The sequence below is a fragment of the Triticum urartu genome, chromosome 5A (genome assembly GCF_056163025.1).
Source record: "Triticum urartu cultivar PI428250 chromosome 5A, HENAU_Tu73, whole genome shotgun sequence".
NCBI classification, from domain to species: Eukaryota; Viridiplantae; Streptophyta; class Magnoliopsida; order Poales; family Poaceae; genus Triticum; species Triticum urartu.
The window spans coordinates 641338436-641409037 of NC_141877.1; the positions used below are offsets into that span (position 1 = coordinate 641338436).

At 46.6% G+C, this 70602-nt stretch overlaps 5 protein-coding genes across 10 annotated transcripts; 2 read left to right on the forward strand and 3 right to left on the reverse strand.

The window, feature by feature from the left end:
* The first annotated feature begins 33808 nt into the window (after window positions 1-33808).
* On the forward strand, window positions 33809-34500 carry LOC125511332 (EC protein I/II-like). The gene is made up of 2 exons (XM_048676678.2): window positions 33809-34075; window positions 34184-34500. The coding sequence occupies exons 1-2, from the start codon at window positions 34017-34019 to the stop codon at window positions 34383-34385; spliced, it is 261 nt and encodes an 86-aa protein (XP_048532635.1). The 5' UTR covers window positions 33809-34016; the 3' UTR covers window positions 34386-34500.
* LOC125507559 (uncharacterized) lies at window positions 34478-41991 on the reverse strand. 3 transcript variants are annotated; one of them, XM_048672101.2, is made up of 6 exons: window positions 41480-41991; window positions 38210-38380; window positions 37996-38075; window positions 35688-37478; window positions 35452-35614; window positions 34478-35366 (listed from the first exon to the last, which is right to left on the reverse strand). In XM_048672101.2, exons 1-6 carry the CDS (start codon window positions 41571-41573, stop codon window positions 34738-34740), a joined length of 2928 nt encoding a protein of 975 aa, XP_048528058.2. In that variant the 5' UTR covers window positions 41574-41991; the 3' UTR covers window positions 34478-34737. The 3 variants fall into 3 exon arrangements, with proteins under 3 accessions (XP_048528058.2, XP_087378316.1, XP_087378317.1); XM_087522190.1 differs by lacking the exon at window positions 41480-41991 and adding an exon at window positions 38849-39074; XM_087522191.1 differs by lacking the exon at window positions 41480-41991 and adding an exon at window positions 38849-39071 and having other exon boundaries at window positions 38210-38474.
* A 1068-nt stretch (window positions 41992-43059) lies between these two features.
* On the reverse strand, window positions 43060-45486 carry LOC147973671 (uncharacterized). Its single transcript, XM_087522192.1, has 6 exons — window positions 45330-45486; window positions 45146-45233; window positions 44963-45053; window positions 44199-44283; window positions 43868-44024; window positions 43060-43577 (listed from the first exon to the last, which is right to left on the reverse strand). The coding sequence occupies exons 1-6, from the start codon at window positions 45372-45374 to the stop codon at window positions 43462-43464; spliced, it is 582 nt and encodes a 193-aa protein (XP_087378318.1). The 5' UTR covers window positions 45375-45486; the 3' UTR covers window positions 43060-43461.
* A 3987-nt stretch (window positions 45487-49473) lies between these two features.
* LOC125511330 (hypersensitive-induced response protein 1) lies at window positions 49474-54930 on the forward strand. 2 transcript variants are annotated; one of them, XM_087522193.1, is made up of 6 exons: window positions 49474-49631; window positions 51226-51421; window positions 51671-51791; window positions 51961-52052; window positions 52128-52224; window positions 54342-54930. In XM_087522193.1, the coding sequence occupies exons 2-6, from the start codon at window positions 51233-51235 to the stop codon at window positions 54695-54697; spliced, it is 855 nt and encodes a 284-aa protein (XP_087378319.1). In that variant the 5' UTR covers window positions 49474-49631; window positions 51226-51232; the 3' UTR covers window positions 54698-54930. The 2 variants fall into 2 exon arrangements, with proteins under 2 accessions (XP_087378319.1, XP_087378320.1); XM_087522194.1 differs by lacking the exon at window positions 49474-49631 and adding an exon at window positions 50472-50677.
* Window positions 54931-55522: 592 nt separating this feature from the next.
* Window positions 55523-56433, reverse strand: LOC147973672 (uncharacterized). 3 transcript variants are annotated; one of them, XM_087522197.1, is made up of 3 exons: window positions 56315-56433; window positions 56168-56212; window positions 55523-56049 (listed from the first exon to the last, which is right to left on the reverse strand). In XM_087522197.1, the coding sequence occupies exons 2-3, from the start codon at window positions 56210-56212 to the stop codon at window positions 55801-55803; spliced, it is 294 nt and encodes a 97-aa protein (XP_087378323.1). In that variant the 5' UTR covers window positions 56315-56433; the 3' UTR covers window positions 55523-55800. The 3 variants fall into 3 exon arrangements, with proteins under 3 accessions (XP_087378323.1, XP_087378322.1, XP_087378321.1); XM_087522196.1 differs by having other exon boundaries at window positions 56319-56431; XM_087522195.1 differs by lacking the exon at window positions 56315-56433 and having other exon boundaries at window positions 56168-56218.
* Window positions 56434-70602: the final 14169 nt, after the last annotated feature.

Consider the following 70602-nt stretch of genomic DNA (forward strand, 5'->3'; position numbering starts at 1 on the left):
AATAAAAATTCTCTTATGAGTGTGTTGAATACTATGATAAGTTTGATAGTTGATAATTGTTTTGAGACATGGAGATGGTGATATTAAAGTCATGCTAGTTGAGTAGTTGTGAATTTGAGAAATACTTGTGTTGAAGCTTGTGATTCCCGTAGCATGCACGTATGGTGAACCGTTATGTGATGAAGTCGGAGCATGATTTATTTATTGATTGTCTTCCTTATGAGTGGCGGTCGGGGACGAGCGATGGTCTTTTCCTACCAATCTATCCCCCTAGGAGCATGCGTGTAATACTTTGCTTTGATAACTTGTAGATTTTTGCAATAAGTATATGAGTTCTTTATGACTAATGTTGAGTCCATGGATTATACGCACTCTCACCCTTCCACCTTTGCTAGCCTCTCTAATACCGCGCACCTTTCGCCGGTATCATACACCCACCATATGAAGGAAATATGCCCTAGAGGCAATAATAAAGTTATTATTTATTTCCTTATATCATGATAAATGTTTATTATTCATGCTAGAATTGTATTAACCGGAAACATAATACATGTGTGAATACATAGACAAACGGAGTGTCACTAGTATGCCTCTACTTGACTAGCTCGTTAATCAAAGATGGTTATGTTTCCTAACCATGAACAAAGAGTTGTTATTTGATTAACGGGATCACATCATTAGGTGAATGATCTGATTGACATGACCCATTCCATTAGCTTAGCACCCGATCGTTTAGTATGTTGCTATTGCTTTCTTCATGACTTATACATGTTCCTATGACTATGAGATTATGCAACTCCCGTTTGCCGGAGGAACACTTTGTGTGCTACCAAACGTCACAACGTAAATGGGTGATTATAAAGGTACTCTACAGGTGTCTCCAAAGGTACATGTTGGGTTGGCGTATTTCGAGATTAGGATTTGTCACTCCGATTGTCGGAGAGGTATCTCTGGGCCCTCTCGGTAATGCACATCACATAAGCCTTGCAAGCATTGCAACTAATGAGTTAGTTGCGAGATGATGTATTATGGAACGAGTAAAGAGACTTGCCGGTAACGAGATTGAACTAGGTATTGATATACCAACGATCGAATCTCGGGCAAGTAACATACCGATGACAAAGGGAACAACGTATGTTGTTATGCGGTCTGACCGATAAAGATCTTCGTAGAATATGTAGGAGCCAATATGAGCATCCAGGTTCCGCTATTGGTTATTGACCGGAGATGTGTCTCGGTCATGTCTACATTGTTCTCGAACCCGTAGGGTCCGCACACTTAAGGTTTCGATGACAGTTATATTATGAGTTTATGAGTTTTGATGTACCGAAGTTAGTTCGGAGTCCCGGATGTGATCACGGACATGACGAGGAGTCTTGAAATGGTCGAGACATAAAGATTGATATATTGGACGGCTATATTCGGACACCGGAAGTGTTCCGGGTGATTTCGGAGAAAACCGGAGAGCCGGAGGGTTACCGGAACCCCCCGGGAGAAGTAATGGGCCATATGGGCCTTAGTGGAGAGAGAGAGGGGCAGCCAAAGGTGGGCCGCGCGCCTCCTCCCCCTTGGTCCGAATTGGACTAGGAGAGGGGGGGCGGCGCCCCCCTTTCCTTCTCCCTCCCCACTTCTTTCCCCCTCCTAGTAGGAGTCCTACTCCTACTAGGAGGAGGACTCCTCCTTGGCGCGCCATAGGGGCCGGCCGGCCTCCTCCCCTTGATCCTTTATATACGGGGGCAGGGGGCACCCCTAGACACACAAGTTGATCCACGTGATCATATTCTTAGCCGTGTGCGGTGCCCCCTTCCACCATAATCCTCGATAATATTGTAGCGGTGCTTAGGCGAAGCCCTGCGACGATAGTACATGAAGATCGTCACCACGCCGTCGTGCTGACGGAACTCTTCCCCGACACTTTGCTGGATCGGAGTCCGGGGATCGTCATCGAGCTGAACATGTGCTAAAACTCGGAGGTGCCGTAGTTTCGGTGCTTGATCGGTCGGGCCGTGAAGACGTACGACTACATCAACCGCGTTGTGCTAACGCTTCCGTTGTCGGTCTACAAGGGTACGTAGATCACACTCTCCCCTCTCGTTGCTATGCATCACCATGATCTTGCGCGTGCGTAGGAATTTTTTTGAAATTACTACGTTCCCCAACAGTGGCATCCGAGCCTAGGTTTTATATGTTGATGTTATATGCACGAGTAGAACACAAGTGAGTTGTGGGCGATATAAGTCATACTGCTTACCAGCATGTCATACTTTGGTTCGGCGGTATTGTTGGACGAAGCGGCCCGGACCGACATTACGCGTACGCTTACGCGAGACCGGTTCTCCCGACGTGCTTTGCACATAGGTGGCTTGCAGGTGACAGTTTCTCCAACTTTAGTTGAACCGAGTGTGGCTACGCCCGGTCCTTGCGAAGGTTAAAACAGCACCAACTTGACAAACTATCGTTGTGGTTTTGATGCGTAGGTAAGATTGGTTCTTGCTTAAGCCCGTAGCAGCCACGTAAAACTTGCAACAACAAAGTAGAGGACGTCTAACTTGTTTTTGCAGGGCATGTTGTGATGTGATATGGTCAAGACATGATGCTAAATTTTATTGTATGAGATGATCATGTTTTGTAACCGAGTTATCGGCAACTGGCAGGAGCCATATGGTTGTCGCTTTATTGTATGCAATGCAATCGCGCTGTAATGCTTTACTTTATCACTAAGCGGTAGCGATAGTCGTGGAAGCATAAGATTGGCGAGACGACAACGATGCTACGATGGAGATCAAGGTGTCGCGCCGGTGACGATGGTGATCACGACGGTGCTTCGAAGATGGAGATCACAAGCACAAGATGATGATGGCCATATCATATCACTTATATTGATTGCATGTGATGTTTATCTTTTATGCATCTTATCTTGCTTTGATTGACGGTAGCATTATAAGATGATCTCTCACTAATTATCAAGAAGTGTTCTCCCTAAGTATGCACCGTTGCGAAAGTTCTTCGTGCTGAGACACCACGTGATGATCGGGTGTGATAGGCTCTACGTTCAAATACAACGGGTGCAAAACAGTTGCACACACGGAATACTCAGGTTATACTTGACGAGCCAAGCATATACAGATATGGCCTCAGAACACGGAGACCGAAAGGTCGAGCGTGAATCATATAGTAGATATGATCAACATAGTGATGTTCACCAATGAAACTACTCCATCTCACGTGATGATCGGACATGGTTTAGTTGATTTGGATCACGTAATCACTTAGAGGATTAGAGGGATGTCTATCTAAGTGGGAGTTCTTTAAGTAAATTAATTGAACCTAAATTTATCATTAAACTTAGTACCTGATAGTATCTTGCTTGTTTATGCTTGATTGTAGGTAGATGGCTCGTGCTGTTGTTCCCTTGAATTTTAATGCGTTCCTTGAGAAAGCAAAGTTGAAAGATGATGGTAGCAATTACATGGACTGGGTCCGTAACTTGAGGATTATCCTCATTGCTGCACAGAAGAATTACGTCCTGGAAGCACCGCTGGGTGCCAGGCCTGCTGCTGGAGCAGCACCAGATGTTATGAACGTCTGGCAGAGCAAAGCTGATGACTACTCGATAGTTCAGTGTGCCATGCTTTACGGCTTAGAATCGGGACTTCAACGACGTTTTGAACGTCATGGAGCATATGAGATGTTCCAGGAGTTGAAGTTAATATTTCAAGCAAATGCCCGGATTGAGAGATATGAAGTCTCCAATAAGTTCTATAGCTGCAAGATGGAGGAGAACAGTTCTGTCAGTGAGCATATACTCAAAATGTCTGGGTATAATAATCACTTGATTCAATTGGGAGTTAATCTTCCAGATGATTGCGTCATTGACAGAATTCTCCAATCACTGCCACCAAGCTACAAGAGCTTCGTGATGAACTATAATATGCAAGGGATGAATAAGACTATTCCCGAGCCCTTCGCAATGCTGAAAGCTGCGGAGGTAGAAATCAAGAAGGAGCATCAAGTGTTGATGGTCAACAAGACCACTAATTTCAAGAAAAAGGGCAAAGGGAAGAAGAAGGGGAACTTCAAAAATAACAGCAAGCAAGTTGCTACTCAAGAGAAAAAACCCAAACCTGGACCTAAGCTTGAAACTGAGTGCTTCTACTGCAAGCAGACTGGTCACTGGAAGCGGAACTGCCCCAAGTATTTGGCGGATAAGAAGGATGGCAAGGTGAATAAAGGTATATGTGATATACATGTTATTGATGTGTACCTTACTAATGCTCGCAGTAGCACCTGGGTATTTGATACTGGTTCTGTTGCTAATATTTGCAACTCGAAACAGGGACTACGGATTAAGCGAAGATTGGCTAAGGACGAGGTGACGATGCGCGTGGGAAACGGTTCCAAAGTCGATGTGATCGCAGTCAGCACGCTACCTCTACATCTACCTTCGGGATTAATATTAGACCTAAATAATTGTTATTTGGTGCCAGCGTTAAGCATGAACATTATATCTGGATCTTGTTTGATGCGAGACGGTTATTCATTTAAATCTGAGAATAATGGTTGTTCTATTTATATGAGTAATATCTTTTATGGTCATGCACCCTTAAAGAGTGGTCTATTTTTATTGAATCTCGATAGTAGTGACACACATATTCATAGTGTTGAAGCCAAAAGATGCAGAGTTGATAATGATAGTGCAACTTATTTGTGGCACTGCCGTTTAGGTCATATCGGTGTAAAGCGCATGAAGAAACTCCATACTGATGGACTTTTGGAACCACTTGATTATGAATCACTTGGTACTTGCGAACCGTGCCTCATGGGCAAGATGACTAAAACACCGTTCTTCGGTACTATGGAGAGAGCAACAGATTTGTTGGAAATCATACATACAGATGTATGTGGTCCGATGTATATTGAGGCTCGTGGCGGATATCGTTATTTTCTCACCTTCACAGATGACTTAAGCAGATATGGGTATATCTACTTAATGAAACATAAGTCTGAAACGTTTGAAAAGTTCAAAGAATTTCAGAGTGAAGTTGAAAATCATCGTAACAAGAAAATAAAGTTTCTACGATCTGATCGTGGAGGAGAATATTTGAGTTATGAGTTTGGTGTACATTTGAAACAATGCGGAATAGTTTCGCAACTCACGCCACCCGGAACACCACAGTGTAATGGTGTGTCTGAATGTCGTAATCGTACTTTACTAGATATGATGCGATCTATGATGTCTCTTACTGATTTACCGCTATCGTTTTGGGGTTATGCTTTGGAGACGGCAGCATTCATGTTAAATAGGGCACCATCAAAATCCGTTGAGACGACGCCTTATGAACTATGGTTTGGCAAGAAACCAAAGTTGTCGTTTCTGAAAGTTTGGGGCTGCGATGCTTGTGTGAAAAAGCTTCAACCTGATAAGCTTGAACCCAAATCGGAGAAATGTGTCTTCATAGGATATACAAAGGAGACTATTGGATACACCTTCTATCACAGATCCGAAGGCAAGACTTTTGTTGCTAAGTTCAGAAACTTTCTGGAGAAGGAGTTTCTCTCGAAAGAAGTGAGTGGGAGGAAAGTAGAACTTGACGAGGTAACTATACCTGCTCCCTTATTGGAAAGTAGTGCATCACAGAAAACTGTTTCTGTGACACCTACACCAGTTAGTGAGGAAGCTAATGATGATGATCATGAAACTTCAGAACAAGATACTACTGAACCTCGTAGATCAACCAGAGTGAGATCCGTGCCAGAGTGGTACGGTAATCCTGTTCTTGAAGTCATGCTACTAGATCATCATGAACCTACGAACTATGAAGAAGCGATGGTGAGCCCAGATTCCGCAAAATGGCTTGAAGCCATGAAATCTGAGATGGGATCCATGTATGAGAACAAAGTATGGACTTTGGTTGACTTGCCCGATGATCGGCAAGCAATTGAGAATAAATGGATCTTCAAGAAGAAGGCTGACGCTGACGGTAATATTACTGTCTACAAAGCTCGACTTGTCGCAAAAGGTTTTCGGCAAGTTCAAGGGATTGACTACGATGAGACCTTCTCACCCGTAGCGATGCTTAAGTCTGTCCGAATCATGTTAGCAATTGCCGCATTTTATGATTATGAAATTTGGCAGATGGATGTCAAAACTGCATTCCTGAATGGATTTCTGGAAGAAGAGTTGTATATGATGCAACCAGAAGGTTTTGTCGATCCAAAGGGAGTTAACAAAGTGTGCAAGCTCCAGCGATCCATTTATGGACTGGTGCAAGCCTCTCGGAGTTGGAATAAACGCTTTGATAGTGTGATCAAAGCATTTGGTTTTATACAGACTTTTGGAGAAGCCTGTATTTACAAGAAAGTGAGTGGGAGCTCTATAGCATTTCTGATATTATATGTGGATGACATATTACTAATTGGAAATGATATAGAATTTCTGGATAGCATAAAGGGATACTTGAATAAGAGTTTTTCAATGAAAGACCACGGTGAAGCTGCTTACATATTAGGCATAAAGATCTATAGAGATAGATCAAGACGTTTAATTGGACTTTCACAAAGCACATACCTTGACAAAGTTTTGAAGAAGTTCAAAATGGATCAAGCAAAGAAAGGGTTCTTGCCTGTGTTACAAGGTGTGAAGTTGAGTAAGACTCAATGCCCGACACTGCAGAAGATAGAGAGAAAATGAAAGATGTTCCCTATGCTTCAGCCATAGGCTCTATCATGTATGCAATGCTGTGTACTAGACCTGATGTGTGCCTTGCTATAAGTCTAGCAGGGAGGTACCAAAGTGATCCAGGAGTGGATCACTGGACAGCGGTCAAGAACATCCTGAAATACCTAAAAAGGACTAACGATATGTTTCTCATATATGGAGGTGACAAAGAGCTCATCGTAAAAGGTTACATTGATGCAAGCTTTGACACTGATCCGGATGATTCTAAATCGCAAACCGGATACGTGTTTACATTAAATGGTGGAGCTGTTTGGTGCAGTTCTAAACAAAGCGTTGTGGCGGGATCTACATGTGAAGCGGAGTACATAGCTGCTTCGGAAGCAGCAAATGAAGGAGTCTGGATGAAGGAGTTCATATCCGATCTAGGTGTCATACCTAGTGCATCGGGTCCAATGAAAATCTTTTGTGACAATACTGGTGCAATTGCCTTGGCAAAGGAATCCAGATTTCACAAGAGAACCAAGCACATCAAGAGACGCTTCAATTCCATCCGGGATCTAGTCCAGGTGGGATACATAGAGATTTGCAAGATACATACGGATCTGAATGTTGCAGACCCGTTGACTAAGCCTCTTCCACGAGCAAAACATGATCAGCGCCAAGGCTCCATGGGTGTTAGAATCATTACTGTGTAATCTAGATTATTGACTCTAGTGCAAGTGGGAGACTGAAGGAAATATGCCCTAGAGGCAATAATAAAGTTATTATTTATTTCCTTATATCATGATAAATGTTTATTATTCATGCTAGAATTGTATTAACCAGAAACATAATACATGTGTGAATACATAGACAAACGGAGTGTCACTAGTATGCCTCTACTTGACTAGCTCGTTAATCAAAGATGGTTATGTTTCCTAACCATGAACAAAGAGTTGTTATTTGATTAACGGGATCACATCATTAGGTGAATGATCTGATTGACATGACCCATTCCATTAGCTTAGCACCCGATCATTTAGTATGTTGCTATTGCTTTCTTCATGACTTATACATGTTCCTATGACTATGAGATTATGCAACTCCCGTTTACCGGAGGAACACTTTGTGTGCTACCAAACGTCACAACATAAATGGGTGATTATAAAGGTACTCTACAGGTGTCTCCAAAGGTACATGTTGGGTTGGCGTATTTCGAGATTAGGATTTGTCACTCCGATTGTCGGAGAGGTATCTCTGGGCCCTCTCGGTAATGCACATCACATAAGCCTTGCAAGCATTGCAACTAATGAGTTAGTTGCGAGATGATGTATTACGGAACGAGTAAAGAGACTTGCCGGTAACGAGATTGAACTAGGTATTGAGATACCGACGATCGAATCTCGGGCAAGTAACATACCGATGACAAAGGGAACAACGTATGTTGTTATGCGGTCTGACCGATAAAGATCTTCGTAGAATATGTAGGAGCCAATATGAGCATCCAGGTTCCGCTATTGGTTATTGACCGGAGACGTGTCTCGGTCATGTCTACATTGTTCTCGAACCCGTAGGGTCCGCACGCTTAAGGTTTCGATGACAGTTATATTATGAGTTTATGAGTTTTGATGTACCGAAGTTAGTTCGAAGTCCCGGATGTGATCACGGACATGACTAGGAGTCTCGAAATGGTCGAGACATAAAGATTGATATATTGGACGGCTATATTCGGACACCGGAAGTGTTCCGGGTGATTTCGGAGAAAACCGGAGAGCCGGAGGGTTACCGGAACCCCCCCGGGAGAAGTAATGGGCCATATGGGCCTTAGTGGAGAGAGAGGGGCAGCCAAAGGTGGGCCGCGCGCCTCCTCCCCCTTGGTCCGAATTGGACTAGGAGAGGGGGTGGCGCCCCCCTTTCCTTCTCCCTCCCCACTTCTTTCCCCCCCCTAGTAGGAGTCCTACTCCTACTAGGAGGAGGACTCCTCCTTGGCGCGCCATAGGGGCCGGCCGGCCTCCTCCCCTTGATCCTTTATATACGGGGGCAGGGGGCACCCCTAGACACACAAGTTGATCCACGTGATCATATTCTTAGCCGTGTGCGGTGCCCCCTTCCACCATAATCCTCGATAATATTGTAGCGGTGCTTAGGCGAAGCCCTGCGACGATAGTACATCAAGATCGTCACCACGCCGTCGTGCTGACGGAACTCTTCCCCGACACTTTGCTGGATCGGAGTCCGGGGATCGTCATCGAGCTGAACGTGTGCTAAAACTCGGAGGTGCCGTAGTTTCGGTGCTTGATCGGTCGGGCCGTGAAGACGTACGACTACATCAACCGCGTTGTGCTAACGCTTCCGCTGTCGGTCTACAAGGGTACGTAGATCACACTCTCCCCTCTCGTTGCTATGCATCACCATGATCTTGCGTGTGCGTAGGAATTTTTTTGAAATTACTACGTTCCCCAACACCATATACCTTCCTCAAAACAGCCACCATACCTACCTATTATGGCATTTCCATAGCCATTCTGAGATATATTGCCATGCAACTTTCCACCGTTTCGTTTATTATGGCACACTCCACCATTGTCATATTGCTTAGCATGATCATGTAGTTGACATAGTATTTGTGGCAAGGCCACCGTTCATAATTCTTTCATACTTGTCACTCATGCATCATTGCATATCCCGGTACACCGCCGGAGGCATTCATATAGAGTCATATCTTGTTCTAAGTATCAAGTTGTAATTATTGAGTTGTAAGAAAAATAAAAGTGTGATGATCATCATTATTAGAGCATTGTCCCAAGTGAGGAAAGGATGATGGAGACTATGATTCCCCCACAAGTCGGGATGAGACTCCGGACGAAAAAAAGGAGAAAGAAAAGAGGCCATAAAAAGAGAAAAGGCCCAAATAAAAAAAGAGAAAAAGAGAGAAGGGACAATGTTACTATCCTTTTACCACACTTGTGCTTCAAAGTAGCACCATGATCTTGATAGTAGAGAGTCTCTCATGTTATCACTTTCATATACTAGTGGGAATTTTTCATTATAGAACTTGGCTTGTATATTCCAATGATGGGTGAGGGAGTCCTGGATTAGGGGTCTCCGGACAGCCGGACTGTATCCTTTGGCTGGACTGTTGGACTATGAAGATGCAAGATTGAAGACTTCGTCTTGTGTCCGGATGGGACTTTACTTGGCGTAGAAGGCAAGCTAGGCAATATAGATATGTATATCTCCTCCTTTGTAACCGACCTTGTGTAACCCTAGCCCCCTCCGGTGTCTATATAAACCGGAGGGTTTTAGTCCGTAGGACAACAACAATCATACCATAGGCTAGCTTCTAGGGTTTAGCCTCTTCGATCTCGTGGTAGATCAACTCTTGTACTACTCATATTATCAAGAACAATCAAGCAGGATGTAGGGTATTACCTCCATCAAGAGGGCCCGAATCTGGGTAAAACATCATGTCCCCTGCCTCCTGTTACCATCCACCTTAGACGCACAGTTCGGGACCCCCTACCCGAGATCCACCGGTTTTGACACCGACACTGGTGCTTTCATTGAGATTTCCACTGTGTCATCACCTTAAGGAAGGATGCCTCGTCTCGTTGTTAAAAACAACATTACCGCCGGGGGAGCCCTGGCTGTCGGCCAAACTCTCCGGCTAGGCAATTTCATCATGACCGCCCGTTCGGCTGCTGCACCGACGATGACTTCTCGGGTCATCGAAAACAGCCTCCACGTCGGCTCAGAATTTGCTGAGCAGATGGATCCAATGGAGCTCTCATACCTAAACGAGCTCTTGGATCGCATCGCCGCCTTGGGAGTCGCTACGGACTATGATCGGATTGGGCTTAAACCCGATCAATGGGAGATTAACTCTCCACCGGTCACCCATCATATTGCGGTGGTGGAGGAACAATGCGGCGATTCTTCCTCTATCTTGAGGACTAACTATGTCCGGATTCCTGAGCTCTCCGAGTCGGATACCCGTTTACGGGAGGACATCACCCAAGGCCTGAACCTAGAGTCAGGCGGCGGGCCAAACTTATCGGGCAACATCCCGAAACCCAAACTTCCAAGATTGGAAACTCCTCGGCCCCTGGGTCTCAGATCGGGTAAGGGTTCGGACTCAGAGCCACCCACCCACCCAAGCATAAACGATCTTTCCCACATCAGGCAAGCGCCCCAGGAAACACGGTGTCAAAACCGGCGGATCTCGGGTAGGGGGTCCCAAACTGTGCGTCTAAGGCAAATGGTAATAGGAGGCGGGGGACACGATGTTTACCCAGGTTCGGGCCCTCTTGATGGAGGTAATACCCTACGTCCTGCTTGATTGATATTGATGATATGAGTATTACAAGAGTTGATCTACCACGAGATCGTAGAGGCTGAACCCTAGAAGCTAGCCTATGGTATGATTGTTGTTGTATATCCTCTATCGACTAGCCTGGCCTTGGTTTATATAATGCACCAGAGGCCTAGGATAACAAGAGTCCTAGCCGAATACGTCGGTGGGAGGAGTCCTTGTCTTGATCGCCAAGTCTTGTGGAATCTTGCTTGTATGCGGCAGCTGTCCAAACTGGCCCATGAGTATACGGCCATGGGGGTCCTTGGCCCAATCTAACAGATCGGGAGATGACGTGGTGAGTACCCCCTAGTCCAGGACACCGTCAGTAGCCCCCAGAACCGGTCTTCAAGTTAGGGACGCTCCTCGATTCTTCCGAACTGTTCTTCATCTTCGGTCGTCGGTCTTGAAAACTGGTTCAACAAATCTTCTCATCTTTGATCTTGAGGATCGCCAAAGTGAATCCGAAGAGTTTACACGTCGGGTATCCGAGGAGCCCCCTTAAGTTTCCGGCCTTTATCAATGCCTTGTTATTTTTATGCCACACCTCAGGTTTGAAGTTGTTCCCGGGAGGCAGTGTCCTCTTGCGTCCGAGCTCTAACGCCGGACTGCATTTGAGGTATCTTTTGTAGCCGAGCACCAATGCCGGACTGCTTCCGAGCTCCAACGACGAAATGTATCCGAGCTCCAACGTCGGACTGTGTCCAAGCTCCAACGATGAAATGTATCCGAGCTCCAACGCCGGACTGTGTCCAAGCTCCAACGCCGGACTATATCCAAGATGTCATAGATCATCTTGGTCCAAAAAAGTTGAAGGAGTTTAGCCGAGCTTAATGCCGGAAATGCCCTTTATGGAGCTAGCCGCTAGCGCCCGAGCTTTATGCCGGACTGCTTCCAGGTGGTGCACCACCCCGACCGCGGGCTGTTTTTTTGTGAATATTTTTAACTAGTGCAGTTTATTCTCTGCCGATGTATATCCAGTGGCCCTCAAGGTGTGTATTAGTCTAAAACCCGAGATGCACCTGAAGGCAAGCATAAAACCACTGTTCCCAGTAGCCCCTGAGACTCGGGTCGATGCGCGAAATCGGCCTGAGGATCAACTCCTGGCTCGGCATCATACATAGGAATAAAAACGCAGTGTGATATATTAGAGACAATAGTGATCGGCGAACGGGCCCCTGAGAAAGGGTCGTGAGAAGTCGCCATGATATATTAGCTTGATGCCAGATAGGTCCAAATGGTACTTATTGTTGTCCGAAGACGCGCTTTCCCATAGTTCGATCAAGCCGAACACTGAGCCCTTTGAATTTTCTGCATTGAATAGGCAATGCAGTAGCCCCTGAGACACTGGGCGGGTGGCAACACCAGATCAGGGGATCGATGTGCCCCTTTAATATTTGTAAATAATGAGCGCAAAGCCTAGTAGCTCCCGAGCCTTAATGTGGGCACGGGTGGCCAAATTAAGGATCGATATCCAAAGTAAAATCACAGATTATGTGTAATGATTCTATGTATTCAAGTACTTTACATCATTATTTTGACTCCATTGCGACCGTTTATCAGTTTAAAGTGGCCCATCGTCGGCCTCTACCCCTTGGTAGATACTACGTAGGGTGTTTCCGCAATAACAAAACAACCCTTAGCCGACGTCTCGGTGCCCGAAGGTGGTTGTATTAGCGGAAACGAGGCAATCAGATATGCGGGGTTATAAGTTTCGCTTAGTCATAGGAGCTTTAAACTGGGGAAGCTAGCTATGAGCCCCCGGTTAGTGTTCGGCGACATCCGAGGTCAAGCTGTAAACACTTCGGCCAATGTTACGAACGACCCGTCATTTAACATAGTCATCGGATCGCTGACCAGTTTACGCCTATTGTGACAGTCAGTTTTCAGCTTTCTCCACTGAGGTACTTAACCATGCGAGCTAGAAGCACAATCGCAGTGGTTCTCCCTTTGCACACCTAGTCGAACAAAGCGGAACGTAGGAGGCAAGCACAGGAGCCGGGCGACCCAACTATTGACCGAAGACACAATTCGAAACCGATGCATATATGGCAATATCCGAGAGTGTTTTTGCCAAATCTCTAAAGGTGTACGGCGTTGCACTACGAGACTAATGCTGAAAACACACAAATAGTTTAAAAGTGCCATAGGCTTGGAAAACCAAAAAACGTCAGTGAAAACCTGACGTCCAAATAAGATGAAGTGTTCGGTGCCAATCTGAAAATTGGACTTTAGAAAAAAAAGTGCTTCTGTCGTGCTTTATCATGACACATCTTATTTCAAGACCTCAAGCGGGTCATCCTACGGCTTCAACCTCCTATCCTGAAGGCGGAGTACTTCTCGTTAGGCCAGCTTAGCAAACTAAACTCTAGCGGCTTTGAGAGAGAAATTAGGCTCCCCAGCTAGTGACCACACACTCGTGTCGAAAAAAGGAGTGATAAATAATAATAATAATAATAATAATAATAATAATAATAATAAAACTTTGCAACGAGTAAGAAAAAGAACGCTTATTATAAAACGACTCATATAAATTTAAGAGCCCCCAAGTGACTTGGGTAAAGGAATTTTATGTACAATGAATGTATGTACCAAAGTACTTATATCATATCTGTGTTCACCCGAACTTTATACGCGTCTTAACCGACTGTCGGCTTCTCCCTCTTCGGTCAAGGGCCGAAGAGTGTTATGTACTCCAGCTGTTGAGAATATCGACGGTGTTTCCGATAACCAGGCAATCAGGCCATAAGGCTGTAATAGACAAAGCGCGCTCAGGGAACTTATGCTATATTACTGACGAAGTGTAAGAAGCATCTTCGAAGAAAATAGTACCCCTACCGATACCTTTCTTCGGTGCTCATTGTTACTATGAGACTTGTGCAATAGATTTTTTGTACTCATGAGTTCCGTTGTGTGCCGACCATAATTGAAAACAATAAGAGCGCTAGCTTTCGGCTTCACCCAGTCTGAAGTGTGGCTCGGATGACCCGATTGTGACAATCGCAGAGGTGCTCCCTTTACTCCCTAGCCGAACAATCGGGAACGTAGGGGTAAACACAGGAGCGAGGCAACCCAGCTTGCAAATCGCTTAAGTTAATATGGTGCATATTATGGCGTAATACATGAAGAAGGAACGAAGCCGTACAAGTATAATCATATGCAAGAGGAAAAGGCTTCATGAAGGAAGCCCCCAAGTGAACTGGGTATTTGAATTTGTGTGTCACAAACAAAGTTTTGACAAGGAGATTTTTTACAAGCAACTTTTTTTCCAAAAAAGTATAATGCTTGGTCGAACCGAACACAAGTTAAAAAGTTTAAAACTTCGAGCATGAAGGCAACTTAGCTGGGTAATGTGTTCGGTATTGATGACGCGGTCCGAGCTTGATGCGGGACAAGGTTCCATCCCCCAAGCCGGTCCCGAGGTGGCGGAGCGAAGAGCTCGGCACTCCGAAGTGGTGACATAGCACAGTCAATGCAGGCCAGCAAAGTGATGCCGAAGTCCCCGTCATGGGGTAATGAAGTGCTGACGAAGCCCCCCGTCCAGCCGAAGTGACGTGGTATGTCAGTACGCCGAGTTGACGATACTGCCCAACACACAGCCTTAGAGCATGTTGGGTACTCCGGCATGTGGCCAAAAGTGGTGAGGATCTTCTCATCCCAGATGCCACATAGCACCATCCCGGGGATAACAATACGGTATTAACAGTCTTTGAGACCTTCGCATCAAATAATAGGCACAAGCGAACACTCTGCAACCTTGCCGAAATCTGCCACGTGGCAGCAATAAATCCATGGAGTGACACGGCTATTACCTTCAATGCCAGTGACGAACCTAAATTCCGAACAGCCCGAGCACCAGCTGCACTGGTCCTCAGCCCAATTGTGGACAGCTTTCGACTCACCAAAGTACTCATGGACGGTGGCAGTGGATTAAACCTCATCTATGAGGAAACTCTTCAAAAAATGGAAATAGACTAGAACCGTATTGAGCAAAGCAGCACAACCTTCAGAGGAATCATCCCCAGTCGGGAAGCACGCTGTGCTGAGAAAATCACACTAGATGTGGTATTCGGCACGCCGGAGAACTATAGGTCTGAAGAAATTACATTTCAAGTGGCCCCGTTCAGAAGCGGATACCACGCCCTTTTAGGGCGGGAGGCGTTCACGATCTTCCAAGCTATACCCCATTACGGGTACATGAAGCTCAAAATGCCCGGGCCCAACGAAATCATCACTCTCGCTAGTGATCCGGACACAGCACTCCGCGTCGAAAATAAAACAGCCACATTGGCCCTCGAGGCATTATCCGAAGCCCTTGCGGCCGAGGAATTAACCGCGCTGCGCTCCACAGTGGACAGGGACGACGTGATACTCGACAAGGGATCCAAGTCCACCTATTTTAAACCAGCGGATGAAATAGTCAAATTCCAAGTCCACCCAACGGACCCTACAAAAACAGCCTCCATTGGGGCACAGTTAAATCCCGCTGTGGACGCCGCACTATGAGAGTTCCTGCGCAAGAATTGGGACATATTCACCTGGCACCCCTCAGACATGCCAGGAATCCCATGCAGGCTGACCGAACACAGCCTTAATATTCTAAAGGGATTCAAGCCGGTCAAGCAGACTCTTCGGCGTTTCTCTGAACCTAAGAGACACGCTATGGGAGAGGAACTAGCCAAGTTATTGGAGGCCGGATTCATTAGAGAAATAAAACACCCGGACTGGCTAGCAAACCTGGTGATGGTACCAAAGAAGGACAAATCCTGGCGCCTATGTGTCGATTTCAAGGACCTCAACAAGGCTTGCCCAAAGGATCCCTTCCCCCTCCCCCGCATCGATCAAATTATCGATGCTACCGCAGGACACGATTCATTGTGTTTCCTCGACGCATACTCCGGCTACCACCAAATCAAGATGGCGGAGTCCGACCAAGCCGCAACAGCATTTATCACACCATACAACCCCTTCTGTTTCAACACAATGCCTTTTGGGCTCAAAAACGCCGACGCAACATATCAGCGCATGATTTAGACATGTCTGGAGAAACAGATCGGCAAAACAGTAGAGGCATACGTAGATGATGTGGTCATCAAAACCAAACACGTCGACTCTCTAATAGACGACTTAAAGCTCACATTCGACAACCTCTGAACATATGACATCAAGCTCAATCTGGAAAAATGCGTTTTCGGTGTACCAGCCGGAAAGCTCCTGGGTTTCATTGTCTCCAGTAGAGGAATTGAAGCAAATCCGGCCAAAATCCGAGCTCTGTCACAGTTGGCTATACCAACAGACCTCAAACAAATCCAGAAATTAACCGAATGTGTGGCGGCTCTAAGCCGCTTTATCTCCCGCTTAGGAGAAAAGGCATTACCCCTTTATCGCCTCCTTCGGCGCATCGAACACTTCGAGTGGACGGACGCTGCCATAGCCGAATTGGAAGAAATAAAAGCCATACTGGCAACCAACCCAATCCTGGCCGCGCCAAACATCGGCGAACCAATGCTGTTGTACATTGCGGCAACTCATTGGGTTGTAAGCGCAGTGCTCGTCCTCAAACGAGAAACGGACGGACATAAATTCCCCCTTCAAAAGCCGGTATATTATGTATCCACTGTCCTCACTCCATGCAAATCACGGTACCCACATTATCAAAACATAGCCTATGCGGTATTCATGGCATCCCGGAAGCTGCGGCACTACTTTCAAGAGTGTTCAATTACAGTAGCCTCGGAAGTGCCACTTAATGATATTATAAACAACCGCGACGCCACGGGCCGGATTGCCAAATGGGCCATTGAGCTCCTCCCGTTCGACGTAACATACAAACCCCGGCGAGCCATTAAATCGCAAGTATTGGCCGACTTTGTCGCCGAATGGACGGAAGCCGAACTCCCTAAAGAGTACGACGCATACTCCAATTGGATCATGCACTTCGACGGCTCCAAAATGCTGGCTGGTCTGGGGGCTAGCGTTGTCCTGACGTCCCCAACCGGAGATACAGTTCAATACGTACTACAGATACTGTATACAGACTCCAACAACGCAGCCGAATACGAAGCCCTGTTACATGGTCTTCAGATGGCAGTCTCCATGGGCATTCAATGCCTGGAGGTGCATGGGGATTCGAACCTCGCAATATCCCAAATAAATGGAGACTTCGATGCCAAGGATCCGAAGATGGCGGCCTATCGCAACGCCGTCCTAAAGATGCCAGCTCGGTTCGAGGGGCTCGAATTTCACCACGTGGCTCGAGAAAACAATCAGGCAACGGATATCCTCGCCCGCATCGGCGCAAAACACGATGCGGTCCCCCCCAACATCTTTTTGGAGAGGTTGTTTAAGCCATTCGTGGTATGGGAAGGGGACACCGGTAACAATAGTCCGGACCCGGCCAAAATGCCCGATACCAAACACTCTGACATAATCGGAGACTCTGCCACCGAAATAACACCTTCAGCCCACGTAATAATGGCCATCATCGCCCCGTGGGCAGAACCATTCCTGGCCTACCTAACTAGGCAGGAACTTCCCAAGGACCAAAATGAGGCACGCTGCATAGTGCGGCGATCTAAAGCCTACAGGGTCCACGAGGGAGAGCTGTATAAAAAAAAAGCACTACCGGAGTCCTTCAAAGGTGCATCTCCGAAGAGGAAGGGCAGAAGCTTTTGGCAGAAATTCATGCCGGACTCGGTGGCCACCACGCCGCAGCCCGGGCCCTTGTAAGCAAGGCCTTCCGTACAGGTTTCTATTGGCTGATGGCCCGGGTAGATGCACATGACTTGGTCCAACGATGCGTCGGTTGCCAGCTTTTTGCAAACCAAAGCCACATGCCACCCACCGCCCTCCAAACAATCCCCATTACCTGGCCCTTCGCGGTCTGGGGGCTTGACATGGTTGGACCCCTTAAAGGGGGAACCCATAAGAAAAAATACTTACTGGTCATGGTGGATAAATTCACCAAATGGATAGAAGCCAAACCTGTTAAAACGGCCGAATCCGGACCGGTGATAGACTTCATATCCGGGGTTGTACACCGTTATGGCGTCCCCCACAGCATCATCACTGACAACGGCACGAACTTTACGGCCGACGAGGTAAAACTCTGGTGCAGCAACATGGGCATTAAGCTCGATTATGCCTCTGTCTATCACCCACAAACTAACGGCCAAGTTGAGCGAGCAAATGGTCTTATCATGAGCGACATCAAACCCAGATTAGTGCGGTACTTAAAGGAGTCTAACATGCACTGGGTAGAGGAGCTCGACTCCGTACTCTGGGGGTTGTGGACCACGCCGAATTGTACTACCGGATACACACCCTTCTTTATGGTGTACGGCGCAGAGGCGGTTCTGCCCTGCGACATAATTCATGACTCACCTCAAATGCGCATGTACGAAGAAAGAGAAGCTGAGCTCGATCGACAGGACAGTCTGGACACCCTGGAGGAGGAGCGCGACGTGGCAAAAGCCCGTTCCGCATTCTATCAGCAACAGGCTCGCAGATACCAAAGCAGAGAAGTACGGGCCAAAACTTATAACGTTGGCAAGCTAGTTCTACGCCTGCCGGAGAAGAAAAAGACCAAGCTCGAGCCCAAATGGGAAGGTCCCTTCATTATTAACCAAGTTCTGACCAGTGGAGCGTACCGTCTGCGGGATGCATCGAACAATCGACTTGAGCCGAACCCATGGAACGCAGCCAGGCTCCGAAGATTCTACGCCTAGTGCCGGACTCTATGTGCGTCTCCTTCCTCTGTCCATTTTTTGCATCTACATTATCTGTCTTTTTTCTCTTCCTTTCTTTTATTCTTTCTCAAGGCCTTCAAGGGCCAACTTGTGCCTTGCTTGCACACTATTGACGCGCTAACCGCGCTCGTTATACCTGGGGGCTTCTTACGCAGAAGCTTAAATATTCATCTGGGCTTCATGCCCCGCACATGTGTTATTCTTCCGCATGTACCTTTTCTTCGCCATTATATGCATCAATATGACTTAAGTTTTGGCCAAGCTGGGTTGCCTGGCTCTTGTATTTATGCCCTACATTCCCGTTAATTCAGCTAGGGCATAAGGGGAGCACCTCTGCGATTGTTACTGCCGGGTCAGCCGGATGTGTACCTCAGACTGGGTGAAGCTGAAAGCTAGCGTTCTTAAGGGAATATTCGGTCGGTGAACAAAATATGATTTTTATTTATTTTCCATATGTGCCCCCAGATGTTTTTGCCTGTGTCTCCTCTGCAGTCCAGGCATGGACTTTAGGGCATGCGTACCCAGGGAAAGGAACCCTTAACGGAACTATTCTCCCTGGAAGATGTTCCTTACTACCCATGTAATATAACATAACTAGTTGGATACTTGTCTGCTCAAGCACTAATGACCCCTACGCCTGGTTTCCACGCATACCCCGGTTCTTATATAACTGAGCGGGTATTCAGATACACTCCGGACTATTGGGTCCCGAGGTTGAAGCAAAAAGGTCCGCCATGACAAATGATTTACAATCCGGCTAGAAGGCATTATACATGTCACTTTAATTACATAGTCATGTAGACTGACTAAATTCCTCTTCTATACCATCCAACAGGCTGTCTAGCCTACAATCCTGTTGGGAATACTTTGCGGCTAATTCTACTTGCCCATACACTAAGCTAATGGGGACCTCTTTCCCATCGGGCCCCACAGGTCCGACCTCGGCCATGTGATTTGGGTCAGCCTTGGTATACCGCGTCTTCACCATGGCCCAGGCTTCCCTGGCACCTTGACGGCAGACCGATATCTTCCATAATCGGAAGCGCCGCCGTGCTCCCTTGAGCTTCCCTGCAAGCTCTCCAGTGCCTTATGGCAGGGAGACGGATGGCCACAAGGCCTGGGCAATACCTTGCATCACATGCCGAACTTGCTCGTGCAGTTGTGAGAGCTCGGGTAGAAGATCACCCGCAGACCCGGGCATCTCCTTCGCGGGACGACCCATCAGCATACCTGTAGACATAACTCTGTTAGCCGGCTTCTCCGCCGCACCCTTTTAAGGGTTCGTTCAAGCACTTACTGAAAATACCGCGTCGAAGCCGCTTATTCTCCTTCTCGGAGTCCGCAAGCTGGGCTCGAACATCTTTCAGTTCCACACTCAGCTTGGTATAGGCGTCTTGGAGATTGTTTTTCTCCCGCCTGACCTTAGTCAGCACGCGTTCGCCAGCCTTTAGCTGTCGTACGACATGCTGGTCCTCCGGATTCTCTCCGGAGTCATCTGCAATATCTACTGTTAGATCTGCAGCCATGCCGCACACTATATGGTACCTATCATTCTTTGAAACACATGTTACTAGTTGGGGACTTTTCAGGTTCCTTCAATGCGGCAATGGCGGCCCGAAGTTGGGTCTTGCATTCCTCCAGCTCCTGTGACAGTCGAGTATTCTTCTCTGTAAGAACCTGCACAATAAATGATCCTTAAATCAGTTGTGCCAACTGTTTCAAGTCTCAGGGGCTACTGATACATATAATCGTCAGATTTGCTTACCCATACATCCCTTACATACTGGTCTGTGGCTCTGGCTAGACCATTTTGAGCAGCACGGAGGTACGCGTCTCCAGAATTGAAGGCAACAAATGCCTCTGGTGAGAAGCAAGCGTCACGGAGTATGGCCCGGCGACGCCTATGATTCATGGCGCTCTCCACTTCTGAATTTGTAGCGGACAGTCTATCTGCATCCTCTGTAGGAGGAGTATCCGGCGTCCGCCCCATGTCGGCTTCCGCCTCTATGTCTGGCCCTGGAGCCCGACTGGTGGAAGCATGGCCGGCAGCCTCTCCGGACATATTCCGGCGAGCATTTTTTCTATTAAAGAAACATGGACGTCATTACATTTTGAGAAAGACGACAACCACGGAGTGGGGTTTTTGTCATACCTCTGCGCCAGCGTCTCCGTCCTGACCACCTTCCTTTTTGGCCTACCCGGCCTCGGTGCCTCTTGTTGGCGAGTTGCTACGGGTTCGGCACGGTGTCCCAAATGCCTTCCCTGTAAAACACCATATGTATATGGTAGGCAAAGTGTCTAAAAGGGGATCCTAGTTTTTGGAGTTGGGATTTTGGTTTTTCTTACGTGCGACGCAGGGAGCGGTCCGGGATAGTCGGCCATAATGGCCACCATGGCGTCATCACAACTCAATTGATAGAACTGCCTGTCTATCAGCTCCATGAATATGTCCGGATCTTCTTCGAGTCCGAGACCGAGGGCCCGGTCAGGGTCCTATGGTTGTGGAGATGGGCTGTTGACCTCCCTTACGGCTTTTCGCAGTTCTTGCCGTAAAATGGCAAGGTAAGTACCTACAACAAAGAATGCGGGAAGAATGGGAGTAAGGAGATATAACTCACCCAGCTTGGAGGGTTGTACATGGAGAATCCATCCTGTGGCTTGATGCGGATGAACTCCTCTTCCTCTCCCTTGAACAACTCGGACATAATTTTTGCTAAAGCAGCAGCGGTGTCCGGTCCCTTACGCCCACAACGGGTGGCATCATCTTCCCCGTTAAAACACCGCAGGGCGTACCCTCGATATTGAAGTGGCTGCACTCCCCGCGTTATGCATATTGACATAACCTCGATTACTGTCAATCCTGATTGAGCCAGCGCTTTTATCCGGTTCATCAGGTAAAGGACTTCTCCGTTGTCTTCCTCCTGGGGGCTTCGTGGGCGCCAGCTTCGGCGTTTCTTCAGAGGAGCATTGTTGAACTCAGGAAGACCCCGCCGAACAGGGTCCGGAAGGGGGACGTCCTCCATATAAAACCATTTCGAAGGCCAGTCCTCGAACGTCTTCTTCGGAGTACCAGACAGGTATCCGGTTTCGGCGATGCGCCATATTTCGGCTCCGCCTACTTGATAAAGTGACCCCTTCTGTGTGCGGGGGACGAGGCAAAATAACCTTTTCCACAGCTCGAAATGAGCCTCGCAGCCTAGGAATAACTCGCAGAGGGCAACGTAGCCGGCGATGTGTAATATGGAAGCAGGGGTGAAATTATGCAGTTGGAGGCCGTAAAACTCCAGGAGCCCGCGGAGGAACGGATGAATTGGAAATCCAAGTCCCCTTAATAAGTAAGGAACAAGGCATACCTGCTCCCCCGTAGAGGGGCTGGGGAAGCTCTCCACTTGCTCCCCGCCACTGTAGGTGGCGAGCCCGGCTCGGACGGGAACCATATACGCTGGAGGAAGAAATCCCTGAGTCTGCAGTTCGACTAATCAACTGTGTGAGATAGAACACCTCTCCCAATCACCGGGCTTAGGGCTACGGGGGCGAGAGGAGGAGCTGCGGTGGTCGGCCATGTTGGAGTGGATTTTTCTGAAGCGCACTCCGATGGACTCTCGCTGTGGGAGGATGGTATGGATTGGATCTAAGAATCCCCATCCCTTTAATAGACAATTTATCTATCTGGCTAGGGGGGCAAATGTAAAAACACCCTGGCTCCTCGTATTCATTCAACATCTGGAAGATAGCCCTTATTGGGCGCGGAAGCCAAGAGGTCCAACATTTATGGGGCCGGACACTACTTAACAAACATTCAAAATTTGGAGAAGAACCCGCCTTGCAATGCCAAAGACAATACTGCGTGTCGGACTTGACATCATTGAAGCCTGGTTCGGGGGCTACTGAGGGAGTCCTGGATTAGGGGGTCTCCGGACAGCCGGACTATATCCTTTGGCCAGACTGTTGGACTATGAAGATGCAAGACTGAAGACTTCGTCTCGTGTCCGGATGGGACTTTACTTGGCGTAGAAGGCAAGCTAGGTAATACGGATATGTATATCTCCTCCTTTGTAACCGACCTTGTGTAACCCTAGCCCCCTCCGTGTCTATATAAACCAGAGGGTTTTAGTCCGTAGGACAACAACAATCATACCATAGGCTAGCTTCTAGGGTTTAGCCTCTTCGATCTCGTGGTAGATCAACTCTTGTACTACTCATATTATCAAGAACAATCAAGCAGGACGTAGGGTATTACCTCCATCAAGAGGGCCCGAACCTGGGTAAAACACCGTGTCCCCTGCCTCCTGTTACCATCCACCTTAGACGCATAGTTCGGGACCCCCTACCCGAGATCCGCCGGTTTTGACACCGACAATGGGCTTCCTCAAAATTGCCCTAGGTCTTCATGAGCAAGCAAGTTGGATGCACACCCACTTAGTTTCTTTTTGAGCTTTCATATACTTATAGCTCTAGTGCATCCATTGCATGGCAATCCCTACTCAGTCACATTAATATCTATTGATGGGCATCTCCATAGCCCGTTGATACGCCTAGTTGATGTGAGACTATCTTCTCCCTTTTTGTCTTCTCCACAACCACCACTCTATTCCACCTATAGTGTTATATCCATGGCTCACGCTCATGTATTGCGTGAAGATTGAAAAAGTTTTGAGAATGTCAAAAGTATGAAACAATTGCTTGGCTTCTCATTGGGGTTGTGCATGATTTAAATATTTTGTGTGGTGAAGATAGAGCATAGCCAGACTATATGATTTTGTAGGGATAACTTTCTTTAGCCATGTTATTTTGAGAAGACATAATTGCTTTGTTAGTATGCTTGAAGTATTACTATTTTTTTCTATGTCAATATGAACTTTTGTCTTGAATCTTTCGGATCTGAATATTCATACCACAATTAAGAAGAATTACATTAAAATTATGCCAAGTATCACTCCGCATCAAAAATTCTATTTTTATCATTTACCTACTCGAGGACGAGCAGGAATTAAGCTTGGGGATGCTTGATACGTCTCCAACGTATCTATAAATTTTTTATTGCTCCATGCTATATTATCTATTGTTTTGGACATTATTGGGCTTTATTATCCACTTTTATATTATTTTTGGGACTAACCTATTAACCGGAGGCCCAGCCCAGAATTGCTGTTTTTTTGCCTGTTTTAGGGTTTCGAAGAAAAGGAATATCAAACGGAGTCCAAAAGGAATGAAACCTTCGGGAACGTGATTTTCTCACCGAATACAACTCAGGAGACTTGGACCCTACGTCAAGGCATGTAATAGGAGGCCATGAGGTAGGGAGCGTGCCCTACCCTATATATACCCACGTACCCCCAAACAATCAGATACGGAGCCAAAACCCTAATTCCACCGTCGTAACTTTCTGTATCCATGAGATCCCATCTTGGGGCCTGTTCTGGAGCTCCGCCGGAGGGGGCATCGATCACGGAGGGCTTCTACATCAACACCATAGCCTCTCCGATGAAGCGTGAGTAGTTTACTTCAGACCTACGGGTCCATAGTTAGTAGCTAGATGGCTTCTTCTCTCTTTTTGGATCTCAATACAATGTTCTCCCCCTCTCTTGTGGAGATCTATTCGATGTAATCTTCTTTTTGCGGTGTGTTTGTTGAGACCGATGAATTGTGGGTTTATGATCAAGTCTATATATGAATAATATTTGAATCTTCTCTGAATTCTTTTATGTATGATTGGTTATCTTTGCAAGTCTCTTCGAATTATCAGTTTGGTTTGGCCTACTAGATTGATCTTTCTTGCAATGGGAGAAGTGCTTAGCTTTGGGTTCAATCTTGCGGTGTCCATTCCCGATGACAGTAAGGGCAACAAGGCATGTATTGTATTGTTGCCATCGAGGATAACAAGATGTAGTTCTCTTCATATTGCATGAGTCTATCCCTCTACATCATGTCATCTTGCTTAAAGCGTTACTCTGTTTTAACTTAATACTCTAGATGCATGCTGGATAGCGGTCGATGAGTGGAGTAATAGTAGTAGATGCAGGCAGGAGTCGGTCTACTTGTCTCGGACGTGATGCCTATATACATGATCATACCTAGATATTCTCATAACTATGCTCAATTCTATCAATTGCTCAACAGTAATTTGTTCACCCACCGTAGAGTACTTATGCTCTCGAGAGAAGCCACTAGTGAAACCTATGGCCCCGGGGTCTATCTTTATCATATCAATCTCCTACTACTTAATTATTTACTTTGCCTTTATTTTACTTTACATCTTATCATAAAAATACCAAAAATATTATCTTATCATATCTATCAGATCTCACTCTCGTAAGTGGCCCTATAGGGATTGGCAACCCCTATTTGCGTTGGTTGCGAGGATTTATTTGTTTTGTGCAGGTGCGAGGGACTCGCGCGTAGCCTCCTACTGGATTGATACCTTAGTTCTCAAAAACTGAGGGAAATACTTACGCTACTTTGCTGCATCATCCCTTCCTCTTCGGGGAAAACCAACGCAGTGCTAAAAGAGGTAGCATTATTTCATGATAAATATTTATTATTCATGCTAGAATTGTATTAACCGGAAACATAATACATGTGTGAATACATAGACAAACATAGTGTCACTAGTATGCCTCTACTTGACTAGCTAATTGATCAAAGATGGTTAAGTTTCCTAGCCATAGACATGAGTTGTTATTTGATCAACGGGATCACATCATTAGGAGAATGATGTGATTGACTTGACCCATTTCGTTAGCTTAGCACTTGATCGTTTAAGTTTACTGCTATTGCTTTCTTCATGGCTTATACATGTTCCTATGACTATGAGATTATGGAACTCCCGAATACCGGAGGAACACTTTGTGTGCTACCAAACGTCACAACGTAACTGGGTGATTATAAAGGTGCTCTACAGGTGTCTCCGATGGTGTGCGTGGAGTTGGCATAGATCAAGAATAGGATTTGTCACTCTGATTGTTGGAGAGGTATCTCTGGGGCCTCTTGGTAATGCACATCACTATAAGCCTTGCAAGCAATGTGAGTAATGAGTTAGTTGCAGGATGTTGCATTACGGAACGAGTAAAGAGACTTGCCGGTAACGAGATTGAACTAGGTATTGAGATACTGACGATCGAATCTCGGGCAAGTGACATACCTATGACAAAAGGAACAACGTATGTTGTATTGCGGTTTGACCGATAAAGATCTTCGTAGAATATGTAGGAACCAATATGAGCATCCAGGTTCCGCTATTGGTTATTGACCAGAGACGTGTCTCGGTCATGTCGACATAGTTCTCGAACCCATAGGGTCCGCACACTTAAAGTTCTATGACGATCGGTATTATGAGTTTTGTATTTTGATGTACCAAAGGTAGTTCGGAGCCCCGGATATGATCACAGACATGACGAGGAGTCTCGAAATTGTCGAGACATAAATATCAATATATTGGATGACTATGTTCGGATACCGGAAATGTTTCGGGAGGTTTCAGACATTTACCGGAGTACCGGGGGGTTACCGGAACCCCTCGGGGAGTACATTGGGCCTAATGGGTCTTAGTGGGAGAAGAGGAGGGGCGGCCAAGGGCAGCCGCGTGCCCCCTCCCCATCTAGTCTGAATTGGACAAGAAGGGGGGGGGCTTTCCTTCTCTCTTCTCTCCCTTCCTTCTCCTCTCCTACTCCAACTAGGAAAAGAGGGAGTCCTACTTCCGGTGGGAGTAGGACTCCCTGTCAAGCCCTCTCAAGCTACCACATAGATGCGTTGGCCTCGCGACTAAGTCCTGACACTAAGGACATCTGTCATGACAGTTCCACGACAGTTGGCGTCCACCGTGGGGCCTGCGCACGGTGGTGTTGAGTTCTTGGAGGGATCGCTTCTAGGGTTTCGAGAAATTCGCAAAATTTCCGGATGAAGAAGGACCGGTTTGGAAGGATCTACATTGTCTCTATGGAAAGCAACCCGGACGACATATACAAGTTTTTGAGAAGAAAGAAATTTAGGGTTTTGCAGAATCAATACACCGCACCCGTCTTTGCCGATCCATCAAATCTAATCAAAAGATCAGTTCTTGCTACGGCATCGCCGCAAGTCGCTGAGTTTGACAGGAGATCAGAGGATTTTCTTTGTTTGGGCGGTGTGTTGTACGATGCGGAATCGGTCCAAAACGCAAGGTTTCCGCCAAGAAACAGAATCTCTGTTGCGGTCGACGTGAGGATCGAGACAGGTCTACCGGAAACGAACGAAGACACGACCTCCGCTGATGCACCACCACTACTGCGGCCAGATTGCCGCGGGCCTCGACCACAGCCGCGCCTGGCTGATTCCGCTGCCCCGCGGCCGCGTCAGGCCACTTCTGCCGGTGCCGAGCTGCCAGTGCGCTTCGCCTCCTCCGAGCCGCCAGTGCACCTTGCTGCCACCGACGACCTCGCCCCGAGCCGGCTGCTCCACCTCCCGCCGTGCTTCACTCCCAAATTTATTGATGGATATTACATATGGATCATCTGCCATACGAACAAATCAGGTGCTATTTTTCTAAATTTTTACTGGTATAATTAAGTATCATCCAAAGCTTTTTCCACGGTATGCTATGCTATACACAGGTCAACGGACTCATGGCCAAGGTATGATCCGGTCCTCGTACACCGGCATCGGAGGCAACGTATACATCTGCACCGCCCGTGCCGGGCGTTTAAAGACCTGGAGAATAACCCGGAGGGTTTCTGCTTGAACCGCCGGGACCATATTGAGTCGCCAGACACGTAAACCGCCTCTGTTGCGACGAACAGATCATCCGTTGTCCAAACAAAAAACATTAGGTGATATCCATCTAAATCTAGTTTCTTGGTATATATTGTTTTTATCAAGGGAACAATTACTTTGGACCAGATATTATGATATGCAGGACAATTATTCATTATAAAACATGGTTTATACCATGAGTACGGAGTACGCGCTGGCAACGTCCTGCCTGGTGGTCGTCCGTGCCACATTACATGGTGGATGGACGCGTACAAGCTGCCGCCCGTACAGCCCGGTCTACATCGATTAGCCGGGACTGCGCCTGTGATTGACTCGCCCGTCCGCTCTCGTGGCCGGTTTACGCGTGCGCGCCGGTTTACAAACGCTGCGGCCGATTCTCCCGTCCGCACCGGCGTACAATGCCGTGGCCGACTTATCTGTCTGAGCCGCCTCTGATGCTGCGGTCGTCTTTGTCGTCCGTCTCTCGCGGCCTGGTCTACATCAACATACCGGGCCGCACTTGTCTGGATGAACTGTTTATTGACTATGAGCAAGCCACTACTTGGGAAGCCCGATTTTCTTCCAACAAATTGGAGGTAAATTATCATATATTATCAGCCGCCGTCTGCATTGGATGGTTCAATGGGTAGGCGCACAAGTCGCCGCCACTACAGTTTGGTTAACTTCAAATCGCCAGTTGGAAGGAACCATTGGCCGAGTTGCTGACACGGCTCATATGGGATCATTTACAACCCGCCGCAATCACCTCAACCTTCTATGGATTCACATCGTGTTATCAACACCAATGATATACAAGTTATGCCGGTCTATATCACGGTTAAATATGGAGAGTCTCAAGCCAACTCCTCGAGTCACCTTTGAGACTCGGGGGCTACGATGACATGACTCAGCGATCTTGCCAGTTTCAGCAAATTTAAGAACCCCAGGACGATGGAGGGAAAGATAACCCAGTCCTGGAGGCTACTGTTATATTGATGAAAATTTAAAGGCCGTTAGAAAATTTCCGGTTTAGAAAGTATATGACAGTTACAAAATCCCGGCTCAATGAAGAAAATCCGGGTCATCAGAAAGGATTCCGGTTTAAAATCCGGCTCAAGGGAAGTCAGTCTGACTGCAGCTCTCAAATATCCGGTTTACAGTCCGGTTCAAGGGAAATCTGTTCTCCCACAAGGCTCTGAAGCGCTCAAATCCGGTTTAACAATGTCCGGTTCAAAAAAGAATTAACTTCTCGCAAGTTCGAGTTTAAAGGCCGTCAGAAAATTTCTGGCTGAAAATGAAGATTCCGGTTTAAAATCTGGTTCAAGGGAAAGATATCTCCCACAAAGCTTTGAAGCTCTCAATATCCGGTTTAACATCCGGTTCAAAAAGGATTTATCTCTTGCAAAAAATTAAAAATTGCCGAAGAGGACCTGCTGCCACGATGCGCGGTTCAAACATGGGTATCCCGCCTTACTGGCCTGACATATTATTGATCACATGGGGGCGTCTGCTTCATAAAGCGGGGTCTCTGTTCTTTTACATCATGCGTGGTTACACGGAGTTGTTCTGTTTTAAAGCGGCCTCTGGTTTACCCCTTGAAAATTTTATAAACATCACTTGGGGGCTTGGTCGTGTCCGAACCAATGCAATACCTCTTGATAGGCGAGAGCCACCAGATCACTTGGGGACTTGGTCACGTCTGAACCAGTCATGCCTCTTGATCGGTCTAAGGCCACAGAATCACTTGGGGGCTTGGTCGAACCCGAACCATTGCCATGCCACTTGATCGGCATAAATGCCACGGTTTCATTTGGGGACCTGGCTGACTTGAACCATAGCTACACCTATCGGGAGCTTGGTCGTGTCTGACCATGGTAACGCCATCTGATCAGCTCAAATAAGCCTCTTTTTGCAAATGGTTTTATCACTGCCTTTGCTTCAATATTTTCCTTGATAACTGTTTCTTTTATTTTTGTTGCGTTTTTAAACCGACAAAGTTTTAAACCGGCCCAAACTGTCAAATTACAAATTGACGGAACACGGTCAAATCTTAATCCGGAGACTATCTGCCCGGTTTGATTTTCTGTTACCATCCTATTATGGAGTAAACCGGTGTTTATCACAGCCCGGCACGGTTTTATCATAAACTGGCACAATATGGAAGGAGTTATCAGTACTTAAGATTGGGGTTATCACCTTTACTACAAAAAGTTGGTAAAACCAACAATGTGATTCAATGACACAGGTATGATCTATTTCATATTTGATTATTCTTAAGGGCAGCCTTGGTTATAAACCCGGGTTATATGTTGGGCATTATGACCCGTCCGGCGGTAAACCGCCAGGACACTTTAAACTTGTTATATGCAGAAACAGGTTTGGGTTTGTTAAACCGGCCTGGCTTTGGACTATAAGTCGCCAGTATATATATATTTGGATTGTGCCATTGGAATCATGCGCTTATAAATCATTGGGTTATATTATTCAAATAGCCAAACTTGGCTGAATTTCCATTATGATGTTGAATGAATAAGGTTTTCATACCGGATTATGTTATCTTGAATAGCCAACATGGCTGGATTTTATTATGGTTATTAATAACCGGTATTATTGAGGTTTTCAAAGTCGCTTTAGCGCAATGGCGATTATATTATCAATGGATATGGTTTATTCTACAATGAAAGGAATAGTCCCGAGTCGCTGCAGGCTTACAACCCGGCACTTGGGGGCTACATTATTCAAATCGAGATTACATGCAAGTCTCATGTCGCTGCAAGCATGCATCATGACACTTGGGGCTAATGCCAAGTCATTTTTAGTCTTATTGAAGACCCGACTCATCATATTATAATGAGCCGGCCCTTGGGGGCTACCAATTGCTCATGTCAATAATTCAAGGTACACAGATTTTCATCTATTATTGAAGGATCCACGGCTCAGTTGGTAAAGCACAAGGCTTTTAACCTTGTGGACGTGGGTTCAAGCCCCATGACGGGGGTTACATCATATGATGTTATTTTCATTGAAGAATATATCAAGTCCCAGCTCAATATTATCTTATTGAGCCGGCCCTTGGGGGCTACACTGATTGAAGTTTTATAAGCAATTACAAGTCCCAGGTTGCTGCAAGCATGACAACCCAGCACTTGGGGGCTACATATATGGAGTATTCAGTTTATATGGTTGAGATGAACTAATCGGATTTCTTCAAGGTTGAAACACTTATTGGAGCAAGTCTTAAATTATCACTATATTCTCTTCTTAAGACTTGGGGGCTACAGGTATTATGCATATAAAGGAGGAACATCTTCATTTTATTAGTTTTGAGCAAATCAGGAAGATCAATTACATGACCCGGTGTCGACAACAATTATGACCCGGTGCCATCAATATTTATAATCCGGCCATTTTGGTAAATATTAAACCGGCAAGTTTTATATCTTCAAACCGGCTGAATATTAGATAAGTATTTTCAGACCCATATTTCTTAAACCGGTGCTTTGGGAGCTGAGTTAAAGGAGGTATTCTTCACAATATTTCTTGGTGACAAACCAATGTCGGCAAATTGATTATGAAGCTGGTCTGTTGACCCGGATTTCTTAGAAGGAGGAAATAACAAGGACTTAAGGATGATCAGGTACCGGTTTACAAAAATTCTTAACCCGGAGTATAACCTGTCAAATTTGTTCTTGTGTTTATTTTGCAGCATAAGTTTACCATGAATAAATCCAAGCTAAACTTGGGGGCTAATGTCAGGGATATACCCCACGACGTAAACCGGCCAGAAGTATAACCCGGCCGGACTAGGCGTTTCATTGGTAAACCGCCAGAGGATTGACGGTTTACATGATTGGCGGTGTAAACCGGCCGGAAGTTAACCCGGCCGGACTTGGCGGATTATCTGAAGACCCCACTGACACTTGGTGAGTTACTGGCGACCCGCCTTGACCTGGCGGTTTACAAGCAACCCACCTGGTCATTATGACTCACTGGTGATCCGGCGTGCGGGACAGACAGATGACAAGGCCCAAGACCCAGAAGGCCGGTTCACGTTTAATGGTGGGCCGGTTTAAGAGGAAAGGCAGGAGGAATATTATCTTACAAGGAGCTAAGACCTGGACTTGTATCCGGTTTGTATTAGAGATAGACTAGTCCTAATTCTAATAGGACTCCACATGTAAACCGCCCCTTCAACATATATAAGGAGGGGCAGGGCTCCCCAAAAGGGGGAGAAGATTCACAAGTTCCACAGGTTGGACAAGTTAGGTTTAGACAATAGCTCTCGAGATAGAGCACTCTTGTAACCGTGATCATGATCATCAATATCAATGAAGTAGGATGTAGGCTTTTACCTCCACTGTGAGGGGCCGAACCTGGGTAAAACATCGCGTCTCTCGTCCCGCTCAACCCCTCTCAAGCTACCACATAGATGCGTTGGCCTCGCGACTAAGTCCTGACACTAAGGACATCTGCCGTGACAGTTCCACGACACTCCCCCCTTAGCGCGCCCTCCTCCTTGGCCGGCCGCCTTCCCCTAGCTCCTTTATATACAGGGGCAGGGGGCACCCCAAAGACACAACAATTGATCGATTGATCTCTTAGCCTTGTGCGGTGCCCCCTCCACCACAATCCACCTCGGTTATATCATAGCGGTGCTTAGGCGAAGCCCTGCGACGGTAGCTTCATCAACATCGTCACCACGTCGTCATGCTGACGAAACTTTCCCCGAGCTCTACTGGATCGTGAGTTCGCGGGACGTCACCGAGATGAACGTGTGTTGAACGCGGAGGTGCCGTATGTTCGGTACTGAGGATCGGTCGATCGTGAAGACGTACGACTACATCAACCGCGTTGTCATAATGCTTCCGCTTAACGATCTACGAGGGTACGTGAACGACACTCTCCCCTCTCGTTGATATGCATCACCATGATCTTGCATGTGCGTAGGATTTTTTTAAACTTACTACATTCCCCAACATGTTTAGCTTGCTTTGCTCTTAGTACCATACTTGTAATTGTTAGGCTCACCTTCATATTCCACATTATTGCCTAAAAATTGCTAAGTAAGTTAAATTTTGTAATTGTACCTATTCACCCCCTCCCCCCTCTAGGCCCATCTCGATCCTTTCACTTGTCCTTCTAGAATCTAATTTTCGAGCCACCCTTAATCGAGAAGGAACCATAGTGGAAGAAACATTTCTTCGTTGCCATTAGACCCGCCCAAAAATGAGAGTCCCCAGGCTTGCAGTATACTTGTGATGCCGCCTTTGAACACACATATTTTCTCCTTCGGAGGATTTGCCATACACCATCTTCCGTCAATAACTTAAACAACCATTTGCGGAGGGGAGGCACTACTCTTAATCAAGGTCATGAATGCCCAACCCGCCTTGGTCCTTTGGACGGCAAACCACACTTCATTTAGCCAGCCAATATTTCTTTCTCTCGCTATGTCCTTGGCAAAACAATCTCGATTGATAGTAATCCAATCAATCTATGTAATACTTCTTTCGACAACTGGAAGAAGGAAATCATATATAGTACCATGTTACTCAGTACTGAATTTATGAGGATCAACCTTCCACCCAGAGATAGCAGTTTGCCTTTCCAACTACTCAGTCTTTTTCCTAGCCTCTTCTTGACGTGTTTTCATTCAACATTTGTGAGTCTCCGATAATATATCGGTATCCCAAAATAAGTGATCGGAAACTGGCCCAACCCGCATCCAAACAGGTCAACATACACATGGGCCTTGTCTTCAGCCTCGCCAAAACAAAACAATTCACTTTTATGAAAATTAACTTAAGCTCTGAGAGTTGCTCGAATGCTGATAAAACTAATTAGATTTCTTGCTTTCTCGAGGTCATGATCCATGAAAGAATCGTATCATCGGCATATTAAAGGATAGAGAGACCACCATGAGTTGTATAGTTCACTACCCATCAATTTGGCCATCAATTTTGGCATGCTCAATCATAACCATTAACATATCCGCCACTATATTGAATAGCATGGCCGATACTGGGTCATCTTGTCGCAATCATTTCTTCGTTTGAAAATAGTTGCCAATGTCGTCATTGATTTTAATAGCAACACTATTTCTAATCATGAAACTATGGATCATTGCGCACTACTATGTAGAAAATCCTTTCATTACAAGAGTTTCAAAGTCAATATTAGAAGAGGCAAAACGAAGCCGTACATACGCGTACGTTCGTCGTGCCGCAGTGCGACGGACATGAACGCATGGACGAACTGTTCTTCGTCCCGACACGTGCCGCGCAAGCGAAGCGCTGCCGTGCCGGCAGATTGCTGTCTGTCACCGGTGTAGTAGGACAGAAGGCACCGGCATGCGGCCACACCACCTAGAGCGCGCGCGCCGCCGCCACCGCTGCGCCCACCTGGCGTCCATGCACCCATCTCCATCGCTCGTGGCAAGCTCTAAATTGCCACACGCGCCCTGCAAGGCTCCTGCCGACTGATAATCTCCGGGAAGGAAAGGCGCCAAGCAACAGCTTCCGTGACCGTGACCATGCCCTGCGACGACAAGTGCGGCTGCGCCGTGCCGTGCCCGGGCGGCGCCGCTTGCAGGCAGGCACCCACCGTGACTCCAATCTCTCTGCAGCCAGCAGTAGCTTGCTTACTTACTCGAGGGGTCGCGTACCTTTTGCTAGATCTGACGTGTGTCGGTGTGGGCAGGTGCGCCGGGAAGAAGCAGAGCAGCGGCGGCGGCGGGGCGGTGCCGGTGAACCCCGCGGCCGTGGCGCACACCACCTGCACCTGCGGCGAGCACTGCTCCTGCAGGCCGTGCGCCTGCGGCAGGCTCGGCTCCGGCGACGGCGCCGGCAGGGCCGACTGCACCTGCGGCCCCACCTGCACCTGCGTCCTCTGCACCGCCTGATCAACCCATCCATCGTACTCGTAGCGTACCGTGTGTCTGTTGCTTCAGATGTACCACCAGTGTTACCTGCTCTGTTCAGTCTACTAATGGCATGAATAAGAATCCTTCATCTTCAGTCTCCCTGTGCATTTTCTCTGGACAGATATCTTCGGTATCCTTCCACGCACAAGCGCACACACACAAGCTTAGTTACATCTCCCACTCACTCACTCACTCACTCACCAGCATCTCATCACAAATCCGGCAAAAGCACTCCGAAAAAACACAAGAAGAAGAGAGAAAAACACACCCCAAAATGTACTGTACAAGTATGCATGCTCTGAACACCAAGCTCAACCACACAGTCAGTCAGTCAGTCCCCTACGTTGAGCAGCACGTCCCACAGCGTCTCGTCGACCAGCTCCGACAGGATCTCCGCCTCCATCTCCTCGGCTATCCCGTCGACGTCGTCGCGGAACACGCCGCTCCAGGGGGACACGCCCATGTCGCGGCCGATGAGCCCGTCCACCGAGTAGGCGTCGTCGTCGACGCTCGGCGGCTCCAGCCACGTCTGCACGGATCTCCACAGCCCGTCGAGCAGCCTCTTGTCCGCGGACGCTCTTCTCGGTGGCGCCGCGTACCACTTGCTGAACACGCACAGTGTTGTCGAGCCGCGGGCGACTCCGGGCAGCGCCTCGTTTATCAGGTCGAAGAGGAGGCGGTGGTCGACGTCATGGACGGAAGCGGCTTCCGGAGGTGGTGTCGAGCAGATGACTTGCTCGAACGCCCACTTGGGGATCGGCTTGATCGGTTGGCAGGTTAATGAGAGGTGATCGCCGGAGTTCTGGCCGTACATGCCGGCCACGACGAGGACGGCTCTGATGAAAGCTTTTGTCGGGTGATCCATCTCGGCCGTGTCGTCGTCGTCATCGTCCTGGACTGCTGAACTTGCTTGTGGGATTTCTTCAGCTTGATCTTGCTCCAGGCATGAATTGCCTGGTTCTGAGACAACATTTCGTTAGAAACATAACCTCTGAACACTGTTTTGAAGTAAATTCAGACATGAGCAGCAGTTGCTACTACTTACCAGAAGCACTTGAGCTCGCCGCCGGCTTCAACGGGGACCGGTGCTCACCGAAGGAAGCCTCCAACGGCGAGACGGGGCTCGGGTAACCTCCCCGGATCATCAATTCATCTGGCGGGCTGCTGCACCACGACGCCGGGCTCGGCGGCACCTCGGTGGAGTTCTCCTGAACATTCCCATGTCAGATCGATCGCACTCACTCTGAATTCTGAAACAACAGCAAGTGTTCGGTCCCTCACCTGCAGGACGCCGGGGTGGATGAGGACGGATGGGGCGGTGACCAGCGTGCCCATCGGCGGGAAGTCGTCGAGGAAGAACGATGACGACGACTCGTCGGCGGCGGCGGAGTGGAGCTTCTTGCCGAACAGCTTCGCTCTAAGCCCGAGGTTCTGCCGCAGGTTGGACACCTTCCCCTTGATGCCGAACGCATCCTTCCTCCCTTTCGGCTGCCTTTCCTCCTCCGGCGACGGCCGCCCGCCGTAGTAGTCCCCATGTCCCTCGTGCTTCAGCTGCACCCGCGCTCCGGCGAGCACCTTTGGCTCCCCCTCCGAAAGGAACTTCGCGAAGTTCCCGGACACCGGCGCCGAGAACGACCTCATCAGGTTCCTCGGCGAGGCCGCGTCGTCGGAGGAGTCGACGACCGCCGCCGTAGCGGAGTTCTTGTACCACCCATGTCTGAAGGACCGGACTTCGGATGACTCGATCGCGCGCTTCTTCTCCTCCTTGCTCCTGATTTTCTTGTCGCCCTTCCTCGCCACGTCGCGCCGCGGACTCGTCGGCTTCGGCCGCGGCTCTTCGTCCCACGGCGAAGACGACGGCGTCGAGGCGGCCGGCCGTCTCCGCTGAGAGCCGAACGGCGGCGGCTGGTCTGCCTCCGGCTCCCTCCTGAGCACGTTCCTCAGCCGGTCGGAGAGCTGCTTCCTTGCGTCTCTGCATATGTAGTCCATCTGGCTCTGCACGTCGCTGCTGCGGTACGACCGCGTCGACTCCGAGCGTAGCAGCGCCGGGTGGTGCATTTCCTTGGTGACGCTCTCCCTGATCTGGTCGGCGATGTTCCGCGCGATCTGCTTCGGGTCGGCGGGGACGTCGGGCCACAGTTCGGCCGCCCTGTCGTCGGGGGCCAAGTGCCCTTCGAGCTCGATCTTGAGCCGCATCTTCACCTCCTCCAGGAACGCCTCCATGTTGTTCTCGTTCTTCATCAGCTCCGGCGAGCCCAGCGACGACTCGTCGACGTCGTCGGCGCTCAGCTCCGGGCAGGGCTTCAGGATCACGATCCTCGTCGGCGACAGCGGCTTCTCCTCCTCCTCGTAATAGAATCTCGAGAGCGGCAGCCTCGCGGAAGAACCGTCGTCCGCGCTCGTCAGAGAGAACGTCCGGCTGCCGGAGATGGACGCGCCGCCGCCCTCCTTGCCTCTTCTTCTCGAATGCGCGTCATTGCCGTGCCTGCCATCTCTCCCTTTGCGATCCTTCTGGTGGTACCTGTAGGGTACGATCTCCGAGCACCTGTCGTCTTCGTCGTGGCCGACATTATGCCGGCTGTCCAGCTCCAGAGCCCTCGACTGCTCCCAAACCTTGCTGGCCTGCCACGCCGCGAAGTCCTTCTTGAACTTCTGCAGCTCCTCCTCCTGTGGGTGCTCCCGCGGCACCGGCTTGCTCCACCCATCACCACCACCTCCACCACCATTGCTCCTCTTGGTCAGCTGAGCAAGAATGTCCCTCTCGTCGTCGCCGGCGTCGTCGAAGGTGTAAAATTCCTGTTTCGCCGTATGCCGGACAGGATTCTTCTGCTGCGCGAAGGAGACATGCTTGGTCGGCACCGGCCTCGCGACGACCATCTCCTGCCTAGCATCATCCAGGTGGGTGGTGAGCTCGGAGTTCATCGGCGGCGAGTCCATGCCCATCAACCTGGCGATGACGCTGGGCACTCTCTTGTGGCCTTCGTTCGGCCTGAAGGACGCGTCCTCATGGATCAGCTTCTTGATTGGGGCCGAGGATGATTTTGGGTACTGCCTCATGCTGTTGCAAGAGTACTGCAGAGAGTTGTACATGAAACTTTGGTCAGGACACACCACAAAAGCAGTAGTAATCTAGCTAGAAGAACAATGCCAGCAGCTCAACATATGGCCTCCTACTTATTGGAGGCAAAAGATGGCAAGCAATGATGCAGAGAATGGCCAGGTAATTAAGGGGCAACGTGATTGTGCCCAGCAGTAGATGGCGGTCTACTGTTTGTTTGACAGCATTATTAATGGGTGTTCTGTGCTGTCCTCTCAGGCAACAACAGTCAGGTACAAGTACACCTAGCAGCAGAGCTGCCAAGGACGGACGGACAATACATATCATCTGTCAAGAAAGATCTACCCACCTAACTGAAACATGAAATGTTTGTGACTGGAATGAAGAAGAAAAAAAAGGAATTCCAGGTCCTTTTTCTGGAAACAAAATAATTTACCAGACGCATGCATACAGGGGCCAGGGAAGAAAATGATGCAGTGAATTAGTCTGACAGATGGAGAGAATGAACAGGGAAGGGATTGTACTACTCACCGGGACGTCCTCTTGGAAGACGCCGTAGCTGTGGGGCGCCTCCATGGCGAACTCCATGCTGTTCCTCGGAGCATCGAACCCTGCAATTAAGCCCAACCACGATCCATTAAACTTGCTGCGAACCCAATCACGAACCAGGACTGTCACCACCAACGAAAATGGCGTGCAAAGGTATCTGGAAATGATCGGATTCTAAAATTCAGCAAGTGTGTACCTTGGCCCGGCTGCCTCTTGCTGCTGTTGGCCGTCCACTTCTTGGAGGTGCTGGCCTGGGAGAAGTCCAGGTACTGCATCATGGTCACAACTTTCAGAGAGATCCAGCAGTCTGCTTCGGTGGCGAGGCTACTAGGATCTCCGATGGCCGGGTGGGATTGACCTCGATATCCTGTAAAATTTTGCAGGAAATCATGTCATACTCTGAATTTTCTTCTTCTTCTTCTTCTTCTTCTTCTCTTCTTCTTCTTCTCGGGCAGAGTAATCTAGTAGAGATTTCTCATGAGGAAAATTACAGAGTAATCTAGTAGAAATTGGAGAGCAATTGGCCAAAGATCTTTTGTTTATTTTTGCAAGCGTGAAAACAAAATTCAACAAGCAAGGAATTCTCCAAAGAAATAAGCTAGTCAGATTCATGAGAGGAAGCAGAGGAGGAGATGAACAGGGGAGGACGGCGACGGTCCGGAGACGTCAACGTGGGTGGTGGGGAAGCTGAGCTGCCGAGCCCCACCACGTGCACGCAGATCGCACGCATTTCCTCCAAGCACAAGCAACGAACCGGACGCAAAACTAAAACAAATGCTAGCTAAACAAGAAGAATCGACCAAGAAGCAGGAGGCATCGTCGACGAGGAACGAACCGATGAACCGGCAAGAAGAGCATCCAAGGGATCGATCTTCCCAGTGCCGGCGTACTTACGCCACCTCGCCGCGGGCGAACCACGGCTAGCCGGCCGCCCGTCGCCGGCGGGTCAGCGAAGAATGCTAGCTAGCTCCCGCGGAGGAGAAGAGAAGAAGAGATGGCGCTACGCGAGCCTGCCCGAGGCTTATGAATGGCGGTAGTTGTAGTGGCGGCAAGCGGGACAGGAGCCCATGCCATGCATATGCATATGCATGGACGGGACGGGACGGGGCGGGAGGGAAAGCAACAGCGGGGAAAGCGAAAGCCTCGGCCTCGCTCGCTAGCTTTCCCACCCTCTTGCTGTAATTACTAACTTACTCCCTCTGTTCTAAATTACTCGTCGCAGAAATGAATGTATCTAGTACTAAAATACATCTATATATATCTATACCTATTACAAGTAATTTGGAACGGAGGGAGTACTACGTATACGATAATCGGAAACGCCATTGCCATGGTGCTGCCATTTTCTCCGGCCGCCGTGCTGTTAGCCTCTACCTGTTGGACGTTTTCAAGGGATGCCGGGAGAGATTCCCCCTGGCGCTATTTTTAACAGTATATGCTGAAATTTTTAGGGATTAATAATAACAGTGTTACTATGTTATTGATTGAAGAGGAGAGGACAGCTTGGTGCGGCGAGGACTCCCTCTCTGGCTGGCTAGCTAGCCAGGAGTAGGAGTGGTTGGTGCGGCAACCACACGCTTTCCGTTGCCCGGCCCGCACGAGCGGAGGCCGTTCCATTTGGCGCCGTTCTGGTGCTGCTGCCTCCTCCTCGTCCGTTTCCGTTCCGGACAGCCCTGTGCGTGCTGGCCATCATAGAATCGGCCATGTCATGTGGGAATTGGATGAGATGTACTACTACTAATACCAATTCTCCCATCTTTTGTTAATACTCCAGTACAGACTAACAGTATATTAATACAAGGCGGGAGAATCGTTCCTGGCACCCCAAGCCGTACAGCAGATCCGCCAAGGCCAGCTTAGGGAAATGGCCACATTTGGGCGGGTGGAACACGCGGTAATCATCCCTAGCTTGCACCGTACAAATGATTGTTTTGATGGCGATGACACGCACACACGCGATCTGCCTAACTACATGTGCCCTGCGTCCTTCTCAACAATCTAGGCCACTCCCCATCCTCGCCGCGAGCGAGCGTACGCATCGCATCCTAGGCGCGGCACCAGACGTATATTACCAGCAGGTCTATCGAGGCGAAGTGGCAGCGGCAGCGGCAGCGTCACCACGGCTGTTTGCTGGTGGCCGCGCAGCCGGAGCCGCCGAGCACCGGCCGCATCGATTCATTAATTCAATGGCGATCTCCTCCCCGACCGGCAGGGGTACAGCAGCACCGGCGCCACCACGCCCCACGCCGTCGACCGGCCGGACCAGTGTCGTGCATGCGCCAGTGCCCCCACGCGCGGGAGATTTCCGCGTCGCCTCGCCTCACTGGCCGTGGCCGGAATGTCCCTCGCACACGCACGCACATGCGCCTGCCCTGCCTTGACCCGGCCGGCTTGGCGTCAGCAGCCAACAACTGTCTGCTCTACGGCTTGTTTACTAGTTCTACTACCAGCTTAGTGATGGTCTGATGGATGTGGCTGGCTGGGCTGGTTAGTTGGTTAGCGGCTGCCACTGGCCAAAGCCAGCGCCGGCCGGTGCGTGCTGTGAGTGATGATAATACAATGGGGCGTGTACATTACATCGGAATGGTCCATTATGGCGTGGTATGATGGCCATGATGCAGTAGTGGGCATCGTATGCCTGCCCTGTATGTATTATTGTTTCTCAAGGTCGCCTCCTCGTTAATTCTCTGCTCAATATACATGTTACATGTATCCATCTGACCCAACTACTGCCAACTGACACAGATACTGCGGTTCCACACACGCCACCCACAATCTAGTGTGAAATAAAAATTCTATGGCATTTGATTGAGAGGTGTTAGGAAAAGAAAAACAGGGATGGATGGGGAGATCAAACCAAGCATCATTCCCTGTGGAATACACAAATGAGCAGCAGCCGGTGCTTTCGGTAGGAAGACCGAACCTCTTTCTGTTTTGTTTAGTTTGGTTGGGGCTATGGTTATCAAATGCATGACGTGCGCGCATGCACGGCCATCATTCCTCCCTACTAAACTAAGCATGCAAAGGGGCAGGGAAAATCATGCCACATCCATGCTGGAGTTTATAAACTACCCTACCCAGCAAAAAAAAGAGAGAGAGAGGAGCTTATAAACTAGTTAACCCTGTGACCCTCCTGGATCAAGACATCACATGGTGGGGTGCCCCATCGAATCAATACCACCCCCTCCCCACACCCACAGCCCACATTGCCTAAAGCCAAGGGCGATAGGGCGATCGCTGTGCTGTCGACCCGGGCCAAAAGTTAACCAAAGATTACTCTATCTACTCTTCAGTGACATTATCCTAACAGCAGAACAGTATGTGAACACACAGAATTCGGCAAATGTTTATGAGTTCGCAAGTTGAGGATTATTTGTTCATCTTCAATTTTTACGGAGAGAATGAATTCAAGGCTACGGTACGAGAATTTTCTTGATAATTAGGCTCGTAGGTTCGTTCAACCAACCTTTGTAGATTTGTCCGTGGAGCCCTCTTCGGTTGTTCCAGCTCCATCTTGCGTCCATGGCGCATGTATCCGGTCCGCAACTCTGCATACGCATAGATCTGCATGTACAAGCACTTACCTTTGCATATCTCGATGGGCCGCCGTATCCCTCTCGAGATTGCCTTGAGCTTTCTGCCTTCAAAAGCACTGCCAACAAGTGTAAAGGAGCTTCCAATAGTTAAAACACCACCATAAAAAAAAATCAGCCGAGATGATCCTCGAATCACTTGCAATTTGCTAATATAAGCAAGCAGACTCGGAGCATTGGCGTCTAATGGCGTCTTTCTGCAGGGGCTTAAAGGGGAACCGGGTCTCCTAGGTTGTAAAGGGGAAGCCATGATCAGCACAGCACACTTTAATTCTGTGCCCACCCCAATGAATAATAGCTCGTGCATCTTCCGGTGAAAATTCCCGCCGATCGTTCAGATCAGGAGAGCCCCCACAGCAACATGTTTTCATGTGAAGCTGCTGCCTGCTTCTGGGGTAAGCAATACTGCACTACAAGGTGTCTGAGCAGTAGTGGTCCAGCAGACTCTTGAACAATTGTGAATGTAGGGGCAAGAACCCATCAATCATCTCTTTGCCCCGTCAGACGGTAACCTATGCACGGGTTTTACATGCATCTTACTACGGAATTGATATATCAAACTTGTTGTACTCCAGTTTGTTTATAGGCGCGATCATTGTGCATGACTGCTGCTGCTGGATTCTGAGATATAAAACCAGTCTGCTCTTTAAAGAAAATGGATGGACTGGGATCTGCATGTGCTGTACTTCATAATCAGAAATCATATCTCACATAAGATTTATTTTGATTGCCAACCTACTAAGGGATTGCCTATTAAAGTGCCTGATAAGTCATATGTCTAAACCACCATCCCAACCTAGATACATTTATAATCTATACAGATCAGAGAGACCAGTTATGTTTGATAAAATCGAACAGTTTCTGCAGATCAGACTAAATGGCATGCAGTTTTGGGTGACTAAGATTTACACAAGATCCAAGACAGTGAGAATAAGCAAAACGGTTATACTAATTGGCCAGTCTTGAGTCTAACAAACACCTTGAAATAATAGAACGTGCAACCTCCCGCAGGAATAGACCTAAATCATCTCAAAATATTCACAGTAAATTGGTCATTATCAATCATCGTTAGTGCTTCCAAACTCTCACAAGGAGAAGCCATAAGTTCTTATCGCGAGGATGTGATTTAAGTGTCTCTATCAAGTTATGTCATATGCATTCTTATTATTCATCTAGGCAGCAACTTGGCCATCTTTCATAGACAGTGCAAGAGTAAGAACAACATGAACAACTAACAATAGCAAGCAATTTTCCAAATAATATGAAATGTACAGTGGGGAAGGGAATACCAAGCTGGAGTTATCATTCATGTGCCCACTATATGCAAAACAATGATGGCCTATTAGTAAAACTTGGGCAGATCATGTGATGCTTGTTGTAGAAGTTACCACATGCTTCATTACAAGCTATAACTGCTGTGATTGAATCTGTATACATGATCGAAGAACCGAAGGAAACCCGCAAAAATTGAAATGCTTATTATATATTCAGATTAACCAGCGACGTACACGAAAATAGCTTGCCGAGTGGTCTATCCATAGTCAGTGAACATACAAAAGATGACTCAGTCATGCAGGTACACCACTTGAAGACATAACTGTATGTTACAAGCTAATGATGGGCTATTACTGAAGTAAAATCTCTAATGTTCTACCTTCTTTTGCTCAAAGGAAGATGTAATTTTCTGCATTACCCAAGAGGCCAAGACTAACAAAATCATCACAATAAAAGGGTAGCATGTCACCTCTTCTGCATCAATCTGCTCAACTGACTTGTACATACACTCTCTCTTTGTATCCTGTTACCAGCATTTGAGGCAAGAAAAACTTCTCCAATCTGCTTCTAATTCAGGTATTCACCTCTTCTGCATCAATCTGCTCAACTGATTGTAGATACTCTCTCTCATGGTATCCCTGTTGCCAGTATTTAAGGTGAAAACATCTGCTCCAGGATGATTCCTCAACCTTGCAACTGCATTTTATAGGGGAGAATGTTTTAGTCACGACCCAAGGAGAGACCATAGTCAGAAGATTGACTCGCATGCGTCTACAGAAAAGCATGGGGTGGTAAAAATATATCTTGCTCCCATGCTGGAGATATCTGTTAATTTCTTATATATGTAACATAGCACACTTGGGTACACTGTAGCAATCGTTATAAAAATGTGCCCATGGCTGAACCGGGTACTAAAAGACAATCGATGCAATGCTCTTTATACAATATCATGTACAGTCAAGTTCCCAATTTGTTAAAAATGGTACCTCCAGGAATGTCTCGGCCATATCTTGGTAGTGGTATGGTGGCCAGCACAGGGATGTTGAACTCCATAACTCTCATCACAGCAGGGAAAAATGCTGAACTGAACAATTCCATTTTACCCACTTCATCAATGATGAAGAGATCTGTATCTTCTTTGACCTGATAAATCAACAAGAAATATAAAGCTGTTGGCTACATTTCGATAGTAAACAGTGATCTGACAGACTGGTCTAAATCCTGGGTTCATGATTATCACACATGTCTGGCATGTATGAACAAACTAGCAACCTACCATTCGAACTAAGGTCAGGGAAATATCTCGGAACTGCTTACCTGTAACTCAGGCAATGCTAGCGATTCCAAAGATGCTACATCTACTTTGTACTTTCCAACAGTAGGCCATCTAACAGACTCAGGGCTGCAAGATACCACAAACTTAGATGCCATTATCACTAAGATAAAATAGTTCAATGAGTAATCTCTAAGGATATAATCAACAAAGCACTAAAATAAACTACGAATTATCTAACAGAGACCATACCTAAAACCTTTTCACTGAGCTTGATTAGAAGCTATACAGTAACATGACAGAAAACAAGACACGGAAAGACGCAAAATTATGTGAAGATGATACTTCTTGAGCTATGTATTCTACCTAATTGTTACTCTGCATGGCAGGAGTGTGCCAAAATGAGAAGAGCCAAAATCTACCATATGCTTGAGATTACTGGCAGTGGCATTAACTAGTCTCACATAAAATTGAGTTTGGAGATCAGATGTTTATCGACAAATCCGAGACATAAACAAGTGGCCTAACAAGCTGAATATCGGTGTCAGGAGGCATTCTTCTACCATCAGCGGCATTTGAAATGTAGGAAAGTGTTAAAAGTGCAACATAGACAGGTTTAAGGAAGTTCTGAAATGTTCCATCACTTGGAGAGAGAACTCTGTGCACCATCAGACAAGGATTTTAACAGTGACCGCAAGCAAGTTTATTGAAACTAGATGCAGTTAACTCGAGTGTAAGAATCTATTGCCGTGCATATGCTAGCCAAGGAATTCAAATCAAGCATAGGGGCAGGCAAGCTGAGGGCAACCTTGAAATCCTAGAGGATGCAAGCGGTCCGCTTCGCCCGTCGAGCGTCACGACCTCGAACCCGACTCTCTCCCCATTCTCCCTCACCTCCCCTGCAAACAGAAAGCACGACGGGGAGTGAAATCTCTGGGGGCAAACCGCACGGGCAAACGAATCGGAGATCGGAGTTGGAGGGGGGCGGTACGGGTGTAGAATCCGCGGACGGCGAGGTGCGGGTGGGACGACCTGAGGGTTTCTAGCACCCGCATGACCAGCGTCGTCTTCCCCACGCCCTGCGAGCACCGGCGGCGGGCCGACCGAGGCCGTGGTTAGGCGCTTGGCAAGGCGGGAGGAGGGTTTTGTGCGGGGTTCGAGGGGTTACTGCTTACCGGTGGGCCGGTGACGAGGAGACATCTCGACGGCGCGGCGGCCATCGGCGAGGCAGGCGACGGCGGCCGCGGCTGGTTTTTTTTTTTTTTTTTGGCTGGTGGTAGCGGCGTGGTGCCGTACAGACTGGCAGATTGCCTCGTCGCGGCCCAAACGAGAGAACACGACACGGTCTATGACTATGCGGGCCGCAATTTTCCATCAGGTAGGGACTGTCGGTATTGCCGGCCCAGTAGACGATGGGTTTGGTTGCTGGGTTACCCCACCTAGTTTCAAAAAGCCCTAAAAGAAACTAGTTTTAAAAAAAAATCCATTTTGACTGGATGCCAGTGTTTTGTTCGTGGGAGAACAGGGATAATATTCCTCCAAAACGAGGCTCCACCGGGAAAACCTCACTAAATTTGAGAAGAAAGAATGAAAAATGCAGCACATGTATGTAACATAAATTTACTACGATTCAATAATTTTAGAGTTTATTTCAATGTGAATGGATTAAAAACATTAAATGATGCCTTTTGATAAAAAAAGATTCATTGGAGCAAAAGAAACCATGAGGTCTTTTGATCAAAGAAAAATTCCATTCACGTCAAAAGAAACAGGAAGGGCATGTTATGTTCTACTAATAGTGGTATATGGGCTAATTTATAGCCCAATTTGAATTTAATACATTTCACAACGAAATCTATCTTTTTGTGTTCTTGAGCTGCAAATCAAGTTTAAACCTGGTATAATTGTAAAAGAATCTGCTATGTACATGTTTTTTTGCGAGAAAACTTTTGATCTAATCATCATCGATAATGGCGATACAACGAACACCAGAAAAATAACAAAAATTACATCCAAAATTCGTAGACCACCTAGTAGCAACTAAAGTACTAAAGTGAGCCGAAGGCCCACCACCGTCATTGCCGCACCCTCATCAGAGTCGAGGAAAACTTGTTATGGTAGACAGTTGGGAAGCCGTTGTGCTAATGCCCAACATATCTAACGTACCAGAACATCAACCGTCGCCCTGATGAATAGAAGCGTAGATCGGAAGGATCCAACCTGTAGACACATAAACGCGGGCGAGTGAGAAATAGATTTGAGCAGATCCATCAAAGACAACCACTGGCCGAATCCCGCAAGATCTATCGGAGACACACCTCCACGTGCCCTTCGACGATGCTAGACGCACCACCGGAACAGCGGCTAGGCGGGGAGAACCTTATTGCATCTTCACGGAGCCGTCGTCATCTCATCTTCTTGAGCAGGACACACCAAACTAAAAGAACATTTTAAATCGAAACCCTCCCACTGGCAAGGTCCAGGATCCATCGCGCCACTGGCGGACCTCCCCAGTGGGCAGGGTATGGCAGCCGCCATACCTTACTTCTGGGCAAAAAAATAATATACATATGCATCTATCGATCGATACTTGAATGAATTGCTTGACTCGTTTGACCGCACCCAGGGCTGGCCAGCCTGGCTTGATGGGCCGACGTGACGCATCCAGCTGTTGGGCACTTGGGCTAGTAACAACCGGTCGAGATCGAGCCAGCGCCCACGCACACGAGACACGGCGCCCAGCCGCGACGCAACACTAAGCAGCTAGCGCGGCGGCGGCAGCTGGCCAGGTCGTGAGGATGAGGAGGGCCGTGGGCGACCGACGACGGGGCAGCCGACGGCCGGACGACAGCGACTGGCTGGGGGCTTAGAGGGCGGCGGCAGCAGAAAGCAGCGGCTCCAGCGGGCGACGATAGTTGAGGATTTTGCTGGTAATCTCTCAGGGTCCGAAACTCTGAACCACTCCTCTGCTCTGAACTATTTGCAGCCACTACCACTTTGTTTATACAATTATATTTTTCATTCATGCTAGTGTACGCACAAATTTTTTGTTTTTAGATGATTATACGTACAAGCTAATAAGATGCCCAGCCGGCGCAATTCTGTGACTTCTGTCCATAAGATGGAAAAGAAGGGGAAAGAACCAGCAAATGCAAAGGAAAGAGGAGGAAGAGGTATATTTATCATGTCCGCTTGGTAAAATTAAGGAAGATGTGTTACATTGAGTGATAAATCTTCAAAAGATTGCTCTTGTTAAAATTAAGGAAGATTTTCAGAAGAAGGGTAGGGCACTGCCAATGCCTGGGTCTTCTAGACGCCATTATAAGCATTATCGGTATGTTTTAGGTTGTTTTTCTATTGAAACATTATACATTTTCATTGTATTTGGTTATTCATTTGTAGTATGCATTGTTAGTGTGTATTAACTCCTTTGATTCGCATAAAAAAAAATCTTAGTGAGACTTCGCCCCATCTTAAAAAAAATTCATGGTCCGCCTCTGCATCGCGCCACATGGCCCCAAGGCCACAGGAGATGAGGCAGATTAGCGCCGTCGACAGGGGGCAAGAACCCTCGCCACATGTTTAGTTGAGACGGACGAATGATAAGTGGTATAGTTGCGGCGGTTTAGATTAGCCACATGTTTAGTTAGGTGGTATAGTTGCGGCGGTTTTTCAAGTAAAACCGAGGCACGGCACCACCGGTTTCGTACGAGCGAGACGCTAATCTGGCGGCCACGAGCACACGGCATAGGATAGGGCCTCGAGTTCACCACGCCACCCCTACGCGGCTACGCTGTCGAGACTCGAGACTGATTCCGATTCCCGTTGTTGTGGATCACACGTCTTTCCGGTTTCAGCAAACGAGTTAAAGCCATTATTACCGATGTTGGGCTCCCCTCGTGGAAATGGGAACCGCGGGAAGTTTCCGCGAAAGCCTCCGGCCCGGCGTGTGCGGTGGATACGCGATGCTGGAGCAATTTCTGGCAAGTTTACCCACGGGCCGGCCGAATCCGGCCAGGTCTTGTCCTCGTTTCGGTCCAGCCCACGCGCCATCGACCTCCCCTATGCACGCTCTTTTTTTTTTCCTCTCAAGAACTCGCACGCAGGCAGCTATAGGCCCAGTTCTTTTGAGCAGATTATGAAGAATCTTGGTCTCAAAAATTCCGAGCGAAAAAAATTCGATTGAACTTCCAAAATCTCAACCGAATTCTCCAGAATCCTAGCGCAATCTTAAAATCCCAAAATACCTGGTTTCTCCCACAATCTCTGAATTCTGACAAGTCCCATCAAAGAAAATGTTTCGAAGTATAGTTGTACCCCTATTGTATTACGTATTTACGGTCAAAATGCCACCCCGCAGCCCAGCCCAGGACCCCGAAACGAGCGGACGCACCCGACCGCTCGCTCGTCTCCCAGTTCCCGCACCGCATCGGGGCAGCGGAGCTTCAAGCCGCCCCGCCCCCGCCGGCCAGGCCGCCCCCGCTCCCGCCGGCCAGCCTCCCTTTCCCGGTCCGCCCCGCCCTCCCCGCCCGGCAGTTCGCCCCGCCCCGCCAGCTTCGCGGCAGCGTCTAGGGTTGCCGCGCCGCCGCCGGCCAGGCCACGCCACCCCCGCCCCCGCCGGCCAGCTTCCCTCCTCAACTCCTCCTCGCCCCTCAGTCCGCCCCGGCCCTCAGCCCCGTCCCTCAAAGTTCGACGCCGACGCTCACGGTGAGCCCTCCTTTTTGCATCTCTCTATTTCTTCATGCTTGAATAATGCTTGAATTGATGCTAGCTATTGTTGATAGATAAAATAGGTAGATGGATTGATGCTTGAGTTTGTTAACATTTCATCAAACAAATTCTGTCTAAGGGTAGTACAGACAATTCAACACACAACAGCTTCTAGAATCTCAAACTACAATCTCTGAAAAGAACTCGACAACAGATTCTGGGAGAAGCAGATTCTGGGAGAATTTTCCAGAATCCTAATTCTGTAGAATCTTGCCTGAAAAGAACTGGGCCATAATAAGTGCGGAACGGATCCTCTAACATCATGAAGAGATGTCACGAAGCTACAGTGCAATCCCAGTGCAAAACAAAGAAGAGATGTCATGGACACTATAGCAAAAATAATATGCGCAATTACTGTTCATAAAAAATAAAATTCGAAATTAATTTTATTACACCATAATTTTGTTTATATGTAATTATTGTAAATATATAAAGTAGATTTGTGATTTGTAAAGTAATTCAAATCATTTTAGGCTTAATCATATGGATGTGAAAAAGGGATGTCAGGGTACCGTAGCTTCCCTAACATCCCTTCGTGATGTTAGAGGATCTCGTTCCTAATAAGTGGGGGGAATAAGTGGGGGGTGGAGGAATAAGAAGAAGAAGAAGAAGAAGCCAACCCATCCAAGCGGCAGCAGAGCAGACGGCCGGCGACGAACCAATCCAGCCAGCCGAACTCGTCAGCGCGCAGCAGCCTCTCCCGCGAGGTTCGTTTCCCGCTCGACCTAGCCCCCTTCAATCCCATCTCCTCACGGCCGGCCGCGGCGGCGGCGGTTTCGATCGAGCTAGGCCGCCTCTTTAGGTTTCCTGCAGTCAATCGACCGGGCGTGCGTGTTTCTTGGGCATTCCCCCCCTCCCGGCGTTGGCCAGGCCAGGGTTTTCTTGGAGGAGGGGATCGATTTTGTTAGTGATTTGGGCAAGCCGCTCTCTTTGCTTCGTGGCGGGGATGGGGATATTTATCTTTATTACAGCATGACAATTCTTTCTTGATGTTTTTCACCGGTCCCTTGTCCAATTTCAACCGTCTCTTTGGATTCGACACCGCATCTCGTCCTGCGCGCGCCGACGGTTTGATTAGGGTTTCTTTTCAATCTCTTGGGATGAACGACCGGCATCACGCATGTAGATGTACTAGTAGTATAGTAGTATGTTTCTTGTTTGGCACCTCAATTTCCAGGTTATTATATTATTGCTAGTGCTCTTGTTCCTGGCGTTGATGCGTGATCCTTGCTTGCATAGATACATACAAAACTCGGTTCCAGACTGTCGCCACGGCCCACCCACGGCTTGGAAATTTCAGCTAGATTTCAGCCAGGCGCACCTTTTCTTTTTGTTATTGTTATTAGTAAATTGCTTGGCTATTGCCACGGTGGCCGCATCACAGCTGCGAAATCCCCACTGGCGTAGGATGCAAAGATAAGACGCTGGCAAGTGGCTGTACAGCTTATTCTTGTTTACTTGTCTTAGACACAGATGTATATCGCTGTCAAAGACTGCGACGACGTGCCGTGCTGATTGAATATTAGTTGGACGAGCCTGCTGGGGCTGAACATTTGACTTTTGACCGAAACAAGTGATCAGAAGCGCTTCCCCAGTTGGCATCATCCTGCAGACGGCGTTTAGGATGGGCATCATCTTTATCTCCCACTATATATGTATGTGCAGCATGCTTCGTCTAGTTCCCAACTTCCCAAGAACACCCTCAAGCATACAAGCCTTGGGTTTCTACTCTGCACTGAACTAATTGATAAGCGTATGTGTCCTCGTGCTTTTATTCTTTCCACGCTTTTAGTAGCTCATAAGGGTATCTTGTGTATACTGGATTTTATTTCTTCTCCCTGGGGCTGCCATAGTACCTTTATTTTGGGATTGTTGTTCAGATTCCTTTGAAGTATGCTGCGGTGGGAACCTGTGATATTGCTTTTCTGTTTCCCAGACATGGCTATCAAACAGGAGAGTGGATTTTTTTTGTTTCTTTTTGCATTTTTAATAATAATGACATGCTGTTCCAACATAATCTGCGTATTGTTGTTTGTAATACTATGTCCTTTCCCCTGATATGACTACATATTGCCACTAATCAGGTTTTTTCATTTGAGAGATTAGTCAGCGTCTGCATACGTTAGTCGTTATGTAAGTAAAGCCATGACTATCTGGTTTAGTTCTATGACGCTCTCGCTTATTCATTGGCAGAGTCTCACAAAGAGTGGTCATGAGCCAATCATGCAAAAATATTAGATTTTTTTGTCCTTTTTTTTTGCGCATGGCAGCATTTTTAATCCATCGCTTCTTCCTTTGTAGATAAACCATGGGTGGGGTACTTGGTTTGATACAGATTGATCAATCAACAGTAGCCATCAAGGAGACCTTCGGGAAGTTTGATGCCATCCTGCAACCTGGATGCCACTGCTTGCCATGGTGCCTAGGGCAGCAGATTGCTGGATACCTTTCTCTGCGTGTGCAACAGCTTGATGTCCGATGCGAAACAAAAACAAAGGTACTACCTTATTTCTGCTGTATTTGATTATTGTTTTGTACTTGGCTGAAGGTCCCAGGAGTTATTTTCATGCATGGGTGAAATACTTATTTGAAGTTCTGTTTTCATTCCATATTAGTGTTTGTCATTGAGAATACCTGCATACAATATCTATGCTTTCTCATCTGAATGGGATACCTACAATTTAAACTTGAAATAACTTTACAAGCTTGTAACTGTCTGACGATGAATATCATGATTAATCTGCAGGATAATGTCTTTGTCAACGTTGTGGCATCTGTGCAGTACCGTGCTCTTGCTGACAAGGCATCTGATGCCTTTTACAGGCTTAGCAACACCAGGGAGCAAATCCAGTCCTATGTCTTTGATGGTAATATTGCTGTATGATTTGAACTGCAATGCACAATTTCACTGCACAAACTACTTTGCTTCTTCTGCTTTGTTCTCTCATCCCATCATGTATTCACCCGAACATTGTGGTTCTATGTTTACTATTGTTCTTCATTTAATGCTAATGGAACTCTATTCATCATGTTCAGTGATCAGGGCTAGCGTTCCAAAGATGAACTTGGATGATGTATTTGAGCAGAAGAATGAAATAGCAAGGGCTGTGGAGGATGAACTTGAAAAGGTTTTTGTTCATCATGCATCGGTCTTCTAAACCATATGGTAGATTTTTACTAATTTAATTTTACCTTTTGTGTAGGCAATGTCTGCCTACGGGTACGAGATTGTGCAAACTCTGATTGTTGATATTGAACCAGATGAACATGTGAAGAGAGCCATGAATGAGATCAATGCAGGCATGTACAAAATCCATTTACTGTTTTTATCCTTGGTAGTATCAACTGTCTAGTTTTCCAGCTAAAAAAAACTGTCTGGTTTTACATTTCACATTTGGAGCAACTAGTAATAATGTACGTGCAATGCACGTTTATATTAGGTAGGATATTAGTTGCATGTTATATTAGGTAAGATATATCTGTTGCACGTAGGTATTTGGTAAGATATCAATTACTTTTTTCGAGGTAATGGTAGGATATTAATTACATGGCAGATTTCATGGGATAGCGTCAAAATCGTGTTTATAACCAATGGCAATGGTGGGTAATTAGAGCGTTAAACGTGTTTGGTGCTCAACATTGGAGCGATTTGAACCGCTAGATAACATGATTTGACGGTCGAGATGGTTTGGATCTGCCCCTTCGGGTCTTTTTATATTGGTATAGATTATTTGCTTTCCAAGAAACAGCATAGTTCTTTTCATATTGAAAGAAAAAAATGAGGTGAGTCATTGGGCATGGCCTTGAGTGGTCAGCAAATTGAGTAATCGACACTAACTAAGTTAATTTTCACACATTTATACATATCCTGCCACAGCGTTGTAATTCAACAACACACACACACACACACACACACGCGCGCGCGCGCGCGCATATATGATATATTCCTGCTATATGACGAGGCATTAGGTCTGCTCATCAGTTTAATTGAAACAAAGGACCCACACCCTTCAGGTTTTATTGTGTGTCAAATGTGTAATTCTTGACAGTTTTAACCGATAAACTGAGTTACTTTGGAAAGTCAAATCAAGTAGCAACCTATGCTTTAAAATAGTGTAGAAGATTTAAAGGTACCCAGATTAAACTTGCAGACATATGCATCTATTTCAAGTTAGTCGTTATTTACTTGCTATCATGTAACAGCTATTTTTTTAGCTAAATCAACTTAAAAATTAATTCAAGTTACATAAGTTGTCTTACTTCTTCCCTGCACTTGTTTCTTCTCCAAAATTGTCAGATAAGTACAGAGTTTAATAGAACTAAACACATTTTGGCTTAGTGTAGGTACTAGATGTCTATTACTCTTGTGAACCTTGATCCACAACAGGATAACTACCATGCTGGAGATAGCCAAATGGCATGGCCGTGAGGGATTGGGTATTTAGATGAGAGAATAACTTGGGGAAGTAGAATAATAGATAGATCGTTCTTTCTTGGCTTAACCTTAGATACATGACATCCTTATATAGTGGATGGTAGACCAGCGTAGACCCTTGACCTTTCCTAATACAGTTGGACTCCTTCGACCTTTCCTAATACGAACTCCCATCTAAACACCTAGCCTACAAAATATGCTAGCCTACTCCCTCTGTTTCTCACTGTTCTTGGACTCCCTTCTGCCACAATTACATTGACAGGTAGATCTTACATTCCAGACTGTTGCATTTATAGGAATTTAACTGATGTGTAGTTAATTGAAATGTTGCCCTCAAGTATGTGTAATTCTGTGAAACACAAATTAAATTTTGTAGCTCTGATATTATAGTATATGAAATTATCAGTTATGGAAATTTACTCTTATACTATAGTTATGTTCATGCTGTGATTGTCCGTCCTCTATGGAGAGATATGCACTTAAACCAACCGCATAGTGTGTAAGGATGTCTCTGCAATGGTGATCTTTTGCTTTTGAAATGAGAATGGCTTGGAAGGCTATCATTTTGATTTTCCTCAATAAGAGGGCTCATTTGTACTTGATTTCCTCCCAAAACTAATATTTTTCTTATTTTTTTACCTTCATATTGAAAATACGAGCAATATTTCTTTTAGTTTTTCATTCACACTTTGGTTTTGAAGGTCATAGTTGAGAATGGAAATGAGTGGGTTACAGATGTACATATGTGTTTTGAATGGCTTGCATGGCCATGTAACTGCAGTTACTTTACATTTGATTGTAACAAACTGTTCTAGTCAATTACTACTCAAGAACAAGTTAAACTTTTTTCATGATTGTTATATCTGTTTCATGGTATCCCTCTGAAAAGTAGGTGCTGTACACCTTTGTAACCCTGCAGCACATATTACCAGATATGTTGGATTAGCAGCTTTTAACTTTTATATTGTAATTTATGTTACAGCTGCTAGGATGAGGCTGGCAGCCACTGAGAAAGCCGAGGCCGAAAAGATTCTTCAAATCAAGAGGGCTGAAGGTGAGGCAGAATCGAAATACTTGGCTGGTGTGGGTATTGCAAGGCAGCGCCAGGCCATAGTGGACGGGCTGAGAGACAGTGTTCTGGCCTTCTCTGAGAATGTGCCTGGGACCTCTTCGAAGGATGTCATGGATATGGTTTTGGTGACGCAGTATTTTGATACGATGAAGGACATTGGGGCCTCTTCAAAGTCTTCAGCAGTGTTCATCCCTCACGGACCTGGCGCTGTCAAAGACATCGCTTCGCAGATACGAGATGGTCAGCTCCAGGGCAGGATGGTTTGAGGAGTGTTGGAAAATGGATACCACTTTTATATGCATACTTTAAGTACATACAGCTTATTCTTATACTATGTGTGAGGTGAGGTTGTGCCTAGATGGATGTTAATATCAGTACTTGCTTTGGTTGTGCCACCCGTTTCTGTAAAAAATATCAGTTGTGCTATCACTGTGTTAGCAGCTATTTGTGTATTGAGAGTGTTATATGTTACTATATGGTTATTATACTATAATTTCTACTCCCTCTGTCCCAAAATATAAGAACGTTTTTCACACTACACTAGTGTCAAAAACGTTACTCCCTCCATTCCAAAATATAGTGCGCCCGCGCTTCCCGAGGTCTAACTTTGATCATAAATTTAACCAATGAGACCAACTGCGGTGGTAGAAAAAATTATATAATTAAAAACTTCTTTTGAATACGAATTCACTAATATAATTTTTGTTCCCGCCGTAATTGGTCTTGATAGTTAAATTTACGGTCAAAGTTGAAGCACGGGATAGAGGAAGCACTACATTGTGAAATGGAGGGAGTATTATATTATGAGACGGAGGGAGTATGTTGCTACTAGTTTTTTCATTCGACTCTTTCAAACCTTGGAATTTTGGAGATTGTTCTGAAGCTCTTCCTATTGAAATTTAGCCGAATAGGCTCCCAGTTTCTCGTTCTTACTACTTAATGATATGTTATTTGATATTTAGATTTTGTGTGCGTTCATTGTATTGTCATGTGAGCCGCAGTGTGTTATGCTCTATGCTGAATGGCCAGCACAGGTTCACACCCTGCTCCCCACTTAATGTAAAAACAAATGCAGACTTCGATACTCCAGATTTCAAGAAAGGTCAAGTCCAATACCAAAAATCTTTAAGAGGTACATTCATGTCACAGTTTCCCACGAATTTGATACAAGATGGACACTTGTGTGCACCAAAATCTAGATTATCATGCAATGCTGGATGCAAATATGTAGCTCCAGGAAGATTAAAGCACAATAATATGCCAGTCAAAAGAACAATTCCTGCACCAACTTGTGGATATGTCACTCACTAGCTGCATGCATTGCCTAAAAGCTGTTTCATTCTTCTCAAGGCAACAACCCATCGAAACCTCAGCCGCTTGCTGGTGCTGCAGCCTCTGCTGCCTTACCCTCCAGCTCGAGGAGTCGAGCCACAATCTCCTGCTTCTTCGCCTTCAGGTCTTCGATTTTCATATCGATCTTCTCTAGCTTTGCCCTCAGCTTGACCGTGTCAGTTGCCTCTCCGACCTTCTCTTTCTTCTCCTTGCCCTCCTTGCTCTTTTCTTTCTTCTCCTTCTTGTCCTTCTTTTCCTTTGCCGGTTTGGCCTCTTTCGCGTGTTCCTTAAGGAATAAGAACGTATGTGTTCATCAGACTTTTCTGCATTTTTATGACATGCATGTTGCATTGATGTGGTTGTTGAGATATTTCATTTATTTGATGCAAGTTCCAGATGGTTACCTTGTCCTTCTTTTCCTTGGGGTGAGTTGCATCTGCAGCTTCCATCTGCATTTTGGGACAGCAGGGCGCGATGCCACAAGATTAGCCTTCAGACATGGATTCGATTCATAATCAATAAATTCAGGGGTAGATGCAAAGGAAGCTAACTTGCTTTTGTCAAGATAACAATGATTCTGGTGAAAACAGAGATAAATTCTGGTCGTTTCAGATTGATCCCTATATAAGTGTAAATAAGCTTCGACACTTGTGAACCGTAAATTAAATGTTTGCTTCGACCAATCCAGTTTTATAGTTGTGTTGGTTGCAGCTATTTAGTTCTATAATTAGTTCTGTTTGGATTAATTTGGGCACGGTGTGTGTTTGGATAAGAGGAAAAGTCTCGACAAAGGGAGCAAACCCACATGTGTTTCATCATCCAACTAAAAATAGTACTGCACGCATTGTTGCATCCATCATTTACTTTATTTCGGGTTTATTATGACACGGAAATCTATTTTGTAAGTATTAGAGAACATTCATGATGATGTAGACAATTTAACACAAAGAATAACAATAGGTGGCATGATTCCTCTGATCAAAAGTTTTGATTTCTTTTTGCACTTGCATCTTAAGATCAAACTATTAGACAAGACTAATGAGTTGTCACAATGTTTGCAATGGAAAGATCAAAACATTGTTCGTGCAATGGGTTTGATTGGGGCCACATTGCAGAAACTTCAAGATGCAAGATAAAATAGTTGGTATCACCCCATGAAAGACATGAATGGCTTTTTTTGTTAAACACAACATTACATTGCCAAACATGGATGGTACAATACCCGAGGTCGTTCACTACTACACGTATGAAATATTCAGTATTGTGCATGACCAAATCATTACCGAGTTTAATAAACGCTTTGCTGAAAGATCTAATCAATTTTTGAGATGCATTGCTTTTCTTGATCCAAGGAACTCATTTGCTAATTTTGATGAAGACGAGCATGTTGAACTTGCCGAGATGTATGTTGGTGACTTCTCCATAAACGAGATTTCTTGTGTCCATAAGAACCAACTTGAAACATTCATTTGCTAATGTGAGAGCTAATCCAGATTACGTGAGTTGTAATAATCATGGTTTTATTGATGTGAAGATGCTTTAGATTAATAGACATGTCATTTTTTATTTGGTATATCGTCTCATTGAGTTGCAACATTGATTTTGCCAATTGCAACCACATCAGTGGAAAGAGATTTCTTAGCTACGGGTATTATCAAGACTGAGTTGACATATAGAATGGGGTGATGATTGGATGCCTTATAGCATGGAGTGTTATATTGAGCGAGAAAAGAATATATGATGAATATGTTAGGTAGCATTCCGCATCAAAAATCTGTTTTTACCATTTACCTGTTAGGAAATATGCAACTTGTATTTTCAGGAGGCCATAGGCCAGTATATATACATGTACATGTATGGAATATATGCAGGAAACCCCTTATACAATAGGGTAAATACGAAAGGTTACATGGCTATATATATATATAATACTCTAACACCCCCCCCCCCCTCAAACTCATGGCGGATTAACTGTTGGGAAACGTAGTAATTTCAAAAAATTTCCTATGCACACGCAAGATCATGGTGATGCATAGCAACGAGAGGGGAGAGTGTAATCTACATACCCTTGTAGATCGACAACGGAAGCGTTAGCACAACGTGGTTGATGTAGTCGTACGTCTTCACGGCCCGACCGATCAAGCACCGAAACTACGTCACCTCCGAGTTCTAACACACGTTCAGCTCGATGATGATCCCCGGACTCCGATCCAGCAAAGTGTCGGGGAAGAGTTCCGTCAGCACAACGGCGTGGTGACGATCTTGATGTACTACCGTCGCAGGGCTTCGCCTAAGCACCGCTACAATATTATCGAGGACTATGGTGGAAGGGGGCACCGCACACGGCTAAGAATATGATCACGTGGATCAACTTGTGTCTCTAGGGGTGCTCCCTGCCTCCGTATATAAAGGATCAAAGGGGGGGGGGTGCGGACGGCCAGGAGAGGGCACGCCAGGAGGAGTCCTACTCCCTCCGGGAGTAGGATTCCCCCCCTTTCCTAGTTGGAATAGGATTCGGGAGGGGGGAAAGAGGAGAGAGAGAAGGAAGGGGGGCGCCGGCCCCCTCTCCTTGTCCTATTCGGACTAGGGGGGGAGGGGCGCGCGGCCCATCCCTGGCCACTTCTCCTCTCTTCCACTAAGGCCCACTAAGGCCCATATACCTCCTGGGGGGTTCCGGTAACCTCCCGGTACTCCGGTAAAATCCCGATTTCATCCGGAACACTTCCGATATCCAAATATAGGCTTCCAATATATCAATCTTTATGTCTCGACCATTTCGAGACTCCTCGTCATGTCCGTGATCACATCCGGGACTCCGAACAAACTTCGGTACATCAAAATGCATAAACTCATAATATAACTGTCATCAAAACCTTAAGCGTGCGGACCCTACGGGTTCGAGAACAATGTAGACATGACCGAGACACGTCTCCGGTCAATAACCAATAGCGGAACCTGGATGCTCATATTGGCTCCCACATATTCTACGAAGATCTTTATCAGTCAGACCGCATAACAACATATGTTGTTCCCTTTGTCATCGGTATGTTACTTGCCCGAGATTCGATCGTCGGTATCTCAATACCTAGTTCAATCTCGTTACCGGCAAGTCTCTTTACTCGTTTCGTAATACATCATCTCGTAATTAACTCATTAGTTGCAATGCTTTCAAGGCTTATGTGATATGCATTACCGAGAGGGCCCAGAGATACCTCTCCGACAATCGGAGTGACAAATCCTAATCTCGAAATACGCCAACCCAACATGTACCTTTGGAGACACCTGTAGAGCTCCTTTATAATCACCCAGTTACGTTGTGACGTTTGGTAGCACACAAAGTGTTCCTCCGGTAAACGGGAGTTGCATAATCTCATAGTCATAGGAACATGTATAAGTCATGAAGAAAGCAATAGCAACATACTAAACGATCGAGTGCTAAGCTAACGGAATGGTCAAGTCAATCATATCATTCTCCTAATGATGTGATCCCGTTAATCAAATAACAACTCTTTGTCTATGGTTAGGAAACATAACCATCTTTGATTAATGAGCTAGTCAAGTAGAGGCATACTAGTGACACTCTATTTGTCTATGTATTCACACATGTATTATGTTTCCGGTTAATACAATTCTAGCATGAATAATAAACATTTATCATGAAATAAGGAAATAAATAATAACTTTATTATTGCCTCTAGGGCATATTTCCTTCAGTCTCCCACTTGCACTAGAGTCAATAATCTAGTTCACATCGCCATGTGATCTAACATCAATAGTTCACATCTTTATGTGGTTAACACCCATAGTTCACATCGATATGTGACCAACACCCAAAGGGTTTACTAGAGTCAGTAATCTAGTTCACATTGCTATGTGATTAACACCCAAAGAGTACTAAGGTGTGATCATGTTTTGCCTGTGAGAGAAGTTTAGTCAACGGGTCTGCCATATTCAGATCTGTAAGTATTTTGCAATTTTCTATGTCTACAATGCTCTGCACGGAGCTACTTTAGCTAATTGCTCCCACTTTCAATATGTATCCAGATGAAGACTAAGAGTCATCCGGATTAGTGCCAAAACTTGTATCGACGTAACCCTTTTACGACGAACCTTTTGTCACCTCCATAATCGAGAAACATATCCTTATTCCACTAAGGATAATTTTGACCGCTGTCCAGTGATCTACTTCTAGATCACTATTGTACTCCCTTGACAAAATTAGTGTAGGGTATACAATAGGTCTGGTACACAGCATGGCATACTTTATAGAACCTATGGCCAAGGCATAGGGAATGACTTTCATTCTCATTCTATTTTCTGCCGTGGTCGGGCTTTGAGTCTTACTCAATTTCACACCTTGTAACACAGGCAAGAATTCTTTCTTTAACTGTTCCATTTGGAACTACTTCAAAATCTTGTCAAGGTATGTACTCATTGAAAAAAAAACTTATCAAGCGTCTTGATCTATCTCTATAGATCTTGATGCTCAATATTTAAGCAGCTTCACTGAGGTTTTCTTTGAAAAAATCCTTTCAAACACTCCTTTATGCCTTGCAGAATAATTCTACATTATTTCCGATCAACAATATGTCATACACATACACTTATCAGAAATGTTGTAGTGCTCCCACTCACTTTCTTGTAAATACAGGCTTCGCCACAAGTCTGTATAAAACTATATGCTTTGATCAACTTATCAAAGCGTATATTCCAACTCCGAGATGCTTGCACCAGTCCATAGATGGATCGCTGGAGCTTGCATATTTTGTTAGCACCTTTAGGATTGACAAAACCTTCTGGTTGCATCATATACAACTCTTCTTTAAATCCATTAAGGAATGTAGTTTTGTTTATCCATTTGCCAGATTTCATAAAATGCGGCAATTGCTAACATGATTTGGACAAACTTAAGCATCGCTACGAGTGAGAAAATTTCTTCGTAGTCAACACCTTGAACTTTGTCAAAAACCTTTTTCGACAAGTCTAGCTTTGTAGATAGTAACACTACTATCAGCGTCCGTCTTCCTCTTGAAGATCCATTTATTTTCTATGGCTTGCCGATCATTGGGCAAATCCATCAAAGTCCATACTTTGTTCTCATACATGGATCATATCTCAGATTTCATGGCCTCAAACCATTTCGCGGAATCTGGGCTCATCATCACTTCCTCATAGTTCGCAAGTTCGTCATGGTCTAGTAACATGACTTCCAGAACAGGATTACCGTACCACTCTGGTGCGGATCTCACTCTGGTTTACCTACGAGATTCGGTAGTGACTTGATCTGAAGTTACATGATCATCATCATTAGCTTCCTCACTAATTGGTGTAGTAGTCACAAGAACAGATTTCTGTGATGAACTACTTTCCAATAAGGGAGAAGGTACAATTACCTTATCAAGTTTTCTACTTTCCTCCCACTCACTTCTTTCGAGAGAAACTCCTTCTCTAGAAAGGATCCATTCTTAGCAACGAATGTCTTGCCTTCGGATCTGTGATAGAAGGTGTACCCAACAGTCTCCTTTGGGTATCCTATGAAGACATATTTCTCCGATTTGGGTTTGAGCTTATCAGGATGAAACTTTTTCACATAAGCATCACAACCCAAAACTTTAAGAAACGACAACTTTGGTTTCTTGCCAAACCATAATTCAGATTGTGTCGTCTCAACAGATTTAGATGGTGCCCTTTTAACGTGAATGCAGCTGTCTCTAATGCATAACCCCAAAACGATAGTGGTAGATCGGTAAGGGACATCATAGATTGCACTATATCCAATAAAGTACGGTTATGACGATCGGACACACCATTATGCTGTGGTGTTCCAGGTGGCATGAGTTTGTGAAACTATTCCACAATGTTTTAATTGAAGACCAAACTTGTAACTCAAATATTTGTCTCCGCGATCAGATCATAGAAACCTTTTCTTTTCTTGTCACGATGATTTTCCACTTCACCCTGAAATTATTTGAACTTTTCAAATGTTTCAGACTTATGTTTCATCAAGTATATATACTCATATCTGCTCAAATCGTCTGTGAAGATCAGAAAATAATGATACTTGTCGCGAGCCTCAATATTCATCGGACCACATACATCAGTGTGTATGATTTCCAACAAATCTGTTGCTCGCTCCATTGTTCCGAAGAACGGAGTCTTGGTCATCTTGCCCATGAGGCATGGTTCGCAAGCATCAACTGATTCATAATCAAGTGATTCCAAAAGCCCATCAGTATGGAGTTTCTTCATGCGCTTTACACCAATATGACCTAAACGGCAGTGCCACAAATAAGTTGCACTATCATTATTAACTTTGCATCTTTTGGTTTCAATATTATGATTATGTGTATCACTACGATCGAGATCCAATGAACTATTTTCATTGGGTGTGTAACCATATGAGGTTTTATTCATGTAAACAGAACAACAATTTATTCTCTTACTTAAATGAATAACCGTATTACAATAAACATGATCAAATCATATTTATGCTCAACGCAAACACCAAATAACACTTATTTAGGTTCAACATTAATCCCGAAATTATAGGGAGTGTGTGATGATGATCATATCAATCTTGGAACCACTTCCAATACACATCGTCACTTCACCCTTAACTAGTCTCTGTTTATTCTTCAACTCCCGTTTCGAGTTACTAATCTTAGCAACTGAACTAGTATCAAATACTGAGGGGTTGCTATAAACACTAGTAAAGTACACATCAATAATATGTATATCAAATATACTTATGTTCACTTTGCCATCCTTCTTATCCGCCAATCACTTGGGGTAGTTCCGCTTCCAGTGACCAGTCCCTTTGCAGTAGAAGCACTTAGTCTCAGGCTTAGGACCAAACTTGGGCTTCTTCACTTGAGCAGCAACTTGCTTGCTGTTCTTCTTGAAGTTCCCCTTTTTTTCTCTGCCCTTTTCTTGAAACTAGTGGTCTTGTCTACCATCAACACTTGATGTTTTTCTCGATTTCTACCTTCGTCAATTTCCGCATTACGAAGAGCTTGGGAATCGTTTCCGTTATCCCTTGCATATCATAGTTCATCACGAAGTTCTACTAACTTGGTGATGGTGACTTGAGAATTCTGTCAATCACTATCTTATCTGGAAGATTAACTCCCACTTGATTCAAGCAATTGTAGTACTCAGACAATCTGAGCACATGCTCACTAGTTGAGCGATTCTCCTCCATCTTTTAGCTATAGAACTTGTTGGAGACTTCATATCTCTCAACTCGGGTATTTGCTTGAAATATTAACTTCAACTCCTGGAACATCTCATATGCTCCATGACGTTCAAAACGTCTTTGAAGTCCCGATTCTAAGCCATTAAGCATGGTGCACTAAACTATCAAGTAGTCATCATATTGAGCTAGCCAAACGTTCATAACATCTGCATCTGCTCCTGCAATAGGTCCGTCACCTAGCGGTGCATCAAGGACATAATTCTTCTGTGCAGCAATGAGGATAAACCTCAGATCACGGATCCAATCCGCATCATTGCTACTAACATCTTTCAACACAATTTTCTCTAGGAACATATCAAAATAAACACAGGGAAGCAACAACGCGAGATATTGATCTACAACATAATTTGCAAAATACTACCAGGACTAAGTTCATGATAAATTTAAGTTCAATTAATCATATTACTTAAGAACCCCCACTTAGATTACGTGATCCAAATCAACTAAACCATGTCCGATCATCACGTGAGATGGAGTAGTTTCATTGGTGAACATCGCTATGTTGATCATATCTACTATATGATTCACGCTCGATCTTTCGGTCTCCGTGTTCCGAGGCCATATCTGTATATGCTTGGCTCGTCAAGTATAACCCGAGTATTCCGCGTGTGCAACTGTTTTGCACCCGTTGTATTTGAACGTAGAGCCTATCACACCCGATCATCACGTGGTGTCTCAGCACGAAGAACTTTCGCAACGGTGCATACTCAGGGAGAACACTTCTTGATAATTAGTGAGAGATCATCTTATAATGCTACCGTCAATCAAAGCAAGATAAGATGCATAAAAGATAAACATCACATGCAATCAATATAAGTGATATGATATGGCCATCATCATCTTGTGCTTGTGATCTCCATCTTCGAAGCACCGTCGTGATCACCATCGTCACCGGCGCGACACCTTGATCTCCATCGTAGCATCGTTGTCGTCTCGCCAATTTTATGCTTCCACGACTATCGCTACTGCTTAGTGATAAAGTAAAGCATTACAACGCGATTGCATTGCATACAATAAAGCGACAACCATATGGCTCCTGCCAGTTGCCGATAACTCGGTTACAAAACATGATCATCTCATACAATAAAATTTAGCATCATGTCTTGACCATATCACATCACAACATGCCCTGCAAAAACAAGTTAGACGTCCTCTACTTTGTTGTTGCAAGTTTTACGTGGCTGCTACGGGCTTAAGCAAGAAACAATCTTACCTACGCATCAAAACCACAACGATAGTTTGTCAAGTTGGTGCTGTTTTAACCTTCGCAAGGACCGGGCGTAGCCACACTCGGTTCAACTAAAGTTGGAGAAACTGTCACCCGCTAGCCACCTTTGTGCAAAGCACGTCGGGAGAACCGGTCTCGCGTAAGCGTACGCGTAATGTCGGTCCGGGCCGCTTCGTCCAACAATACCGCTGAACCAAAGTATGACATGCTGGTAAGAAGTATGACTTATATCGCCCACAACTCACTTGTGTTCTACTCGTGCATATAACATCAACACATAAAACCTAGGCTCGGATGCCACTGTTGGGAAACGTAGTAATTTCAAAAAATTTCCTACGCGCACGCAAGATCATGGTGATGCATAGCAACGAGAGGGGAGAGTGTAATCTACATACCCTTGTAGATCGAAAACGGAAGCGTTAGCACAATGTGGTTGATGTAGTCGTACGTCTTCATGGCCCGACCGATCAAGCACCGAAACTACGGCACCTCCGAGTTCTAACACACGTTCAGCTCGATGACGATCCCCGGACTCCGATCCAGCAAAGTGTCGGGGAAGAGTTCCGTCAGCACGACGGCGTGGTGACGATCTTGATGTACTACCGTCGCAGGGCTTCGCCTAAGCACCGCTACAATATTATCGAGGACTATGGTGGAAGGGGGCACTGCACACGGCTAAGAATATGATCACGTGGATCAACTTGTGTCTCTAGGGGTGCTCCCTGCCTCCGTATATAAAGGATCAAAGGGGGGGTGCGGACGTCCAGGAGAGGGCGCGCCAGGAGGAGTCCTACTCCCTCCGGGAGTAGGATTCCCCCCTTTCCTAGTTGGAATAGGATTCGGGAGGGGGGAAAGAGGAGAGAGAGAAGGAAGGGGGGCGCCGGCCCCCTCTCCTTGTCCTATTCGGACTAGAGGGGGAGGGGCGCGCGGCCCATCCCTGGCCACTTCTCCTCTCTTCCACTAAGGCCCACTAAGGCCCATATACCTCCTGGGGGGTTCCGGTAACCTCCCGGTACTCCGGTAAAATCCCGATTTCATCTGGAACACTTCCGATATCCAAATATAGGCTTCCAATATATCAATCTTTATGTCTCGACCATTTCGAGACTCCTCGTCATGTCCGTGATCACATCCGGGACTCCGAACAAACTTCGGTACATCAAAATGCATAAACTCATAATATAACTGTCATCAAAACCTTAAGCGTGCGGACCCTACGGGTTCGAGAACAATGTAGACATGACCGAGACACGTCTCCGGTCAATAACCAATAGCGGAACCTGGATGCTCATATTGGCTCCCACATATTCTATGAAGATCTTTATCGGTCAGACCGCATAACAACATACGTTGTTCCCTTTGTCATCGGTATGTTACTTGCCCGAGATTCGATCGTCGGTATCTCAATACCTAGTTCAATCTCGTTACCGGCAAGTCTCTTTACTCGTTTCGTAATACATCATCTCGCAATTAGCTCATTAGTTGCAATGCTTGCAAGGCTTATGTGATGTGCATTACCGAGAGGGCCCAGAGATACCTCTCCGACAATCGGAGTGACAAATCCTAATCTCGAAATACGCCAACCCAACATGTACCTTTGGAGACACCTGTAGAGCTACTTTATAATCACCCAGTTACGTTGTGACGTTTGGTAGCACACAAAGTGTTCCTCCGGTAAACAGGAGTTGCATAATATCATAGTCATAGGAACATGTATAAGTCATGAAGAAAGCAATAGCAACATATTAAACGATCGAGTGCTAAGCTAACGGAATGGTTCAAGTCAATCACATCATTCTCCTAATGATGTGATCCCGTTAATCAAATAACAACTCTTTGTCTATGGTTAGGAAACATAACCATCTTTGATTAACGAGCTAGTCAAGTAGAGGCATACTAGTGACACTCTGTTTGTCTATGTATTCACACATGTATTATGTTTCCGGTTAATACAATTCTAGCATGAATAATAAACATTTATCATGAAATAAGGAAATAAATAATAACTTTATTATTGCCTCTAGGGCATATTTCCTTCATTAACAACACTGAGTTTGGAGAGATAGAAGCCATGCTGCGCTCTAGTCTGGGCCTTCATCAGAAAATCCGCCAACTGTAACTCGGAAGGCACATACTGTTGAGGATGTTACTGCTGGGCGTAAACCGGCCTATCTGGGCCGGGTCAACTTCATCAGTAGTTCCAGAAGTGATAAAGCCCAAGAAGGCAGATGAGGGCCTAAGGCCCGTAGCCGGTTCAAGACTTGTAGCTGTAAACCGGAAGTTGTATATAAGCTTGTATTGTAAGTTAGGAATAAGGAGAGACCAACCCGGATACGAATATCGACCGGTGTTGGGACTCTGTGAACCGACGGGTGTCACCCGTGTATATAAGGGGACGACCCATCGGCGGTTTAAGGAAAACAGACAACAACTCGAGACAGAGGCGAAGCTTGTTTGCTCCCTAGTCATCGAAACCACAACTAGACGTAGGCTTTTACCTTCATCGAAGGGGCCGAACTAGTATGAACTCTCTTGTGTCCCTGTGTCCGCTTTAACCCCTTCAAGCTAACCCGTCGCAATGGCTCCACGACTAAGTCCTTTCTCTAGGACATCTGCCGTGACAAAACCACGACAGTTGGCGCCCAACGTGGGGCTATCGCACGATGGTTTCCGGTTCTTGGAGGGCCACTTTGAAGGACTCGAGGGCTACGCTGTAGGCCGGATGACTAAGAGTCGTCGCGGCGAGCTCTACATCGACGACGCAGGCTGGGGCCCCGAGGCCGGTTCAATTGAGTACGGGTACCGGGTCCCCTTTGGTGGCATTCACGTTTTCATTGGCAAGATCGGTGAACCGGGCCCTGAGCCAGACATCTGCGCCGACCTCGTCGAGACGGCTCAGCGTGCGCGATCCGCCCGGGTTAAACCGGCCATGAAACGTGCCTTCGTGGGAGTCATTCATGGAGGAAGTTATGAGGGTGGATCGGAATCTCGCGGCGATACCGTCGTTTATTCCGATGATGAGTCATCGATCGAAGAAACTGAATCTCTTTATCAGCTACAAGACGGCCGGATTGGGGGCTGTTCCGATGGCGACAGTATTTCGGACCCCTCTGATCTGCCCAACCGGGTTGGAATATTCATGGCCGAAACACAAGCAACACTTCATTCTTCGACAGCTGCGGCAATGATCTCTGGTTCAGCAGCGGCGACGGCTGCCGGGGCAGGAGGCCCTGTGCGCCCGCCGGCTCAGGTTCTATCAGAGCTATTTGATGCGTTGGCTGTGCTTATGGCGGAAGTTAATCCGCCGGATCAGGACGTTCACAACGCGGAGGTTGCAAAGGTAAAGGAACAGATCACCCAGGCCAAGGCGGATCTGGCGGCTGAGGACACCAGGATGGCCACAGAGCGGGCCGCTTTAGACGCACAAGCCTACATGCTTATGTTGGACCAGAGCGCGTCGCATGAAGTCATGAGGAGGAAGCACCGATCCCGTTTACCTCCGGTTTTCGAGGCCAGAGACCTTTTCAACACTCTAGGACCAAGAACCGGCAATCCGCTGGAGGGAAACCGGACAGAAGCCCCTGAGACCGGTGCACCGGTTCAGCCTCGTCAGATGGACCCACCTCGTCAAAACATCGTTATACCTCAGGCTGCTTTAACACCTCCGGGTCACTACTCCAACCCAATGGAAAATATTGTTGCCACTGCTGCACGGCTGGAGGCCATTCCAATTGAAGGTGACTCGCCGCAGGCAGTAGAGACGCGACGGGTCAAGGAACTTTTGAGGACAGCTTTGGGCCAACAGGAAGCGTACTCGTACAGCCGCGACTGGATCCACTCGACCCCCCGTCCAAGCCGGAGCTATAGTAGACATATGGATGAACCAGCAGTGTCGAGTAATGAACGACGTGGAGCACCCCGTGACAACAACCCGGCGGGTGGTGCTGATAACGCTCAGGGAGTAGTGGACCGGGCCCGCGCGCACAGGGAGGCCGAGTTAGCCACACAGCATCAGGCTCGGCAGCTCACGCCGGTTCGTCCAACCACCTTGACTGAACCTGGTGTTACTTCTAGTTCTTTGGGGGTGCCTTGCCTTATCCCCGCTTTATGCAACGTGCGCCTGCCCAAGGATTTCAAAGGCCCGCGCAAGGTGCCAAATTACACGGCGGATCAACCTCCAGAGACATGGGTGGAAAGCTATGAGATGGCCATGGAAATGCTTGATGTGGATGACGCGGCGTGTGCGAAATACTTCACCATGATGCTTGAAGGAACGGCCCGTACTTGGTTAAAAAGCTTGCCGGCTAATTCTATCAGTTCATGGGCCTAGTTACGAGCCCGGTTTATCAGCAATTTCAAGGATACCTGTAAACAACCTATGTAGATAGTGGACTTAGCTGCATGCGTCCAGGAGGAAGGAGAATCAACGACTCATTGGGTGCGCCGGGTTTCACAAGTGTTGCACTCCTCAGACCGCATCAACGCTGACACCGCAGTATTAACCCTAGAAGGTAACTGCCGGTTTGGGCCCTTGAAGCTGAAGTTGGGACGGATGAAGCGTCATTGCACCGACATGGGGACCCTCATGGCCGCTTTGGTGAAATATGCTGATTCTGATAGTACCAAGGATCCCGAATCTGATGATGACAAGACAGGGAAAGGGAAGAAGAACAGCAGCTCCAAAGGTCAGCAGCATCACTGGGCAGGCAATGGTGGTGGAGGCAAGCGTAAAGCGGATGGTAACATGGACTTTGTGGCTAATACCAACGCACAGGACAATGGCCAGCGACGCAAGGGTAGACCGAAAAATCGTAATGGAGCACCCAACCCTAATCCAAACCGCCTAAACTATCTGCTAAGCCAGCCCTGTCCAAGACATGGGACGAAGGAGGCGCCAGCAAACCACCTTTGGAAGGATTGCTTTATTATGCAGGAGTTCAAGAATTCTAATAATTTCCGGTATGATCACGAATCTGGTGGTGGCTCAGGATCCGGGCCGGGTTACGGTGGAGGAAGTTCCGGTTCAGGATTCAATGGTAATCCGGGCGGACATAATGGTCAAAATAGTCAGAACAACCAGGGTGGTTACAACCAACAACAGCAACAATCAGGTTACCAGAGCAACCCAAAGCAGTTGAGTAATGGGCAGTACCATGTCTTCACCACTAGCTTGGACAAGCGAGACTAGAAGGTTCAGAGGCGGGCGGTCAACTCTGTTGAACCGGCCATACCCCGTTATCTATGTTGGTCTGAGCAGCCAATCATATGGAGCAGAGAAGATCACCCTCCCCAGGTCGATAATCCGGGTCAGTTGGCTCTGGTGGTGGCGCCTCAGGTGGGAGGTTACAAGTTCACCAAGGTGCTCATGGATGGAGGGAGCAACATTAACATCCTGTACTATGAGACCTTCCGTCGTATGGGACTAACAGATAAGAATCTCAAACCGTCTAATACAATATTCCACGGTGTAGTGCCTGGCAGATCAGCATATCCCGTTGGTAAGATAGCTCTGGAAGTGGCCTTTGGGGATGATCATGATTCCAGGTCGGAGACATTGACGTTTGAAGTGGTGAAAATCCAAAGTCCATATCATGCCCTCTTTGGGCGACCGGCCTACGCCAAGTTTATGGCTCGGCCCTGTTATGTGTATTTGCAGCTCAAGATGCCGGGTCACAAGGGGACAATAATGGTTCACGGAAGCTGCAAAATCGCTTTGGAGTGTGAGGAAGGAGATGCGGCCTATGCAGAGTCGGTCTGTGCCACCGAGGAGTTGAAGTATTATAAAGACAACGTTGATCCGGCGGACATGAATCCATTGAAGAAGCCAACTACGGAGCATGATCCGGCCCTGAAGTTCAAATCGGCAGCAGAAACTAAGCTTGTTGACTTCGTACCTGGCGATTCGTCCAAGCAGTTTAGCATCAGTGCCAACTTGGATCCGAAATAGGAAAGCGCGCTCATCGAGTTCATCCGTGAGAATCGGGACATTTTTGCATGGAAGCCCTCTGACATGCCAGGTGTACCGAGGCAACTCGCTGAGCACACACTTAATGTGGATCCTAAATATAAACCGGTGAAACAGTTCCTCCACCGGTTTAACAAAGAAAGACGCAAGGCGATTGGAGAAGAGGTAGCCAGGCTCTTAGCAGCTGGCTTTATTGTTGAAGTTTTTCACCCTGAGTGGCTTGCCAATCCGGTGCTGGTCCTCAAGAAAAACGGCACCTGGCGCATGTGTGTGGATTACACAGATCTTAATAAAGCTTGTCCAGCAGATCCTTTTGCCCTCCCCCGTATTGATCAAATTATTGATGCTACGGCGGGCTGTGAGCGTTTAAGTTTTTTGGATGCATATTCTA

Excerpts from the sequence above, each read along its gene's own strand:
- LOC125511330 (XM_087522193.1), top strand. The coding sequence starts at position 51,233 with ATGGGTGGGGTACTTGGTTTGATACAGATTGATCAATCAACAGTAGCC. Across the intron at positions 51,792-51,960 it reads CCAGTCCTATGTCTTTGATG|TGATCAGGGCTAGCGTTCCA; the intron begins GTAATATTGCTG and ends CATCATGTTCAG. Across the intron at positions 52,053-52,127 it reads TGGAGGATGAACTTGAAAAG|GCAATGTCTGCCTACGGGTA; the intron begins GTTTTTGTTCAT and ends CCTTTTGTGTAG.
- LOC147973672 (XM_087522195.1), bottom strand. The coding sequence starts at position 56,218 with ATGCAGATGGAAGCTGCAGATGCAACTCACCCCAAGGAAAAGAAGGAC. Across the intron at positions 56,050-56,167 it reads CCAAGGAAAAGAAGGACAAG|GAACACGCGAAAGAGGCCAA; the intron begins GTAACCATCTGG and ends TTATTCCTTAAG.
- LOC147973671 (XM_087522192.1), bottom strand. The coding sequence starts at position 45,374 with ATGGCCGCCGCGCCGTCGAGATGTCTCCTCGTCACCGGCCCACCG. Across the intron at positions 45,234-45,329 it reads TCCTCGTCACCGGCCCACCG|GGCGTGGGGAAGACGACGCT; the intron begins GTAAGCAGTAAC and ends CGGTGCTCGCAG. Across the intron at positions 44,284-44,962 it reads GCATCCTCTAGGATTTCAAG|CCCTGAGTCTGTTAGATGGC; the intron begins GTTGCCCTCAGC and ends GGTATCTTGCAG.
- LOC125507559 (XM_048672101.2), bottom strand. The coding sequence starts at position 41,573 with ATGCGTATGCAGAGTTGCGGACCGGATACATGCGCCATGGACGCAAGA. Across the intron at positions 38,076-38,209 it reads CAAGAGGCAGCCGGGCCAAG|GGTTCGATGCTCCGAGGAAC; the intron begins GTACACACTTGC and ends GCTTAATTGCAG. Across the intron at positions 35,615-35,687 it reads TCCACCCCGGCGTCCTGCAG|GAGAACTCCACCGAGGTGCC; the intron begins GTGAGGGACCGA and ends GGGAATGTTCAG.
- LOC125511332 (XM_048676678.2), top strand. The coding sequence starts at position 34,017 with ATGCCCTGCGACGACAAGTGCGGCTGCGCCGTGCCGTGCCCGGGCGGC. Across the intron at positions 34,076-34,183 it reads CCGGGCGGCGCCGCTTGCAG|GTGCGCCGGGAAGAAGCAGA; the intron begins GCAGGCACCCAC and ends CGGTGTGGGCAG.